Source organism: Panicum virgatum, chromosome 8K (assembly GCF_016808335.1).
Source record: "Panicum virgatum strain AP13 chromosome 8K, P.virgatum_v5, whole genome shotgun sequence".
NCBI classification, from domain to species: Eukaryota; Viridiplantae; Streptophyta; class Magnoliopsida; order Poales; family Poaceae; genus Panicum; species Panicum virgatum.
This window is the reverse complement of record NC_053143.1, coordinates 39,519,502-39,580,449: the sequence shown is the minus strand read 5'-3', so window position 1 is coordinate 39,580,449 and position 60,948 is coordinate 39,519,502. Positions and strand designations below refer to the sequence as shown.

At 45.4% G+C, this 60,948-nt stretch overlaps 5 protein-coding genes and 1 long non-coding RNA gene across 8 annotated transcripts; 3 read left to right on the top strand and 3 right to left on the bottom strand.

The window, feature by feature from the left end:
• The first annotated feature begins 1,343 nt into the window (after positions 1 to 1,343).
• LOC120644619 (heparan-alpha-glucosaminide N-acetyltransferase-like) lies at positions 1,344 to 7,210 on the top strand. The gene is made up of 13 exons (XM_039921270.1): positions 1,344 to 1,613; positions 3,710 to 3,847; positions 3,985 to 4,066; positions 4,188 to 4,264; positions 4,419 to 4,534; positions 4,655 to 4,766; positions 4,876 to 4,992; positions 5,212 to 5,303; positions 5,384 to 5,450; positions 5,625 to 5,703; positions 6,000 to 6,091; positions 6,453 to 6,596; positions 6,695 to 7,210. The coding sequence occupies exons 1-13, from the start codon at positions 1,431 to 1,433 to the stop codon at positions 6,719 to 6,721; spliced, it is 1,326 nt and encodes a 441-aa protein (XP_039777204.1). The 5' UTR covers positions 1,344 to 1,430; the 3' UTR covers positions 6,722 to 7,210.
• Positions 7,211 to 7,326: 116 nt separating this feature from the next.
• LOC120644618 (UPF0481 protein At3g47200-like) lies at positions 7,327 to 9,731 on the bottom strand. The gene is made up of 2 exons (XM_039921269.1): positions 8,896 to 9,731; positions 7,327 to 8,349 (listed from the first exon to the last, which is right to left on the bottom strand). Exons 1-2 carry the CDS (start codon positions 9,505 to 9,507, stop codon positions 7,588 to 7,590), a joined length of 1,374 nt encoding a protein of 457 aa, XP_039777203.1. The 5' UTR covers positions 9,508 to 9,731; the 3' UTR covers positions 7,327 to 7,587.
• A 3,585-nt stretch (positions 9,732 to 13,316) lies between these two features.
• Positions 13,317 to 18,392, bottom strand: LOC120644617 (UPF0481 protein At3g47200-like). The gene is made up of 2 exons (XM_039921268.1): positions 17,203 to 18,392; positions 13,317 to 14,345 (listed from the first exon to the last, which is right to left on the bottom strand). Exons 1-2 carry the CDS (start codon positions 17,809 to 17,811, stop codon positions 13,590 to 13,592), a joined length of 1,365 nt encoding a protein of 454 aa, XP_039777202.1. The 5' UTR covers positions 17,812 to 18,392; the 3' UTR covers positions 13,317 to 13,589.
• Positions 18,393 to 21,949: 3,557 nt separating this feature from the next.
• LOC120644616 (putative FBD-associated F-box protein At5g38570) lies at positions 21,950 to 27,020 on the top strand. Of its 2 annotated transcripts, XR_005663850.1 has the most exons (5): positions 21,958 to 23,257; positions 23,534 to 23,695; positions 23,787 to 23,943; positions 24,520 to 24,611; positions 26,918 to 27,020. XR_005663850.1 is itself a non-coding variant. In XM_039921267.1 (3 exons), exon 1 carries the CDS (start codon positions 22,264 to 22,266, stop codon positions 23,125 to 23,127), a length of 864 nt encoding a protein of 287 aa, XP_039777201.1. In that variant the 5' UTR covers positions 21,950 to 22,263; the 3' UTR covers positions 23,128 to 23,257; positions 23,534 to 23,943; positions 24,520 to 24,819. The 2 variants fall into 2 exon arrangements, 1 of the variants encoding a protein (XP_039777201.1); XM_039921267.1 differs by lacking the exon at positions 26,918 to 27,020 and having other exon boundaries at positions 21,950 to 23,257; positions 23,534 to 23,943; positions 24,520 to 24,819.
• Positions 27,021 to 34,426: 7,406 nt separating this feature from the next.
• LOC120644615 (probable BOI-related E3 ubiquitin-protein ligase 3) lies at positions 34,427 to 35,790 on the bottom strand. Its single transcript, XM_039921266.1, has one exon. The coding sequence runs from the start codon at positions 35,703 to 35,705 to the stop codon at positions 34,704 to 34,706; it is 1,002 nt and encodes a 333-aa protein (XP_039777200.1). The 5' UTR covers positions 35,706 to 35,790; the 3' UTR covers positions 34,427 to 34,703.
• A 9,381-nt stretch (positions 35,791 to 45,171) lies between these two features.
• On the top strand, positions 45,172 to 46,444 carry LOC120646303. Of its 2 annotated transcripts, none has more exons than XR_005664369.1 (2): positions 45,172 to 45,800; positions 46,052 to 46,444. It is a non-coding gene; the product is annotated as an uncharacterized LOC120646303 (long non-coding RNA). The 2 variants fall into 2 exon arrangements; XR_005664370.1 differs by having other exon boundaries at positions 45,172 to 45,931.
• Positions 46,445 to 60,948: the final 14,504 nt, after the last annotated feature.

Sequence of the window (60,948 nt, the reverse complement as noted above, 5' to 3'; positions counted from 1 at the left end):
TGTACACTATCACTGCCAGTTCTAAAGCGAACGGGCGGTCTTAGACTATCACCGCTGGTTCGATTCAAACTGGTGGTGATGGGGCATTCGCAGTGATGGATTCTGTAGTAGTGCCTTTCAACAGCTCTTTTGGTCCAACACGAGAACATCCATGACCATACATACCATTGTCCATGAACCTTCATAGACAAACTAAGTATTATGGATCCATAAACATCACTATCGGAATTCGCTAATTCGCCGTGTGCCCCAAGAACACGGCGAACCCTACTAGGCACACGGAGAAGTCTTCGCCGTCAGTGGCTGACGGCGAACCCCCGACGGCAGCGCTAGCCACGGCGAAGGACTAGTTTACCGTGTGCCATTTATCGGGCATACGGCAAACACATTCGCCGTGTGTATCCAAGAGTACACGGCAAAAAAAAGACAAAGACGTTGTGATGACGACCTAACGGTGTGACGGAGGACTTCGCCGTGGCGCTATGTTTGCCGTGTAACTCGATATGGCACACGGCAACGAGTTGATTCGCCGTGTGCCTAACGGGGGCACACGGCAAAATATAACGGCGTTGACCGGCCGTGAACGTCGGGCCACTTGGCGCTATCTTTGCCGTGTGCCGGTCTGGGGCACACGGCAAAGAAATCGGTTTGCCGTGTGCTGAGCTTAGGGCACACGGCGAAGCCTCTTTCGCCGTGTGCTTTCTTTTGGCCATGTGTTCTGTATTTGGCCCACGGCAAAGACTCTCTTCGCCGTGTGCCCGATGATTTGCGCACGGCGAACTCTTAGGCACACGGCGAATTACCAGTTTTCCGTAGTGCATTTAGTGCTTTATTCTTGCATTTTGTTTCCTGTGATCCAAATTAGTTGTCTAATTATGTTTCCTCTGTTTTTTTTTATATTTGAGATGGACTCTATAGCTACTTCGCATATGTTTTATATATAGTGCTTTATTCTTTCATTGATTTGTTATATGCTTCTATTTGAAGTGAGGCACTATAATTGTAGTGTGATTTTCTGCTTCTTTTTTGTGTGTGCTACACTACTAATCTCAAATAGTACGCGCCATACTTCTTTTTCACGATCGGGCTCGAGCACGTTTTTCATTATGAGAAGATAGTACCGTACTTGCAAAGCCATTTATAAATCCTTCAGCACATTTAGCAAGTGTGGCCCCGCCAAGGCCGGTCGACTCAGCTGCCCTTGCTCAGTGTGGTGATGGCCGTGAGCGTCACGGATTCGTCGACGGCGACAGCAAAGCCGCGTTCCATTTCCCTGCAGGCTGCAGGTGAGCCAGGGCCGCGGCGCTGCATGCCGGCCGGCACCGTATAAATACGCGGCACAGGGCCACAGGGTTGCATTGAGTACCTGCTGCTCGCCACGGAAATAACCTGCCGCAATCGAGAGAGAGCGCCAGATCTATCAGGCGTCCATGGCGAAGAGTGCCGACTTCCCCGCTGGCACCGACGACGGCGGATCGGCGTCGGGCCCAAATGAGGGCGGCGAGGGCCACGGCGACATCGAGGCTGGCGGCACGGCGACCGCACCGGCGATGGCGAGGCCAAGGGGTCAGCGCCTGGCCTCGCTCGACGTCTTCAGGGGCATCACCGTCGTGGTCAGTAAGAGCTCAGCCTCCCCTCCAGCCACGTTCCCTATTCGTCCATGTTCATAGAAATGCATGCGAGCACGCGCATGCCGCCATGGATGGATTGTCGCCATGGATAGGGTGTTAATAACTTGGGTCGTCGAAGAGGAGAGTACCAGAAATGAAGAGGAATAATATGCTGGTGGTAGCAGTGCCGAGAGGGAGCGAATTGAAGCCGCTAGCGATAAGGAACCTGCCGCGGTGGGTGACCGCCGGGTGCCACGGCTTCTCCATCACACACAGAAGAAAAGCTTGCACATATTTAGTTGGCTTATTGGCACCTTGCTTACTGCAAGTCTGCAAGAGGCAACGGTGGCTCCGTGTGCATCATCAGAAAACGGACGGCCGGATCGGCCCATAGCGAGCTTCCGGATTTTTTTTTGTCCTTGTTGATCGAGCATGTGTGAATGAACTTAGCTAGAGAGAAACAATGGACTTAGAAACGGAGGCGGTGAGGATCGGAGAGAATTGTGTCTTTTTGGGCCGTGTCGTTGTCTTCAGTGTCGTCGTCGTCCGGTGTTTTGGTCTTTTGTTGCGTTGGGCGACTCCTCAAAGACCTCAGGACACTGCTCCGTCCCTGTTGTGAGTAAACAAAGTAGCCCGCTTAGTTCCCAAAATTTTTCACATGCGCTACAGTAACTTACAACATTTGACCACTAATTTAGAGTATTAAATGTGAATAACTGATAAAACCCATTCCATAACCCTGGGTGAAATCGCGAGACGAATCTAATGAACTTAATTATACAATGATTAGACAATATTGTGCTACAGTAACAAATCTCTAATGACAGATTAATTGTCTTAATAGATTCGCCTTGCGATTTCCCATCCATCCATATAATTAGTTTTATAATAATCTATATTAAATACTTCTAATGAGTGGTCAAACGGTCCCAAAAATTTTTACCCCAAAAATTTTTGGAAACTAAACGGCCCCTAAGCGAAGGCATCCACACACGTAAACAAAAGAACAAGATGGATCGACGGCCCTGGTCCCCACTGATAGAGACAACGGAACTTTGCGTCTCCACGTCATCCCTCTTTTTATTTAAAAAAACATTATTCAAATCATTTTGTTCAAATAAAGTTCTTTCAAACTTTATCAAGCATAGGACATACTAGCCTATCAACCCGTGCTCGCACAAAGGCTAATTAGAATTAATATAAAAATAAAATTTATAGCTAATAATTATAATTATCTATCTCACGTCCTCTTTCATTTATTAAATTCTAACACATACTATTAAATACATATTTATCATTATCTAGTTGCATAAATTTTATTTTGCATCACAGCTCCATGTGTATTTGATATATATTTAATTATCATTTGTTAGTGAATTGATATTCTGATCTATTCCACCATACATGAATACATGGTGATACATACCATGGGTAGTAATTTTTATATAAATAATATGTTAACAATGATAGATTTTTTTTTGTAAATTGATATGCTTATCTATTCTATCATACATGAATTCATGGTGATACATACCGTGGGTAATAATTTTTATATAAATAATATGTTAACAATGATAGATTTTTTTTGTAAATTGATATTCTTATCTGTTCTATCATACATGAATACATGGTGACACATATCGACGGTATTATTTTTATATAAATAATAATATAATGATAGAAATAGTAATTTAGAATTTTATATTGGTGCATTTAATATTTGGTTATAATTACATAATTCAAATTGAGATTTAGGGGTTACTTTAACTTTTAATAATGATATAATTGGATAATCTATATGCAAATTTAGAGGGTTATTTAATAAATTGGCATAATGAAAGGGTTTGGTTCAACATATTGGTGTGCATATAACAATAGGCTTATAGCGACTTATAAGAATTATGTAGGAATTAGTTTATCCGTATATATGTATTGCAATATTTGGTGTTTCAAATTAAAAGTTTATTTTCCTAGTAGCTTGAGAGAAGATTCAGACATAATATATATATAGTTACTTGTTCTTTGAACCGGCCTTAATTTATATATTTCATTGCTGAATAAAACCCGCTTAATGTATGGTCGCCGTGCAAAAATGACAGCTTATGATCGTTGTGGATGATGTTGGTGGCCTTCTCCCTGCCATCAGCCACTCACCGTGGGACGGCGTGACGCTTGCAGATTTTGTGTTCCCCTTCTTCCTCTTCATTGTTGGAGTCTCCTTGGCCTTTGCATACAAGGTAGTTCAACAAAAATCCAATGCAAACATTATAGTAGTACTTAACAGAAAATAATTAATTACCATATATATAAGATCTGTATGTTTTTCTAGTATGTTGAAAAGATTATAAAAGATATAGCCAAATCAATTTTGCAGAGAGTGCCGGACAGAGCGCTGGCAACCAAGAAGGCTGCGATCCGGACTTCAAAGCTCTTCCTTCTAGGCCTAGTACTGCAAGGTATGATACTGGGTTGTTGGTATCACTACTTAGATTATTGATTCGGATGATGCTCAATATGTACATCTTCAACGCAGAGGAAACACTGAAAGTAACAATGGCTTGATGTTTTCTCTTGAAGGTGGCTTCTTTCACAGCATCCACGATCTTACTTATGGAGTTGATATTCACAAGATACGGTTAATGGGCATACTTCAGGTATCATGACAGCTCTATCTATTCGCTCTCCACATTCTACGAAAATGCCTTGCATACAATCTTTTTTATTATCCTAATGGTCATATTATGAAGGAAAGCTGCATCGTCCAGCAAATGACCAAATTTACTGATTAAAATTATCCACTTGCTGTAGAGAATTGCAATAGCATACTTAACGGTAGCACTTTGCGAAATATGGCTACGAGGTGGTGCAAGTGATGACATTGGAGCCGGTGGCTCTAAGTTGATAAGAAGATATCGGCATCAGCTGTAAGCATGCTACAACTTTAACAGACAATTCAAATAGTAAAGTATCAGTTAGTCGGCTAGATGATGAGGTTACTACTTTTGCATTGGGTCACCGTGTATTCTTTTCCTTATTTTGCACAGGTTTGTGGGTTTGGTTCTCATGGTCACCTACACAGCGCTTTTGTATGGCATGTATGTGCCAGACTGGGAATTTGCAGTCACATCTCAAGACACCACTTTGAAGCACTTTATGGTAATGAATTAATAAATATAAGAAATATTTTGCATCCTTTTATTTATGGAAAATTTGGGTTTGTTTGAAGATGTTACTTAATCTGTTTGTGAGCTTTTGCTGCATCTAGGTGAAATGTGGAGTCAGGGGCGATACCGGACCAGGATGCAATGCCGTGGGCATGATTGATCGACATGTCCTTGGAATCCAACATCTCTACACACGCCCCGTTTACCTCAGGACAGCGGTATGCAAAAAAAAAAAATGCAGTTGATGAAATGCGGCCTAGAAGATGACTTTTATGCATATTTCAGTACATAGCTTAATTTGATCCTGCAATTTCAACCTGGTATTTCAAAACTGCAGATTCAAATATTAGCGTTATAGTTATTCTTGGAGGCTATTACCGCTACTATTGATGAGCTAATATTCTTATGTGACTATTTTTTTGGGCATAACACAATAGCAATGCAGCATCAACTCCCCACGAAATGGGCCGCTTCCCTCAAACTCTCCCACATGGTGTGAAGCTCCCTTTGATCCCGAAGGCCTCCTCAGGTAATTAGTGGCTTACACTAGCTTAATTTCTAATAACTTGCTTTAGTTCTAAACTCTATGTCTTTCTTTATGATGTGTAGTTCGCTGATGGCAACTGTGACCTGCTTGATCGGCCTCCAAATTGGGCATGTCATTGTGCACTTCAAGGTGCCAACCCAGAGGCTACTTTTTTTTTCTTCTTGAGTTGATTTTCTGCATATTTTGTTGTTTCAATTGGACTTGGTGATGTTCCTCGATAAGTTTGTAATTGTGTTGTCAGTTTTATGTATATGTAACTTATCTTACAGTTCCTGATTTCCTCTCGAAATTTTGTTATTACAGGAGCATGGCGAGAGATTAGTGCAGTGTTCGATTACATCTCTAAGCTTGCTGATTCTTGGCTTCTTGCTTGACTTGTTTGGTAATGAATTGATATGTTAACTAAACATTTTGTAGTGATAACAACAATTGTGCTGTATGTTAGTGCCATCCGCATACACCCTACCTCGGGTACAACAGTGATATATTCTACACCTAGCATGTACTACTGAAAAGGTTCTGCAAATTAAACTACTGAACCCGAATAATTTTACTCAGAGCAATCACTAAAATTTCGTTCAGTATTTCAATGTGGTGTAGTTATTATGTCCTAGATGTAGATTAATAGCACTTCTATTTTGTAGTATGACTATCAACTACATTTGCATTAACATGCAGGCTTGCGCTTGAACAAGTCGTTGTATAGTCTGAGCTACACCTGCGTCACCACGGGCACCGCAGGTCTCTTCTTCGCAGGAATCTATTTGCTGGTTGGTGAAAATTTTCTTTTGATTAAATAAGCACATGACCTCTGACGTCCATTTGATGAAGTATTGTAGTAGATACCTGAATGCGAGCAAATGATTGCAAGTATTGTAGTAGATACCTGAATGAGAGCAAATGATTGCAAATAATTAAACCAAACCAGCATGAAGACATGGTATATCAACAACTTTTCAACATACCGTTTCCCCCTTATGTTCATGTATGTATGACGAACCTGAAAGATTTCGAATAGATTGTCCTCATTCCATTAACATAATAGAAAAAAAACTTTAGTTCGTGTCAGTTTATGATGAAAATGTGTGCTACATGGATTTGTGATGCCATCGACATAATATATATTTTCAGGTGGATGTTTATAGTTACAAGAAGCTGCTTTTTCTTATGGAGTGGGTGGGAAAGCATGCCCTCATGATTTTTGTTCTAGTGGCATGCAACATTGCCCCAATCCTGGTACATGGCTTCTATTGGAGGGAACCACAGAACAACCTCGTAAGACATGTCCTGTTTGTTTCCCTTCCATATTCCAAATTATGAAGTACTAATAATGTTTTAACTTATGAAATATTGGTGCCATTTGTTTTTGACAGTTGAAATTTATCGGAATAGGAGGCTGATGAATGCATTCCTTCTCGACGACTTTTATGATTTTGGGATAACAATAACACGTCATACAGTAACAATTTTAATTTCGAACAGCAGTCAGCGCTAGCCAGATGCAGATGCTGCACAACATGCCTGTAGCAGGAGCATGTCTTAGATTTGAGAGCCCCATGCTAAGATTAGAATAGGCCCATACCGTCAGACCTGGGATCACAGGATACATGACGTGGTACGGATCTATACGGAATAAGGGATGGAGCATGTCCTATGCCCTGACGTTATGTAAAGTACTTGTATACGAGTATGACTAGTAGTACTCGGGAAGAACTCTTAGGCTAATACCGCGGTTTTCATGTAACTCTATTCCCCCAGGCTATATAAGGGCGGACATGGACCCCTCCAAACAATCTACAACCCTCAAGCAATACAAACCACCAAGCAGGACGTAGAGTGTTAAGCAACTTGCGGCCTGAACCTATATAAACCTTATGTTGTTTGCATCATCGCGTTCCTGATCTCGGCGACTCCCTGCCTACAATCTACTACCTTAGGGTATATCCCTAGGTAGTCTTGCCGGTAAAACACAAACACATAATGGTGGAAATGTTAATTGGCAATATGAAATGCAATCATGTTCACTGTATTAGCTGCTTTATTCTGCAGCCTGCATTCCCCAATATTGTTTCCATAATCCCAATCCTTCATTCAAACAACTCAGCAGGGCACACAAAAGAGCCAACAAATTAAAAACTCAACAAATAAATTCTGCAACATTCAACACACCATATACCTCATGAAAATCAAAGCAAAAGCAAAACCAAACCCAAACAGATCATCGATGTATATGGTGCCAGCAAACAATCAGATGAATCCAAAAGAATCACATCGGAGCCGGCGCCACAGACGAGACGTCACTGCCGTTGTTCTGCTGGTAGAACTGCAGCACAGTGTAGACGGTCTGCATGACGGTCATGACGAGGAGGAAGATGGCGGCAGCGAGGGAGAGGAACGCCCAGGGGCTCCGGAAGTAGGTGTGGATGAGGTTGGCGCGCCACATGTTCCAGGGCTTCCGGCAGTAGGCGTTCACCTCCCGGTGCACGGCGTCGAGCGCGCTGTCCGGCTCGAGCACGACGTCCTTGGAGATGCTGTTGAACAGCTTGGCCACCGCCTTGTCGCTGCCGACGGCGTTCTGGATGATGCCCCTGGAGCTCAGCAGCGCCACGTCCTTGGCCGAGTCGATGATGTTGTCCATGAAGAAGACGTACGCCGTGACGTCGTTGCCGGCGCCGACGTGCAGCCGCTCGAAGGCCATCATGTTGAGGAACATGTACTCGGTGGAGTCGTCGACGGTCACCGCCGGCATGCTCAGCACGCCGTGCCGGAAGCGGATGTCGTGGAGGCTCTCCGAGTGGCTCTTCTTGAACCGGATCCCGGCCTCGTAGAGCTCCACCGCCGACCGGATGATGTCCGCCTCCGGCACGTCGCGCGAGCTCCAGTGGGGCGGCTGGTAGTGACCGTAGAGCATGTTCCGGCGGTGCACGTCCAGCGCGTGCAGACCCAGGCTGCTGCCACCGGAAGGCGGCAGCCGCGGCGGCGACGGGGACAGGAACCTCAGCACCATTCTGTTGATGGCGTCGCCATTCTTCGGGCACATGCAAAAGATTTCTGTGGTTAATTCTAGCTAGTTCAGTTGCAACTGAACGACCATAAAGCAGCACATGAAAGCTTTTTCACGTGAGGAAGCTGAAGTGCTGAACAAGTATTGGCAACGAAAAGAACCAATGCAGAAGTGCCTCAATAAGTTACTCTTCTGAAACATGTTAAGTTTTCCCAATTCCTGAAGAAATTGAAGTCTTCTGTGTGAAACTGTTGTAAGGTTCATAGAATATTTCTCTCTCCGGCCGGTTCAGAAAAGAATCAAGTGATCGATCTCTCTAAAAGCAAGCTAAGTGTGATACGATGTGAAAAGAAGAGAAGTCAAGATCGAAGATGCTGCACATCTACCTTTGCTTTTGCTTTATTTGGCTTCGATGCATTGATAAAGCGAAGCATAAAGAGAGCACTACTAAAAAATCGAACACAAACCGATTTACGTATTTCAACTGCATGCTTCGTTCTCTACTCAAAAAAATGTTTGCTATCATTCAGTGTCGAGAATGTTGAGTAGATAGAAAAGTCAGTAATTTACTGGAGGCTTGGCGGTCTCGACGGCGACAAGCCTCTCCAGCAGGAGCAGCGGCAGCTGGTTCTCGAGCATGAGCATGTCGCGGCGGATGTAGGGCACCATGTAGAGCACGCCATGGTGGCTGAAGATGGGGTCGTTGGGCGCGTAGTCGCCGGCGTTTTTCCCGATCCCGTCGAGGTTGGTGGCCCTCATCACCTCCAGCAGGAAGCACCCGTCCACGATCATCATCTCCAGGAACCGTTCTCTCCCGTCGCCGTCGCGCCGCCACTCGGCGCCGAGGTCCAGGTACGCGCTCGCCAGCTGCTCGGCGACCTCCTCGACGGCGGCCACGAACTCCTCCAGCGGCCGCCTGGCCCGGCGCAGCAGGTGCCGCAGCGCCCGGCGCTTGTGCTCCTCCATGGCCAGCAGCTCGGGGTCGCCGTGGTGGAAGGGGCCCAGCGACACCACCTGCGGCCGGTACGCCTTGGGCTTGAGGTCCTTGATGCACGCCGGCACGCGGTAGATGCAGTGCCGCTGCCACCGCGACACCTCCACCGACGCGTCGGCCTCGCCGAGCTTCTTCTCCACGTCCACCACCCATACCCGCCTGCCGCCGTCGCCGCCGGCCGCAGCCATGGATCCGGCAAGGAATTTGTCTATGTTAATAACTTGGGATTCAGCTGCTGTCGTAGCTAGGTACTTTGCTACTCATCTAGACTTCCATGAAGGGAAGTTAGCTTAGACACTAATCTAGACTATAGAAGAAACCTCTAAATTTATATAGAGATGTGTCGAAATAGCCACATAGGCATATAGGGTAGCTTGCGTTGCATGCCACCGCTTGCGTGCTATGTGCACGACCTGTCATGTGAATCCATGGCAACTCACTGAGCTCTGAACTTAATCTAAGGCTCCATTTGGAATTCGATCGGGTGTCTGGGTTAACCGAGGTTTTTTAAGTTGCAGTGTAAAGCGATCTATGTTAAACAGAGCCTAAGTAAATATAGGTTAACACTGGTTATTATAAGGTCAATCTTAGTGAAAGTGTCATAAGAGTGTCATGGACATTAAATTTGTTAACATATACTAATAGTATGAGAAGAGAAAAGAGAGGAGTGTCATAAAATGTGAGAGAAGACTACTGGAAAAAGGCCCTTAGGCACCGGTTGAATAGGGCCTTAGGTACCGGTTTTTCCAACCGGTACCCCGCAACCGAGACCAAAGGGTCTTGGCTTTAGAACCGGGTAACACAACCGGTACCAATGGCATTCATTTTTGTCAAAAATATGCATGTGGTGGTGGCTGAGATTCGAACTTGTGACTTCTTGCGTCACGTGTACCTTTCTTACCATCTCACCTACACATCACTTGTGATGGGAAGAGAGATATTTTTCTTTTGAAGTAACTCTTGGATGAGCCTTAGGTACCGGTTGGTAACACCAACCGGTACCTAAGGCTCTTAAAGTACCGGTTGGTGTTACCAACCGGTACCTATGGCTCATCCATAGATACCGGTTGATGGTACCATCCGATACTAATGTAAAAGTTACCATCCGGTACCTATGGTGAACCTTAGGTACCGGTTGGTAACACCAACCGGTACCTAAGGCTCATCCATAGATTCCATCAACCCCAAAAGTACCGGTATGAAGATGAACCGGTACCTATGCTAGCATAGGTACCGGTTCATTTTCATACCGGTACTTTTAGAGTGGACCTTTGGCTTGTTTTCTACTAGTGAGTGTCATCACCATGACACTCCACTAGCATAGTTCTTAAGATTTTAGTCTAGATAATTGTGTCGATGACACTCCCACTGAGACTGACCTAATGATCGAGTAAAAGACTGAATGTAGTCAATGTCAGGGAAGTATAACATGCATAGTCACTGCGAGCAGAGCAGCTCGCTTTTACAGCTGAGAGATGATCAAAGAGGTTTTATGTTATTAAGAGATCAGGAATAATTAATCAAGTTGCCAGTGTTACGTACTGTAATGTATAATTAATTTGAGTGGTTAGCTGGCTGGAACAACACTGAGGAAGCGAGGAATATGTAAAAGGCTGCCCCCCTGCCCTGCTGGCTGTTTGTTGCATTGGGAGTGCGCTGCATGCACGTAGGAGAAAGTTCGGTGGTAAGGGGGTTAGACTACGGGCCAGGGGAGGTATCTTGCTCATCGCTCTCTACAGTTTTCCAACATGCATGAGAGGGAGGAATCAAGAAAGGAAGCTCCAGTTGCAAGTAAAATCACATGAGATAGGTCTTCTGTCCACAGAAAAAGTTCCTAAGCAAAACCTGGTTTTGGTCCCCGTACAAAATTCAAACGAGTCAAGCAGGATCTGGTCTGCCTTTTTGGCCAAAGTTGAGAAATTTTGGTCAAAATTTCCGACAGTTACAAATTTTGTGTTTTCAGGAAGGTTTCGATTCACATAATTTCAATTGCTTTTGCAATGAAGCAAATCCAAATTAGTTCATGATTCATCATACCGGCTAACTATGATTGGAGGTACATGTAGGGGTGGTAATGGGTCATGGCCCTAGTGGTCTCTTCACAGCCCAACAAGGCCCTTAAATTTTTTAGTTGAAAATTGTATAAGATTAGAGCCCAGCCCTTTTAGGGTCCGGCCCCTTTACCACCCCTAGGTACATGACATATAATTTTAGTTTATCTAGATTTCCATCATTTATGACAACTAACATATACCAAACAATATAATTGGTAGCATACAACAGTGATACCATTAGATTTGTTATAACAAATAGCTTTGAAATACCATTTTGATCTATTTATTATCCTGCTTCATCCACGAAAGCGTTGTCATCTTGGTTGAGTGCACTCAACACGTTTATATGTTTATATAATTATATGTAGCGTGACTACCAATATCTTTTGAATAATAAACTGAACTTTTCAAATGATATAGCTTAATTTTCCTTGAAAGCAACTTTATTGATCTGATCTGTGGAGACGGAAATGAGAAGCGATGATGGAAGTGCCATGGAAGGCAGAAGAAGTGATCCTGACGAAGCTTACACTACTACAAAAACGATTTGTAACAATTAATGCCTCGAATTTTTTTAGAGACGGATCAAAAAGTCAACCGTTCCTACAAATAGAGCATGGTACTGTAGCAACTGAGCCGTCCCTAAAAATTGCATTTTCAGGGTCGGCTCACCCCCCCTCCACACGCCCCTAAAAATGTATATAAAAATCTGGCCTTCTTCCTCCTCCTGACCCTCCATTGTTTGCTTGGGAGAGGAGCTCCCTAAGACTCATTCTTGTTTCAACAATTCTATTCATTATATACACTAAAATATGATTTTGATATTTTTTATGTTATACATATCATAATATACCTATGGTAAAAGTTTCACAATTTTTGATATGCTTTACTATTTCTTTTGAATTAAAGGAATTATCTTGGAGTATCCGGTAAATGACCGGACGTCTGAACATTTAGCCCGGAGTATCCGGACACGGACCCGGAGTATCCAAGTAAATGACCGGACATCCGAACATTTAGCCCGGAGTATCCGGACATGGAACCGGAGTATCCGGGTAAATGACCGGACTTCTGAACATTTAGCCCGAAGTATCCGGACTTTCCAAATTAATTTGAAAATTCATTTATTTCAAATAGAGCTGCAAAACACTTAAAAAACTGAAGTTTTTACCATAAGCATATAATAACCTGTAGAACTAGTGAAAAATATGAAAAATACAATTCAACATGTTTTGGTGTTAAAGAGTGTGGAAAACACAAAGTTAGCCTTGACTTCTATGAGATAGTAGTGTGACTTAGCTACGCGTTATGGTTTCAACACTTCTGGATATTAGACAAGCAAAAATGTGATTATGATATTTTTCTTATGTTGTACATATCACATGCTTATGTTCAAAATTTCATAATTTTTTATGTATTTTACTATTTGTTATGAATTAAAGGACTTTTCAGATTAATTTGGAAAATGATTTGTAGGGGCAAGCCGGGGCCTCACCCGCCCCTAAAAATCGATTTGTGAACCAATATGTCTTCCGCTTTCGTCTCCAAACATTGGAGACAAAATAGGTTATTCTACAAAAAAGACTAGTCTTTTCTTTTAGTTTTGCATTAATTTTCCACAAAAAATTGATCTATTTTCATCCCCGAATTATATAATATGTATTGGTTCTTTTTTCTGTTCGGTTTGGTGGGGTGGGGGCATGGCCCTTGCCAGGCCCCCTCAGTTCCGCCACTGCTCCTGATCACCATCCAATTGGTACGGACTAAGATAGAATACTCCCTTCAACTCCGGTAGGTGTTATCCTTTGAGGAGTAATGAATTTTTGAAACAATCTATATTTCAATTTACAATGTGGAAATAATTAGGCATGGATACAACTGAAAGAAAAAGAATCAATGAAAGTTTTGACGAACCGGCCCGTAGGCATACTAATAAGTTTTGGCCAGTGCTATGTAGGAGTGTATTTTTGTTCAATCAAAAACAGGCTCTGTTATGTACAATAGCAACACCATTATTTTCCCAAACTTGAAATCTTCATTGACCAACTCAAACCAAACCCCAAAAAAAGAATCGAACAAATCCAAAACATTATTCAACACAGAGCAACTTAACAATCAAAGCAAAACTGAAAAAACAATGTCAAACAGGTCTCCGATATGATGTACATGGTGCCGGCACGCTTGTATATCAACGCAGAAGCTGATGAGCTGCAAGATCACATTGGAGCCGGTGCTACGGTAGAGCTGTTGTTGGCTTGGTCCTTCTGGTAGTACGGAAGCACGGTGTAGACGGTCTGCATGACGGTCATGACGAGGAGGAACACGGCGGCGGCGAGGGACATGAACGCCCAGGGGCTCCGGAAGTAGGTGTGGATCAGGTTGGCGCGCCACAGGTTCCAGGGCTTCCGGCAGTAGGCGTTCACCTCCCGGTGCACGGCGTCGAGCGCGCTGTCCGGCTCGAGCACGACGTCCTTGGAGATGCTGTTGAACAGCTGCGCCACCGCCTTGTCGCTGCCGACGGCGTTCTGGATGATGCCGCTGGTGCTCAGCAGCGCCACGTCCTTGGCCGAGTCGATGATGTTGTCCATGAAGAAGACGTACGCCGTGACGTCGTTGCCGGCGCCGACGTGCAGCCGCTCGAACGCCATCATGTTCAGGAACATGTACTCGGTGGAGTCGTCCACCGACACCGCCGGCATGGTGAGCACGCCGTGCCGGAACCGGATGTTGTGGAAGCTGTCCGTGTTGCTCTTCTTGAACCGGATCCCGGCCTCGTACAGCTCCAGCGCCGACCGGATGATGTCTGTCTCCGGCACGATGTCCCGCGACCGCGGCGAGTCCTGGTAGGGACCGTAGAGCATGCTCCGGCGGCGAACATCCAGCGGGTGGAGACCAAGATTGCTGCCAACCGGCGGCAGACGCGACGCCGGGGACATGAACCTTAGCACCATCTTGTTGATCACGTCGTCGTTCTGCATGGAAGTATTATTGTTTTTTTTGGGTTAGTGTTACTTCAGTTCCTGCGAACACTAAGGTAGAGTAATATATATACTAATATCTACACTAACCTCAGCGTGTGTGTAGGGGTGGTAAAGGGCCCAACATTTTGAACTAGAAAATCTAAGGATCGGGCCCTAAAAGGGCCGGGCTCTAAACATATGTATTTTTGAACTAAAAATTTTAAGGGCTCTATTGGGCTGTGAAGAGGCCACTAGGGCCATGGCCCATTACCACCCCTACGTGTGTGTGTGTGTGTGTATATATATATATATATATATGTTTAGAATAATTTTGACACCCTAGAAATGAATCAAAAGCAACTTGCTTTTTCCAAAAACCATTAGAAATGCACATACTCTCTTCATCCCAGGATATAAGGTGTGGTCAAACTTGACACGGTTTTTTAATAATATTTGACTCTTAATATTTGCTATAATATAATATTTTTAGCAACAAAATTATTGTTATATGAAACTACTTTTGAATATGAATATAATGATATGATTGTTATAAGACAGTTTTTGTTATACAAGATTAATTGTAGGTCAAAGTTTTTAAAGTTTGAATCTTAAATTACGTGCGCACCTTATATCCTGAGATGGAGGGAGTATGTGTGTACGTGCATACATGTTCACCCCTATGAATAGAGCACACTCCTTCCATGATTCCCGTCCTATTATTATTAGGGCATATATAGCACGAACATATGAGTTGACGATTGCTTGAAAACCATATGATCTTTGCGAAAGAGCATGTAGCCTAGTGGTTACAAGAGCCTCGGTAGCACCTTAAGTTCTGGGCTCAACTCCGCGTGGGAGCGAATATTCTATAATTTAACGACATTGTGCTTTTAGTGGGGCGACATTCCCGTCGACGGCGACGCGCCTGTGGCGACTTCGTCAATCTCCAGAATATATGCCGGCTCAGTCTTCAAAGATTCTCATATGGATAGGATTTGTGTTTGTGGGTTCATAGGGGTGAGTGTGCGGGTGTTTGTAAGTGTTTGAGTTGTACGGTGTAATCTCAAAAAAAAATGATCTTTTTTTTGAAAAAACAGTTGTTTGTGTTTTGAGCATCTAAATTAATTGGTTCATCCAAAAAAGCATCTAAATTAAGTTCGAATTGCAGTATTGTGTTGAGTACATTTGTATGACATTCTCTCAAAATTTTTAGTAAACCTACTAGAACATTTTTGTTGAGTAGAACAATGTTTGAGGTTCGTGATAAAATGTTCTAGGTCGTGGACAACAAAATTCCATGTGAAAATATTCAAGTTGCATGAAATATGTTCTAGCTTCATGAAAAAATATTTTGGACTTGATGATAAAAATATTACAAAAAATATTGAATATTAGTTCTTATTTTGTTACTCTAATTCTTAAGAACAAAAGGAGGATTCCAAAAAGCGTATGCTTTAAGAGAAATATAAACTCGAAGTGGGTGAAGCAATGCAAGCTGGCTTAATTAGGAGGCCACGTGCATCACTTGGGCCAAAGGAAACTCTATAGGCCATGAGAATCAGGAAAATAAGAAAAAAAGGCTAGCGATCGATATGGTTGGCTACGCATGTGGTATAGCATTGCACACCCTATCCTCTAGGGTCTGGACCGGCAATTTTGATATCGATAATGCCACCACACACACCTCGCTATCGACCGGCGCATCGATCACCTACTATCAAAAGAATATATAATATAATTTATTACGAAACAATTCTAAAGAAATATGAGTACAGGAGCTAATTCTAGCTAGGACTCACCCTGTAAATATAGGTTCCATCAATAGGATAAATTTAACCAACTGAGCTATGCTTCTCCATTTATTAGTACTTTAAATATAGCTGAACCATAATATATCCAGAAAGGTACCATGGCTATGTGCCTTTATAAGTTCCTTGTATATTCCAAACATGCATGTAATATTTGACCATTATATTCTAGAAGAACTTGTAACTGTTTTGGATGAAACTTACACAATTTATTTTACAGATTTACAATCTAAACAAAAGAATAAAGTTCATCTCGAGAAGGTGTGATGTGATGTAAAGGGAAGATATGTCTAGCTTTGCCTTTGCTTTTATCTTGTCTGGATAAAGGGAAACATAAACTAAACACTGCTAATAACAATGTGATGTAAACTATCACTTTTCTATATTCTTCTAACAAGAGTGTCGTTTTAAACAATGCAATGGTCAACAAGACAACGTTTGACCACAAGTTATTAATGGCATAAAATTTATGAGAAACAAAGCAAAGTTATAAGATTTCATGACTATTTTCCAAGAAAAAATAGACATACCATTTTTCATTTTTTCAGAAAGAATATATATCGGTGAAGATACCAGCAACAATCAAAAAAATTAATTCATAACCTAATTAAAATGACACCAACCTTTGATAGGAGTGTACTATATATATTCCCTCCGTCCTATGAAGAGTGCAATTCTAGTTTTATCAGACAGATTAGCGGTGGCGTAAAAAGACTTTCATGCCATCGTTTATTTGCCACATGCGTTTAGTTTTTGCGTGCAAATCAAATCTGACCACTTAATTATGCAGTTAATTGAGATGCAACATCTAGAATTGCATTCTTTGTGGGATTAGTGGTGGCATGAAAAAACTCTCGTGCCCTCATTTGTTTGCTACATATATGCAAATCAAATATTTCCACTTAATTAGGAAGGTTAGTTGAGATCCAACATCTAGAATTGCATTATTTGTGGGATTTTTTTTAAATACAGAATCACACTTTTAGCGAATAACTGATAACTCTATGTGCTCATTCACCTGGCATAGAAGATGCCGAGTAGAAACGGCAGCAATAACTTACCGGAGGCCTGGCAGTCTCGACGGCGACGAGCTTCTGCAGCAGGAGCAGCGGCAGCTGGTTCTCGAGCATGAGCATGTCGCGGCGGATGTAGGGCACCACGTAGAGCACCCCGTGGTGGCTGAAGATGGGGTCGTTGGGCGCGTAGTCGCCGCCGGTGTTCCTCCCGGCGAGGCCGGCGGCCCTCATCACCTCGAGCAAGAAGCAGCCGTCGACGATCATCATCTCCAGGAACCGCTCCCTCCCCTCCTCGCCGCGCCACCGGTCGCCGAGGTCCATGTACGCGCTCTCCAGCGGCTCGGCGACTTCCTCCGCGGCGGCCACGAACTCCTCCAGAGACCTCTTCGCCCGGCGCAGCAGGTGCCGCAGCGCCCGGCGCTTGTGCTCCTCCATAGGGAGCAGCTCGGGGTCGCCGTGGTGGAAGGGGCCCAGCGACACCACCTGCGGCCGGTACGCCTTGGGCTTGAGGTCCTTGATGCACGCCGGCACGCGGTAGATGCAGTGGCGCTGCCACCGCGACACCTCCACCGACGCGTCGGCCTCGTCCAGCGTCCTCTCTACGTCCACCACCCACGCCCTTCTGCCGCTCCCGCCACCGGCTGCCGCCGCCATGGATCCGGCCGACAGGTAGTAGTAGTAAGCAGAGAGGTTTGATTGCAACTAATAATCCAGTCTAGAACTCTAGTCTTCTTGTTATTTATAGCTATGCCACTATGTATGTGAAAGATAGGCATATATGGGTTACTTGCGTCGCGTGCCACGGGGCACGTGCCTAGCATAGGTGCCCGGAAAAGTGATCACGGTCATGGGGCTCTGAAAGAACTTGGTCCAACTGTCCGAGACTACTACATTTGGAATTACAGCGTAGCCATGGCAAAGGGACAATGATGATTGAAATGCTTCACTTTGTGACACGTCGCGATGACTTTTTTTTTTAATGAAACCGTCGCGATGACTATGAAACAGAGTGAGTAAATTTACTCTGACCGTCGTCGTCCTGCAAAGTGCAAAAGACCAAGTTAAAGGGTGAATGAACAGCTGAAAGATGCTCAGAGAATTCAGAAGAGGGCGTAATGATATTATTACCACATTTGCAGGCTTTAATTGTGAAAAATGATCTTGATGTTTAGTACGGATATAGCGAGCGCGATGTAAGGTATATGCTACACGTGAAAGTGGATGGAGGTGCATTGCTGGTTGGGGTTTCGGTTTTTTTTTTTTGGTTGGGGTTTCGTTTTCGCTGGCCTGGACGCTGAGGAAGCGAGGAATATGTAAAAGGTTACCTGCAGCCTGCTGCTGGCCATTGTTGAGAATTATGTGGGCATGTAGGATAGGAGAAAGTTTGGTGCGAAGGGGATAGAGTAGAGGGCAGGGAAGGTATCTCGATCATTGCTTTGAACTGTTTTCCATCATGCATTGAGAGGGAGGAATCAAGAAAGGAAGCTCCGGTTGCACGTGAATCATGCATCAAATAATTATGGTCAAACTTCACAGTTAATTATTTTCCTCACAAAAAAAACTTCACAGTTAATTTGGGCAAAATCCATGAATTAATCTTGGAATTTGTGGTCAAAGGTACCAGATTTGCATTTTTTTTCCTATGTTACGTAAATCCCCCAAAAGACGAAGTTTTCTCCTATTTGTTCAGAAATCTTTAGAAGGTGATCGATCGCTGTTGGAGAGGGGTACCATGCAAAAGATGATACACAACATCAACATGTGACAGCCTCTTAACGTATTTCTTTGTATTGATCCTTCCCGGCCATACTATATTTGGATGGACTATTGCATATCACTAGGTTTTGTTGGCTGGGTGTGGAACGTGATAAGACCAGAAATTACTGCCCTCTGTTACATGTAAATGTTTTGGACATTTTGAAAGGGTATTAAAAATGTAGATCGCTATTTTCTACGAAGATATATTTGTTAATCTGACAAAGTTATGGTATTTAAGCTTGCATTTCAAGAGAAAAAATGTAAAGTTTTTTAATCCAATCTAGTAATTATATTATACATGGACTTCTTGTGCAAACTCAAGATGTTGAATACTATTATCAAACCCAACTGGATTACTATATATTGACGGACACATTCATTATTGTACTGAAGAACCCAGTGTTCGGTAATGCTCTTTAACAACGATGGCAATTCTAGTAGGTGTTTAGCATATCCTTGTCAGTTTCAACAATTTGGATTTATATAGCTAGCTACATCCTAGGTGCAAAATATTATTTCTAGGTGTAGACAGGCACGTACGTGATCTGGTGGTAAGCTCCAATGGGTGGGAGGCAGTCGGTGAGGGCTTGAACTCGGCGTGACTATGCATCGCCCGCACTACAAAAGTGCTACCCATCGCCTAAGGAGAATACAAGCCTCGATTCGGCCCAACACAGTCCAACACGGTCTAGCAGCTTCCGCCCTTTCTTCTCCTTTGCTTAGGTCCTCATCACGGACTCCTCTTTCAGCTTCCTCGCACTCACGATTCACCGAGTTGGGTTCGGGACTTCGGGTTTGAGCTTCGGCCGAGTCCGCGGCAAGTCCGCAGCGCTCGTGAACTCCGGTGACTCGGTTCACGGTGGCGCTAGGATGCAGCGAGGAAATGGTGGCGACCGCATTCGGCTCCTGCACAAGGGATGGGACGGAGGTCCTATTGCTCTTCTGGAGAGGGCTCATCGGCAAACACCGGCAGTAGGGAAGAAGTAGGGCGGCAAAGCGATGGCCTACCGGTACGACTTGAGGGACAACAACAACAGCGCAGTGGAGCGGCGAGGCCTGGCGAACCAAAGCAGAGCAGTGCCGCACAAGGACGTTGATGCCGTCGATCAGGGTTGCTGACTTGACGTTGGCATTCCTTAGTGGCGGCGGTCTGTTCTCCTCCTCTCCTTCTTCTCTTCCTCTGCTTCTTCTCCTCTCCTCTTCCTTCCTCTATGTGGCGGCGGTTGCTTGGGGAAACCCTAATGGCGCGTTGTGGTTGTCGATTGGGGGTCATATAGGCAGCTGGACTAGGGTTGAGGGGGGCATGTGGACGCCGAGGAGCTACGTGGGGGCATCCAAGGGATCGGCGCTGGGCGCGAGACCACGCGAGCAGTCAAGGCTGACAGCGGGAGCGCGCTATGTAAGGAGGGGCAATGCAAAAGCGTGGTGGCGGTTGCGTCCCCTTCTCGCGAGGTGGGGTGGGGCCAGGGTTTACCGTTTCGGTCGGAAAGACCGAAATTTCGGTACTTTTTTCCGTTTCCGCTACTCACCGGGAAGCGAATTTCGGTCCGAAAAGTGGGTGATTTCGGTTTCAAATTCAAAAATATGAAAGTCAAATTTTAGTCAAAAAACGAAATTTCGGAACAGTAGAAACGAAATGGTGAACCTTGGGTGGGGCAGGCGCGCGGGAGCGGATGGGTGTGTGGCAGGTGGGAAAAGGCGGCGTCGGCGTGGGGCACGATGGGGAAAAGGGACATATGGCACTCGAAAGGTGGGGTCGCCCTGTCAACGGCGGTGCTAGAGGAAAGGAAACAGCAGGGTGGTGCTGGGCCGTGTGTGCTCGCGCGAGCTGGGCCGAGGGCGCGCTGGCGGGCCTAGCGAGCTGGGCTGCGGGGTGCGAGCGGGCCGGAGCAAGCTAGTTCGCAGGTTTAGTTATGGTTGGTGGGTTGGGCTGGATAATGGATTAGTGCTTAGGGCAGCGGGCTGGATCGGTTTACGGTGCGGGTAGCCTAATAAGTCCAAATACAGCCGATGCGCGGATCCTATGCCATGGTGCGCAACACGGTAACCATGGTGCCTTGTTGAAAAAGAGTACACCAATGACCTGGAGGCAGCGGGCGCACACCCCTTTTCTTTCGGTGTGAAAGTTTCCATTTACGGAATTCCTAAACGACAGTCGTGTAAATAAACGCAATGCTGATTCTACAGTCGACCAGGAGCAGAGCAACTCACGGTCGACGACCCGCGCCACGTGGTGGGCCCGACGACCCACGTGATTACCTCCTCCCACGGCCAGAATCTTCTCGCATTTCCTTCCGTCTCCTCTCTCTATTTCTCTTTCTGTCTAGATCCAGCAGACCTCTGTCTTTTTCTTCACGCGAGCTTCGCCCGGTGAGCACGCGGGCGGGATGGTGGCCGCGGCTCGCAGCCCTAGTGCTCGCCAGAGGCGGCGGCGGCAGGGTCTTCCCCCACTCCCCCCTCCTCCGGCGCTCGCGGAGGATGGAGGCGGCGGCGGTATGGTGCGTCCCTGGGTGCTCGCCGGCGACAGGGATGGGGGCGGCGGCGAGGAAGCTCGTGGAGGACGAGGGCGGCGGCGGCGAGGGCGCTGGTCTCCGGCGGCGAGCTCCGCCGGGTAGTTTTTTTATGTACATTTTTTTGTTTCTTCTATTTGATAAATTTCTCTCTGTCAAAATTTTTCTCGTAAAATTTTTTTATCTCACCAATTTGTTTCTTGAATTTTTTTCTACCCACCAATTTTTCAATTTGAAAAATTATTTGACTCATAAAAAAATGTCTGAATTTTTTTCCTCAGAAAACGACAAAAAAATTTCTAAAAACAGAAAAAAATGCTATCGAGAAATTGACCGTACGGAAGCCTCCCGTACAGTTGACCGTAAATTAGCGGTACCCATAAATAAATGAAGTAGTTTGCTTGGAATGCAGCGTCCGTTGGTCCAAAATTATCTGCGGGAAAAAAATGGCGTACAGCTCAGTGTCAGTGGGCTGGAATTCTATTTTTCTACAGATGGAGGTTTTTTCCCGTACAAACTATTACCCAAGGCCCAGAATTGACGAGCTGCTGCTTTTACCCTCCGGCAGCCGCCGCCGCGCTCGCTGATACTCCATCACGCCGCCGCCCGCCGCGCGCGCGCAATGGTGCATCCCCCATTTCCCCGCAGCAGCCGCGCTCTCTCCTTGAAGCGATGATTGCATGATTGGGGGAAAAGCCATTGAAGCATCTCGCAGCCGCCCGGGCGCGAGCTAGTGACCTTGGTGAATTGGGGATCTTGCATTGCTTGCACTCTGTTCGTGGCTGCCATCCTTCTTCCCTCCACTGGCCGGTCTGATTCTGTCCGTGGGTACCAGGGGATGGCGCCTCTGACGAGGCACCGGAAGAAATCCCTTGCCGCGGCACCTCCAGATCTGGTGATCGATCCAGCCGACCGCATCAGCAAGCTTCCGGAGATCCAGGCGCAGATCCTGTCGTTCCTGCCGGCGCAGGAGGCCGTGCGGACGTGCGTCCTCGCGCGGACCTGGCGCAACGTCTGGAGGTTCACCAGACGCCTGCTCATCGCGGGCAAGTCCGTGGAGGAGGTCCGCGAATTCGTGGATCGCCTGCTTCGCGTCCGCCGCGGCGGGCTCGAGCTCGCGCCCCTCGACGCGAGCGAGATCAGGTTCGATCCGTTCGCGGAGGCGGAGGATTACGGGGAGGCCAGGCTTGACGGCATGTCCAGCATCAACAGATGGATCTGTTGGGTTCTGAATTGTCAAATCCGGATGCTCCGGATCGACATATCTGCTCGAACCAGCTTTGACGTCTACTTGCAGATGAGCGCAACGCCCCTCCTCGTCTCGCGGCACTTGACCAGGTTAGAACTCACAGGCGTATTGTTCGTCCATCGTTGCCTCAACCTGGATGGCTGTCCTGCGTTGGAGCATCTGGAGATTAAAGAATGCTGCTTGCAATATGTGAGGAAGATCACTTCCCTGTCACTGAAGTGCCTAGTCATCACATCCTGCGAGTCCAATTCCGCTCGTCACAGCATTCAGATTTGTGTTCCACGTCTAGTTTCTCTGTGCCTGGATAACGATGATGTCAGGACTCCCTTGCTGGAGAGTATGCCAGAGTTGGTGTGGGCAAAGGTCCGGATTGACACATATGTGGACAACTTATATCGTGAAGATCTCATGGTTTGTTATCAGTTATCACGTTACCCAGGCTTTAGATATTGATTCTGATTCTGATAGCGATGGCAGCGAAGAAGGTTGGGGTGATTATGCTAGACAAAATTTCACAAAGTGCGTGGTCCTTGAAGGTTTAGCACAAGCTAAAGATCTAGTGCTGATAGCTAATCGCTCAACGGTACGCTCCAACATATATGCCTTTCGTGCCTATCGATTATTCAATGTTAAACTATAATGTGTTCCAGTCAGAAAATTGTCCCTGTCGATTACTCACAGTTAAACTATATATGTGTTCCAATCAGAAAATTGTCCCTGCTGATAGCAATTATAGATTCCCACACTTATGCATTCCCACCATCTAATCTTCCTAAGAAAATTGCACAGTTCCATGTCTGCATAGTCCTTACAAATACAAGTTTTATTTAGTCTTTTATTATGTTTCCAATCTGTCCAGAATATTTTCAGAAGGGATTTGAAGTGGTGCCCCACATTTTCCAAGTTGAAGACCCTGGTACTCAATGATTACTCGTATGAATCTACAGATTGCAGTGCACTAGCCTGTATGCTTCAACATGCACCAGTTTTAGAGAAGCTCACTGTCCTTTTCTGTAATACGGTTCGTAGAAGGCAACTACCATTGCAGTTTGAGTTGTATAGCACATTATTATTTATCTATCTTGGTGACATCATTTGATTGCATCCTGAAGGTTCAACTCAAATATGACGTGGTAGTGGAAGGACGCCCTGATGCAAAAGGGAAATCATCTATGATATCGCAACACCTTAAGATAGTCGAGGTCAAATGTTTTGAGGTCGATCAAAGGCTTCTCAATCTTCTCAAATTTCTGGGCTCACTTAACATATGTAAGATAATGACCAAAACTGTTTCTGTTCTACATTTCTAGCTAGGCTTTATATACTTGCATGTGGTAGCTATATAGTACTATTTGCAGCGTTGCTTAATAAATTTTTATAATCTTTACCTATGCATGTGGCAGAATATTCTTTATGATTTACCTATAATATTATTATTAATACTTTCATTGTTTTCTTGGTATTTGACCCTCGTATAATTGTTCTTGGATTGATTCACTGACCACGAACAAATAATATCACTGGATTGGCTAAAAATTGTTTTTTTAAGGCAAGCGAAAAATCGTTTCAGACATAATACCTTTTACAATTTTGTTTAACATTCTACAAAAAGATGATGGAAATTTTACATGTTGAAGTCATGTCAGTCTCATCACTAATTTATCTTAGTTATTAATTCTTGCTCCATGCGTATTAATTAAAACATCTGAGTAATTAGCTTATAATGCAGTTTAATGAAGTAAATCCTGATGCATTGATTTCTCTACTATATATTACATCCTTACATTGTTTCCCATATCGCCGTCGAAGACCTATGAACTTACCATGGTTCTGGTGTTCGTGCAGGGTTTCGGTTCAGAGTGACAAAAGGTTCCAAAAGAATATGAACAAACTATCACTATAAATCAATGCCGAGCTCAGTCATGAAAAGTACCATAGTATGCTATCTGTCTGTTTATTCCTAAGTCCTAGGAACATGATCTCCAGAATTGCTTATTAATTATCTGGCAGGCTATACAGGGCTATGTGGTTTTTACAACCATGCTACCTAACAGACACCTATAGGAGTCATCATATATCATATATATTGTTTCTTATATTATAACAGTTCTGGAAATGTTCAGATATTACTGCATTTCAACTTTCCTTTTTTGTAAAGTTTAAATTTCCAATAAGTGTTCAAACGGAGTCGTTCGAGTCGGGATAGGAGTTGAAGATAGGTGCCTCCCGACAAGTGGTGGCTTCCTGCTCTGCAATCCTTGCTGTGATTTTGCGTCGCATGATCGCAAGATACAATGTGGCCGCGTTCCTTAGCCCCAGCGGAAGCTGCGTACGAGCGGTTTCAGAGTAGATTGAAACTAATTCGAAAAAAGTAGAGCGAATTGAAGTCGCGTCTGAAACAGACAACTTTTCGATCTCGTCGGCGAGTTCTGGGAGCAGGATCTCGTTGGAGTCATCGACAGTCTTGTCGAAGTAGTTATGCGAAGGTGCCTCTGGGCTCATGGTGTCGGTCAGATAACTGTCGAAGCCACTTGATTCGTCGGCGATGCAGATCCATGAGCCGAAGATGAAGGTGGTGCCCGCGTTGAGTGCAACATGGTTGAAGTTGAAAGTCACCATTGAGTTCTTTTGATGATCGTCGCTGAGATCCCCTACCTAGCGCCAGCTGTCGGTGTTTAGCCGCCAAGCTCTTCGAGTGATATCCCGAGGAGATTGAGTGTAGGCAGGGACTCGCCGAGATCAGAATGCGACGGTAGAAGGAACACAAGGATTTAGACAGGTTCGAGCCTCTGGAGCGTAATAGCCTACGTCTTGTGTGATGGTTCGATGGTTTGTATTGTCTTAGGTGATTGATGTCTTTCGAAGGGGTCTCTGCCCGCCCTTATATAGTCTGGGGGCAGGGTTACATGAAAAATCTTAGTACAATCCTAGCCGAGTACTACTAGAGTCCTGTTCTGACGAGGTCGAGTAGTTTCTTTGTACAACCGCTAGTTTTACTTCTGTACGATTAGTTACAGTATGATAAGGTACATCTATGCGCTATCCCTTACTCTAGATATTCCACATCTGTGATCGGTCTCGCTGCCCCGGGTCTGACAAACCCTCTGCGAGCTTTTTTATCAGCATAGGAAAAATATCAAATTAGTGGATAACGACATTGCTGAATTACCTATACAAGGCGGGAGAATTCATGGAGGATATGCTAGATTCATCGTTGCCTGAGTTAAGAAAGGATGGGAAGACCTCAACCTTGAGATCCCTGGAGGTGATGGAGAAGAGGAACTACAACATGCCCTCCACACTGATCTGTTGGAACAAACGCTACACATAGGATTTCTGCAAGGAACCACATATTCCACAGCATCAGCTCAGAGGTCATCGGCTGCACAAAGGGGCCCTAGCATGGAACCGCCGTCACTGGACGCACTAAGGCGAAGAAGAATGGAAAGTCTTGGGTTCTGCCACCGCCACCGCCACCACCACCTCCTAAGGCGAAGAAGAACCCACCAAAGAAGAAAGACAAGCCTCCAACTAAGAAGTTAGCATATGAAATGACCAACGAGGAATGGAATGTGCAAGTGGGAAAGGAGGTTGGTGATCACTTCACACCAAGAAAGCTTGAGCCGAACCAACCTGTGGATCCAGCCGAAAAGTTCATTCTAGGAATCATGTGCCAACTAAGGGAGAAAGAAACCCTATTAGACTGCAATCGCTTAATCACAAAGTCTTACGAAAAGAAGGGTGACCGTGGGTCGAACATTTCCCAGCTCGAAAAACAACCCCAACAATTGATACCTCCGTTCAAAGTGCTTTAAAAAGAGAATGAAGCTATTGCCGACTTTGTGCTAGAGACAAAACTCACAATAGCTCAACTCCGAGGGGAGGATCATATCCCGATTCACCCAAGAGAAGGCAGAGAAGAACTTGTATCGGGGGAACCTCTTATATGGGCAGAGTTGCTTCAGATGCAACCAACTAGAATGTGTGAGTCGAATCAATGGTACATGAAGCAATTAGCAGAGGGAACTATAATGTTCGCAGCTCGAGTTCAAGATAGCTATTTATATCGGGGGATAGCGGACGTATGGATCAAATTTATTAGTCTTAGTTTCTATACTATCAAGACGCCCTAGACAAGTCCCTCATCAATGCATTTATTATGTAAGTATTTTCTCTCATTTCTATACTCGAGCTCTATTACATCTGTGCTTTCTCATCTCCTCTTTTGTTTTGTATCATTTAGGAAGAAGGCGAAAGAATGCGGAAAAGGGGGATTTATAACATCGGCTTCATGGCCCCGGATTTATAAACAAGAATAGTGTAATCAAATGGGCAAATCGGATCGATAAAATATATTCAGGGCCTCGCAAAAGGAGCATACTTATACATTCATTCTGCCGCTATACAACTTTATGTGACTCCTTCGACTCTTTTTTCATCTCTTCAATTTGATAATAAGTATATATATCTAACATTTCATTTAGCAAGAAGTCTACATAACCCCCTCAACTATTGGATCTGGATTACTTAACCCCCCAAACTACAAAACATGTTATTTTGTCCCTTGAACTTTTCAAAACTGGCCAAATAACCCCCCAAGGCGGTTTTGGAGGGTGGTTTTGTCTTTTCCTTTTTTTATTTATTTCAGCTGAATCTTTGAAAAACCATTACAAATTACAAAAAAATCCAAAAATTGAAAATCAAATTTTATTGGATTCTACATGAGTAGATCCATACAGTAACTAAATAATATGTTTTGATTTCATACAAAGTTTTTGTTGTAGATTTAGATATATGTTTTTTCTGCAATTAAATAGAATAATTCATAGCTGCATTTTCTATGGTCCAATTGTGGTGAAATTTTTATGATGGGCTAACTATTGTATGCTTGAGCTCTAGTAATAACTTCATACTCATTGGATCGTGTATAGCTTTTCTATAAATTTATTTATGTTCATGCTGCTTAAATTTAAATAAATCTATAACTAAAGTATATATGATCCAATGAGTATGGAATTTTTAATAAACTTCAAGCATGCAATAATTAGCCCACCATAAAAATTTCACTACAATTGGACAATGGAAATTGCAGATATTAATTATTTCCATTAATTGTAAAAAAGTATAGATCTAAATCTACAACAAAAAAAACTGTACTAAAGCATATCATATTATATGTTCACTATGTAGAACTACTCATGTAAAGTCCAATAAAATTAGATTTTCAATTTTTGTATTTTTCTCTGATTTGTTATGATTTTTCAAAGATTCAGCTGAAATAAATAAAAAAAAGACAAAACCACTCTCCAAAACCACCTTGGGGGGGTTATTTGGCCTGTTTTGAAAAGTTCAGGGGGGCAAAATAACCGGCTTCATAGTTTGGGGGGTTAAGTAGTCTATCCCCCATAGTTGAGGACTGTTGCACAAGTTTAATACATTTGGCATAGAAAAATGTTAATCCCAATGAAATTTGTCTTCAGAAATAAATGTCTTTATCAGATAAATGATTCTGATTATTCCATCAAGCAGGTTATATAATATGAGGAAACCGAGATATACTTAGCCAGCTTTTGCATGAAGAAGGCAAAAAAAAGGTCCATGACAATGATGTTTTGTCTTTATTTCTCTATGTATCTTTTACCTTTTACTTTTGGGCCTAAAAATTCCATGGTTGTGTTGTGACAAACCTCTAATTGGAAACATGTAGTTATTTATTATTCAAGAATAATAGTGATTCTGACAAAAGGAACTATACACATACAGATTGTTGAATAAATTTGAGTGCCTTTTTAATTAACATGTTTTCTTAATAACAACCCTTCTGGGGAGCCTGATGATAGTCTTCTAAACAAAATCTAGTTGCATTATATGTCTAACTCGTAAAAAGGTAAAACTTTGACAATTCAAATTTGTGTTCACCAGTCCAATATTATAAAACATATTGCATACTAGATTACCAAATCTTTTATGCTATTGAGTATTTAGCTATACGAGAAAGTAAAATAATAATTAATCACTGTGTATACATTTGTAATTTGAATGGTCCACCATAAGCAAATAATTGCACGAGGTAGCCTTCCACTCTAAATAAATATATCAGTCGACCTTTTCAAGGAAACATCAAGGTAGCATCATCTGATTGCTGGATTTGTTTAATAAGACTAGAGATTTAGGGTTGGCTAGGCCCGATCACACCCACATGTCCTACAAAAGTTGAGTCCAACTAGTGCCTTCCAAGCAAGGCAGATGGAACATCTAGGGTGGAGACTTCAATTTCTCTTACTAATATAATATAACTGAATACTATAAATAAACCCATATGTTCAGAAGAGTCTTGCAAGGGCATCCTATCCTGTTGCTATTTACCAAACACTAAACTACTGTTTTTTTAGTAAAGTTAATGATTTCCATCAAATTACCCCATTATTTTGTACTGTATAAGTAAGAAGTACTATAATAATAACTTTAAACCATCAAGGCCATCTTTATGTTGTTGTACTAATTGAATCAAATGATCCATGTAACCAGGTATCAGCAATAAAAGTCTGCATTTAGGAAATCTACTAATCCATATATTGTCACATCATTGCTGCCATTACCATATAATGACCTGAGTGCACATTATATAGAAGAAAATATTAATTATTCAGTATTATATTATTTAGGAGCTGACTATCCAACTACTTGAACAGCATGCTTAACCATAAAAGTAACCAGAGATAGCTATGGCTACCTGTATTTGATAATGCTAATAACTTAGTGCTTGGACCAATCAATGGGATCATAGCCATTAGCCGAATGCAGGCGGAGCTCGAGCGTTTTATAGTGGCCGGCAAAGTTGTGCGCTGCAAACATAGTGTTGGTAGAGATTGGGTTAGCGGATGGACGACCCCTCATTGCTAGTACAAGATAGGTCGTCGAGCTGGGGTCAGTGATAGAGAGATGTGGCCGGGCACATTATCATCACGATTTCACCATCATACTTGGCCAATTGGGCACACCACAGCCACCATATCAACATCGTACATGCACAATCCTATGTGTGTCAGTTGGAAAAGGCAGGCCGCCTAACATATTTTGACGGACAACACGCAGCTGGACATGAGAAAGACACGTTGGCCGGTGGCCACACGGCACACCAATGTGTAGATCTCACATAATTAAGGTGACATGTGGTTGGCTGTATCCATACACATCCCATGGGTCACCAATCACGAAACATCAAACGTTACGAGAAGATGAGAAGGAGACACCATGAAAGGATAAAAAGGTAGCAATCAAAAAGACCAAGAAAGGATCAAAGCAAAAGGGCACAAGTCACATGGACATGTATACATTTTTTTGCGCTTACGCTAAATTTTTTAGCGTTCTATTCACTTAGTTTTGGGTTTAGCGCCACCAAAGAATGTAGATAATTTTTATTTAATCATTGGTTAAAACAAAGGGGTCATAAACCAAAACTACAATTTTTGACAGGCATATCCACTATGTGTTGGGTGATTTGGCTCTCTATGAATTGTTTTTGACTAATGTCAACCAAAAATGTTTTTGCAGGTTTTATTCAAGGGAACGCATTGGCTATGCCTTTGGGAGCAGTTGCAGCACAATGAGGATGAAAAGGAGAGGATGATTCAGTCATGTCGTTGCTGGAGATGTCGGCTTTTTGTTTCTTGAGTAAAATGCATAGCCGGTCCTCGAACTTGTCTCAAAGTGTCATCTAGGTCCCTAAACTCTCAAAATGCATTTTTAGATCCCTAAACTTATCCGGAGGTGTCATTCGAGTCCCTAAACTCTCAAGATGTATCTTCAAGTCCACAAACTTTGTCTTCATATATCATTTCGGTCCCTAAACTCTCAAGGTGAAATTTTCAAATCCCTAAAAAATTACTATTAATTAATTGTATTCAAAATGAATTGTTTATTAAGCTATTTTTTCACCAATTCATTTATAAATCTTACCACTAAGACCATTTTAATTCTGAATTAGCTACTTATTAATCATACATCGTGAGTTAATCTAGATCAATTGATATCAACAATGTATATTATAGTTTTTCTATTTAACATGGAGATATCAATGCTAATTTTGAATATTTCTACTAATTATTTTATATTTTGCATGTGCTTTGTATAAGTTTATTAAGATAATTTTGTTCTCATTCTCAATAAAAATTAAAATAGCAATTTTTATTAAATTTAAAGTAGCAAAAGAACTTTTCATTAACTCAAAGTAGAAAAGCAACATTTATATTAAATTAAAAATAGCATCTTGAGAGTTTAGGGAGCTGCATGACACCGCGAGACAAGTTTGTGGACGTAAAAATGTGTTTTCAGATATTAGGGACCTATGTGACACCTTGGAACAAGTTTAGGGATTTGAAAATGCATTTTGAGAGTTTCGAGACCTAGATGACACCTTAAGATAAGTTCGAGGACCGCCTATGTATTTTACTCTTGTTTCTTCACGTCCCATGAATGTCATCCGTATTCCTGTATACGGCATACTTGTATGCGGTTGTGTATTTGTATGTTTCCTTAACTCTTAATACATGGTATGCTTCATTAAAAAAAACACACATCGAACCCACTTAATTGAAGGGCATTTTAGTCCGGTTACCACAATTCTCTCTCCGCTCACAGAAACAACATCTTATTATTTATTAGCGACACGAAATTAAGGACTGAGATGGGTTTTCCCTTTTCTTTATAACTCCATATTATTTCTCCTTTGTTTACTCCAGCCACCATGCATGTTGGAAGGGTCGTCTCTGCTTTATTTACTGAACACATCAGGGAACAGAGCATGGATAACTAACCGTGCAGCATCAGACGCGACGGAAGAGTCGATCGAGATACATGCTTGCGCGCCCAAAAAGGATCAGGCCTTCAACGAATTAATCTAGATGCTATTGGGTTGAATTACCTCGTGCTCCGCTGGAACGAGAGCTGTGTGTAGCTCAAGCAAGCCAGCAGTGGGGGAAAACCCCATATGCATGCTAGGTGCGCCCATCTTAGATACTGCGTGCACAGAAGTTAACCACATCGTGATAAAATTTGTTGAAACCTCTGATTATTTTTTGCGCCGGCTCGTACGCGGATGTTTGTTGGAAGTTGAACCGGTCGAACGAGGAGCCATCGAGAAGCGTACGCACCGTCGTCGTCAGAGCACCAGAAAAATATAATGAATCTCCGTCGTCTTCCGGGGCAAGAAATCAAAGCCATGCGGCCATGCACGCACGCACGACGCCGCGACTTGATCAATCGTCCGCGCGCGCACAAACTCTCGAGTCAGCCGTCGCGTGCTGCGTGAGGCCGCGCGCGGCTTGATCGTCGTCGTCGTCCATGCCGTAGTTTGTACGCATGCACGACGTGGGCGCGCGCGTACGTTCGTGTACCTCCGATCCGCCGTATTTAGCATGCATGCATCCATGACGCTAGCTAGCTCGTCGTCTTCTTCTTCCCGCTTCTGGGCGGACGACGACGTACAAGAAGACATGCGTGATGAGATGGAGCTGCAGGCAGGCAACGCACGCACGGACGTATAACGCCATTTGGAGTTGAGCGCACGCAAGGTAAAGCACGGCACCGTTTGGAGTTTTGGTCCCAGATAATATAGGCCATCAACCGCGCAAACAGACACGTACATACGTACACTGTTCCGGCGCCGTCCGTAGGAGTGCAGAGTGAGTAGCGTAGCTCGGCAGTACTCCCTCCGTTTCAAATTATAGGTCGTTTAATTATTTTAACTTTAAATTTGACCCCTCGTCCTATTTTAAAAAATTGTACAAATATAATAAAATTAATTTAACTCATTCTTGAAGAACTTGTATTGATTAAACAAGTCACAACAAAAGATGTGATATTTTACAAAATAAATAAATAAATAAAACGAGTAATTAAATTTGAGGCAAAAAATCAAACGACCTGTAGTTTGGAATGGAAAGAAAGAAAGAAAAAAGAAAGACGAGAAAGAAAAAGGTGTCCACGTTGGTCAGCTACAGCTAGCACGCGACAGTGGAGGTGCAGTGCTGCAGTGCAGCAGGAACAAGCAAGATCACCAAGCTAAGCACCCTTTTCCCGCGTTTGCCTTGGTCGTCGTCACCGCCAGGGCCAAGCATCTATCCTATCCGTGTGGGCCAACGCGCAGACAGAGCCGCCGATCGAGAGAGAAAAGTGCGTGCGGACGAACGCGCAGCGCCGGATTATACTTGATTAGGTAGGCGCATGGAGTAGGGGTGGAAGATAATAAGGCGCGGTAAAGACCGGCCAGGCGGCTCAAATAATACTGTAAACCAGCAGCTGATATGATGATGAGCTTCCATTTGGACAGCACTACTGCCTGTCGTAAAGCCAGCAAATAAGGCTACAACTGAACTGCTAGAAGGAGCCGATAAAGATAGGTGATCCTTTTTTTTTTAGTGGAGCATGCAACTAACAGTAACAGACAGACACCAACGATAGGATCATAGGATAGGATCCCCAATGATGGCAAAGCTAAGCTGAACCTAGCTAGCTTTAATTTGTGAGCCAGCTAGCTACACGTTGATTGGAGCACGACGCCAAATAAAGCAGCTACAGCACTCCGATCCACTAGTGGAAAGAACAGGATGAGGTCGATCTCGAGCGGGTCGTCCATGGCAGCCGCGCGTCTTGATGACATGATGAGCCCACTGCTGCACGTACGTGTTCTCGCGACGAAGCAGGCAGGCGAGGGGGTGGTGGTCACCGTCAATATATAATTGGTGACGTTGGTCGCCCTCGTCAAGCCGCCACCGCTAGTGCTAGGTTCGTCGTCTCTTGGCACCATCATCCAAAGGGCAGAAGACCACGCTAGCTGCCTCAGTTTCTCGGAAAGCATTCACAGCGCGGGGCACGCAAACCTCTTGAGCTATACTACCAGTACTGCAGCTGTGCCCCAATGAAGCGGCTCATAGATTAATTAGCAGGAGAGGCAAGGCAGCCCGAATTCGCCAACCTCTTGAGCTATACTACCAGTACTGCAGCTGTGCCCCAATGAAGCGGCTCATAGATTAATTAGCAGGAGAGGCAAGGCAGCCCGAATTCGCCAACCATCACCTTCTTTTGTGTGACAAAGTCAGGGCTTGTTTGGTTCCAGAGATTTTTTTTAGTCTCTGGAACTTTTTAGTATTTAGAAGTATTAAATAAAAGTTAATTATAAAACGGGGGCTAAATTGTGAGACAAATCTAATGAGGTATATTAATCTATGATTAACGGATGGTACTGTAGCATCAATGTAGCAAATTATGAATTAATTAGACTCATTAGATTCATCTCGCAAATTAGCACTCAGCTGTCAAAAAACATTTATAAACATATTTTATTTAATATTATAAAATAGTAAGATTCACGTGCTGCTGTGGGTGAGTCGCTCGCCCTCGCGGCCACTGCTGTAAACTCTTTGTTCTCCTCTTAATGAAAAATATGTTTATTAGGGAAGGGGAACATGGCACGCAAGATATGGCAAATGCGTCGGTCTGCAGCTGCAGCTGCAATTGCGTTGCGTCGCTAGCCATGGCCGGTAACTGCTAGCTATGCGTGCTGACCGGGTGAGAGCTGCTGGAGATCGAGGCTTTTTCAGAAAGGTGGCATGCAGCCACCAGGGAGGGTAAACCGGCAACGGCAGTATCATTCGTGCGTGCATCTGCATCTGTGCGTGCCGCCCGTGATGCCATCCACTGGACGTGGTCACCTCACGAAACACAACGACTCGGCCAAGAAACAGAGGATGGATGATGCAGCAGCCGGAGGTTGTTCATCTCTTTTACCACCACAACTAATCTGTTTCTCCACTTATAGTACAAAAAGTTAACCAGAACAGCACTTTGACACCGGCGGTAACTTCTACAAAACAACAGGACGAACGGGATAAAATTGTCCTATAACCAGTAACCACTAGTATTTTACTGTATCCGGCTATCTTTAAATTACTCAGACTGACTGGTGATGAAGTTAATTAGCTAGCGAGATCGCCGGAGCCGAGGGCCGCCACGCGCCGTGGCCGGCGCGGTCAGACGGCGGCGACGTGGATGGACGCGCTCTTGGGCGCCAGGCAGACGGGGCAGGCTTCCGCCCGGGGCTCGCACGCCTTGCACAGGCACAGATGCCGGCACGGCAGCAGCAGCACCGACGCCTCGCCGCCGCCGCACCCCCGGCACGCCCACCTGCTCGCCGCAGGGGCCGACGTGGCCGCGCCCGCGCCCTCGGCCTCCACGACGCATCGGGACAGCGCGTCGTCCGCCGCCGCGGCGGCAGGGGCGGGGTCGGAGGACTCGCCGAAGCCCTCCTCGGCGGCCGGCGCCGGGGCGGCACCGGCGCCGCGGAGGAGGAGCGCGTCGAGCGCGGCGCGGAGCCCCGCGGCGACGGCCTCGTTGCTGCGGGCCACGCCGCGCCACGCCTGGCCCTCGGCGGCCGCCTGCCGCAGCAGCTCCTCGAGCTCCGCCGCGCGCCGCCGCGCGGCGCCCAGCTCGGCCTCCCGCGCCCGCAGCGCGCGCGCCGCGCCGGCCGCGGCGGCGCGCGCCAGCGCCCGGCGCTGCCGCTTCCCGGCCTCCTCCAGCCCCGCGCGCAGCCACTCGCACTCGGCGCGCACCAGCGCGTCCACCTCCGCGCCCTGCCGGCACAGGAGCTCCGCCACCAGCGCGTCCGCCGCCGCCGCGGCCGGCCGCCCGCTCGTCGACGCCGTCGCGGAGTCCACCATGCGGCTCGCGATCGTCCCTGGGATCGGCAGCAGCGCCGCCGACGAGGACGCCACGTACTGGTCGAGCGCATCATCTTCCCTCCCGCGCTTCCGCGATGGCAACGCCACCCCACCACCGCCGTTCCATGTCAGCTCACTCTGCGCGCCGCTGACCACGCCGGCGGCGCAGTTGTAGTGGTACCCCTTGTCGGCCTCTGGCAGGAGCGCGCCACCAAAGTCCCTGAGCGCCAGCAGCTGGTCCTCCGCCAGCCCGGCGCCGCCGCAGAGCGGCAGGCACCCGGCGAGGCCGCCCCCGAACTGCGCCCGCACGGCCATGCCACAAGTGTCTTCTCCAGGAGATCGAGCGAGAGCAATGGAGAAGGGGGAGATGAGCAAGAAGAGACGATGGTGAAGGCTGCAACTACAAGAGGGGGTATATAAAGCTCGAGGAGGCGATGCCACGTGGAAATTACCACGCCGACTAATTCGGTGGCCACCGCAAAAGAATGGCACGCGCGGCGCGCCTGCCGCAACGGCGGCGACAAGCCCGGCCGTGGTGGGGCCCACCCACGCCTCGGCATCCCGGGATGGGTCGTACTCGCTCGTACTGTCAGTCTACCACCGTATGGATGGATGCCAAATTATTTGTGATCCGTTTTCTTAAAAAAAAAAATTATGTGTGATCTAATCAAACTTGGTTCGTATTTATTTCGGGTACTAATTAAATTGAGTTAGCTAAGGGTTGAATTTGACCGTATCGCCGTGTCTGCGAAAGAGCATCTTTTGTATTTGAAAATGCGTTGCTGAATTTGGTGGTGTCCGGTGGGGGCAAGCTAATTAGCGCGCGCGGAGGGTTGGCGGCGCGTGATTTCAGACAGCAGTTTTATTTTCTTTTTTGAAAAAGTTTTTTGTCCACATTATTTTTTTCTGAAAAGTTATAATGTCTAAATACAACTTTTACGTATAACTTTTTGCACACGTCTTCTAAGAGATAAATTTGTATCATAATTTTACGATACATACAACTTTTACATATAACTTTTATGATGTGAACCTGAGTTTGATGCCGTGCGTTCATAACTTATGTTTGCATAACTTGTTTCTAAATTGTTGCATAACTTGTGCTACGCAACTTATGATGCGCAACTTATGATGCACAATTTATGATGCGGGTTTATGATGCACAACTTGTGATGCGGGACTTATAATTCATGACTTGTGGAACTTATGATGCATAACTTATGATACGCAACTTTTGATGCGCGAGTTGTCTGAAACCTTGTGTATATAATTTATACCATCGTACATAACTTATTAAAAAGTTGTATGACAAGATTTGAACTTGACTTATAAAGCACAAATTGTATGGTGAGAAAAAAATAATGCTAGAAAAAAATAATTGCTGGCTTATATACGTTTGCAATCATGAATGTAAATATTACCTTGTGATGTTGCTAACAAGTTGAACACCATGAAAATATTACCTTGTGATGTTTGCAATCATGAATGTTAATATTACCTTGTAATATTACCTTGTGATGTTGCTAACAAAGGGAAATGGAAGGCCCACGGGGGAAGGCCCACACGGGGGAGGTCCCGTTGATAGCTTGTCGGATCGATTGCTAGCAGCACAAGTAGCGCGCGATGGCACGATTGGATTCCGGTGTCCGGTGACGGCCAGCAGTTCTGACCATGAGGACATTATCTAACTCCAATAAATAGCTTCTCCACTGTATAAAAAAACTTTAAATAAATAGAAAAGACTAACTGATACTCGATCAGGTAGATCTACGCGCCTGTAAAATACTCAATAATTCAGCTAGGTCACATCCATCATGGAATCAAAGCCTGCAGCAGCGTCGTCGGATGCCCTCGAGAGACTCTTCTGGAGTCTGGACACATGGGTTTGTTTTTATCGTGGAATTCAGCTCAGCTGTGCTATTTTTTTATGTAGCTAGGTGCGCTGTGATCTCCACTCCACATGCATGATCTGCGGTGGTGGCGAGCGAGCCAACCAAAACCAAAATGCTTGCATGATTCGTCAGAGCGAGCGGCAGATCTCTTATCCCTGCTAAACAAATCCATCTCGCAATGATAATGCTGGGGTTGATTCCTTAAAATGCGTAGACAAACATGTGTGGGGTGGGGTACTGGTGGTGCTAGCTAGTAGCTACCTCGTGCAATTATTTAGCCCGTGTTGGGCCAGTCAAGCTGCAGGGGATAGTTTTTTTAAAATTTTTTGCCTTAAATGATACTAAGACAGGCTCGATCTTCTGACCCAATAATTGTTATTAGTGACATCCTTTGATCACTGGAGTTCGTGATTGCTATTAGTTAATTGTAGTCTGTTCGTAAAAAATATTGCAAAAACAACAAATTCAAAAGGTTGCATCCCAAACTATATATATTTAACATGTCCAAGTGTCACGCGAAACTACAGATTTAAAGAATAACATGGTAAAACTGTAGATCCGAATATGCGCACATTAATTTTATTTACCCCAAAACAACAGTTTATTACGACGATGTATGCATCATAAATTGTTGAGTTTAATTCAGATAAACCTATACTCTTGCTATATGGTAGCAATAGGTTGTTTCATTCATATATGTAGTTTCATGCATGTAATACTACGGCTCCTTAGATATGTAGTTTCATGCATGATACAATGCAATGCCCGCATGTTAATTAAATTTGTAATTTCATGGTACAATTTCTAAAATATATATAATTTTTTATGATTTTGACAATGCGTACGTATAGTTTGCTAAATTTGCGAAATCAATTGATCACTTCTTATATATGTTGGCAGATAATATGCGGCCTCTTTTTTTTTCAGCGTAATAATGGTCGGTTTATGATTTAAAATGCAGACCTTTACATGGCCTCTTCTCTGATCTCTGCTAACAGAAGTTTTATTAAGCACCAAATGGTAATCATTATATCCAATCTTAAAGTTCCATCAGATTAGACGCAATCGCATCATTATTAGGACCAACACAAATGGGAAAAGATGTTTGGAATCCATAAGCTCCTTATCAAGAAGAACTAACATCAGTGGCAGACCATTTTGCCTTTTTCACACAAAAGCAGGCCAGCCAAATCTTTTCATCCTCACAACGGACCATTCATTTTGGAATCAAACTTAACTAGTCAGAATAAAAAAATCCCTGTCATTCTCTATTGACAAGATGACAATGGGATTAATTTTCTGTACTATCATAGATGCGTTGAACTACCTAATAAGCCTAGCCACTAATCTACTTTTTTTTTCCAAAGTCTTGCTGTTGAGGTAGCTACCTTTTACTAAATAAGCTACACAATATTTTAATAAATCATCATCTAATTTGACCTGAAAGCTCCCCCGCTCATCGCGATCCACGGGAAATTAAAAATATATGTATGTTTATCGCCTTTGGCAGTCATCATAGTTGGCGAATCAAGTCGATTCTTGTAAGAACCACCAAAGGCTGCATTTTTAGGAAATTTCCCAACACCCCCCACTGTCATCATCGCTGTCCTGTATTCAGACCTGAACGCACGTTATCAGAAATATTCTTGATCGAGAGCATCAGCAAAAACGACCTATAAGCGTGCGGGCGTGCATGTGCATACCAGCACAAAGTCCCAAACTTTCTCTTCCTTAATTCCCCAAGATGTGGTATTATACTCTGCAAGGTTGGATTAGTTGCTGGCGCACTTTCAGTGACGACACACACATCAATTTATGTAGGGTGCCAAATGATAATAATGCTTATCGACAGCACCATGAGAGGTGACCAGGCCCTGCTGCTCGTGATTTCTCTATTGTGCACGCACATACTTACTCGCGTATGCGCCTGATTAATAAGCAGATCGAGACGGCATCACGCATCCGGATTGAATAATTGGGGAAACAGCAATAATAATGCCGGTGTGGAAGGCAGTTTGCGTTTGTTTGGAGCTTCAACGACACTTTTTAGAACAAGATTTGGAAGCATTAACTATTATTGGAAAACGAAGTGGCTAGGAATGATAAAGAGATGCCACCACTACACGCACGCACAAATGTCGGCATTTTGGAGGAACGGACGGAAGGAAAGCGAGGTATGAACAGGCTACTAGCTAGCTCCATATGCCTCTTATTGCTTCTAATAAGCACATGTAGTGGTTGGAATATGAGGCGAGAACACAATAAGATAGATATGTAGCAACCGTCTAAAAGGGTCGGGACACAAACAGTTTGTGAAAGCAGTGTCCAATTCAAAGGTGCTGAGGTAAGAACAGAGAGAATAATAATTAACAACATGGTGACTCTCCAACTTGACAAACATTACGTATGTACGAGCCTGAAAGTTGTCCATCGGTGGGCGTTTGTTTCTTGTACAACTCTCAAGATCTTCCTTTACTTGATTGCATAGTTCTCGTTATGTGAAGACACTACTGGATAGTTGCGAGAATCTCAATTCTCACATTAGGTTTTTGCGACCTTACGATCAAGGTCACGATTCTAGTAGCTACGTACCGGTAGTACCTGCCACCAGCGGATCCAAATAAAGTGTGGACTGGGTGGGCCAAGAATCAGTGCAGAGCAGAACTCTCTAATTTTGAACACATGATAGCAAATTAACGTGCAAGCTTCTTGATTTTAAGTTAAACTTCTTAATTAATTGTAGATTTGAATATTTTTGAGACACTTAATAAGCTGTTGCGAGATTAAAAAAAAATCTATTGGACCACCACCCTAGCTTCCAATCCTAGAATCGCCACTAGTACCTGCTAGAGACTTCCGATTCGATTTAGAATATACGATTTTGACACCCCTCTTCATACGTGTAAATATATCCACAAAATATAATTGACAAAGTTGAAAATTGAAATTTTGAAGCTTCGGGTAAAATCACATCAAACAGACAAGGCCAACCATACCATGTGGCAAACATTGATGAAATGGTTGAGTCTCTATACTATTTGAAATCATACATGGTAGATGCCAGCTGATTGGCTATACAGGTAGCTAGGCGCCTTGTCCGCGGGTCTACGCACTTGCATGCACGGCCCATGCAGCTAGCACACACGTAGTACATACATGACCCATGCATGGCCATATGATGAAGAGCATGAAGAATAATCTCGGAGAAGGGATGATTTGACCTGTTCTTGTTCTCGATCGTGCACACATCAATGCAAAACACGTGACTACTCCATTTGACTCGAGTTCGGCAGTAAACGCTGTTAACGGCAGGCCTTATTTCCCTATAGGTCCTTTACTTGATTGCATAGCTCTAGTAACTATTAATTTGGTTTGGGTGAAGAATTTGTGGTTGGACTTTACTATGGATTTCTGACCACATTAATTCCCTATAAGTCCTTCGTTCTCCAGTTTTATAGGTTGTGGAAGAGAGTGGTTCATAACGGGGAAGGGGATATCAAGTAGTCCATACACAGCAAGGTTAATAATATAGCCAACCGCTGGGTATAAGGATTCTTTGTAGCTTTCTCTCGGTCCATTCATATAGTAGTTGAGCTCTTCACTATTAATATATGATCCACTTATTCCTCTCACAAAATTTTCTTGGTTCTTGTGCATAAGCGGGCTGTAAGTTCAGAGGCAACAAAGTGATAATTAGCCTAGCATTTAGTTTGTTTTTTTTCTCCGAAACTGCCTAGCATTTAGTTGATAGAGATTGGTCAGAGAATGACTCCGAGCAGGGCTAGCGCCTAATTTAATCATGGTGGCTGCCCACCGGCCACCAGCATTTTCCATTCCATTCCATGTGCTCTTTCGTTCCATCACACATCAGGCTCAGCCAAATGGGGCACGGTACAGCACCACAGGCACACAGTCCCCATCATCCGGCCGGGATCAACCATCAATTAAAGGCGGAAGACCATGGTGCCATGCGTGCAGCTGGTGTTCTTGGTCGCAAAAGGCAGGCTATCTAGCTCATCGGTTTGTCCGACGGGGACTACACGCTCGAAGCAGCAGGCCACGAGCGGCAGCATCTATCAATGCACGGTCCATCATGCGGCAGAAAAGGATCGGCCGAGGAGAGGGAATCCGGCCGGTGGTCAGCCGGTCACGCGCCGGTCGACCGGCCGGTAAAATAAAAGCGGATGTGGACCTGCTTGCTGGCTCTTCTTGCTTGCAACGCATCCATCAGCAGGACACGGATTGTCAGCTTGCGGTTCGGTTGGATTCACAAATACTACGCATCATCACGCGCAGAGAGATCGATCGATCTATCCATCAGCCCAACTGTATCGATCTCGATCGAAACGTCAAAAGGATGGACGAAAAAAAGATTGGAAAACAGAGGCTGGAAAAGGACATCCAAAAGCTAGCAAGCATGGAGAAAAAAAGATGACGGGCTAGGTCGATCGAGACAAGGCTAATGATGACGCGATTCCATGCCTCTTCATCATTTAATCTGTATGGTTTTTCCCCTAACAAGCTAAGCTAGCTAGCTAAACTAAAGCGCTAATCGATCAAGTGACGCGGTGGATGTGAAACAAAGATCACTAATAGACAAAAGGAGAAGGACCGGCTAGCTAGCTAGGACCAGACAGCTTTACGTGCAAGCAGCCATCGTCTAGCTATCCCTGTCATGGAGTGCTAGAGGACAACGAACAGCAAACCAGGAAGGAATGGCACGGCAAGGAAAAGAACAAACGCTGATGGCAACTGTTTACACTGTGTGCGACCGGGCTTTGATGATGACTTTGCATTGCGGCCTCCTCTTAGTCTGTGTTTAGTTTCAAAATTTCTCTCTCCAAATTTTACTATTCATCTATTATATCAATTTTTTTGCCTCATGCATGGAGCATTAAATGTAAGTAAATAAAAAAACTAATTGCATAGTTTTGATGTACACGACGAGACGAATCTTTTGAGCCTAGTTAAGTCATGGTAAGACAACAATTACCACAAACAAACGAAAATGCTATAGTGTACTACAGTATCCGATGTGTCTTTTTTTACCACCATTTTACGGATCCAAACACAGCCTTAGCTTTCTCTGAACGAAAGTAGTTGGTGCCGCTCTGCTCCTCGCTGGCCATAGACGATGGGGCCAGATAGGGTTTGGACCAGATCCAAGTAGTTGCAGAGCACAACCGGGCATGGACGACCAAGGTTTTCATTATCGGAAATACAGAGCAGAATCAGAGGAGTTAGACGGCGGGAAATTTCGGGCAGGGAACGGCTGATACGCATCGACTGCTGGGAGCAGTCACCGAGGGCGAGGTCAGGTGATCTGATTCCCCCCAGCTGAGGAAACAAACACAGAGCAGAATTAGAGGAGTTGCAGCAGCATGATAAGATTCTCATTCAATGATTCACATTCACATCAGAACTGGAGCCTCTTTTTCATCTTTTCACCAGAAGAGAACACAAGATAGGGAACAAATCTTCCACCGGGCCGTAACTCCCGGAAAGAACGAACGGACGGGATCGAACTCATCTTTTTTTTTTTGAGCAAAGGATCGAACTCATCTAACCTCTGGCTACTAATTACGCATCTGGAGTAATTTCAGTTGACGACAAGGCCCACGGAGCCAATCCACGTGGCTTGGAAAGATAAGATGTAATGCCCATACGAGATAGCAAGGAGGGAACGTGCGAAGCGAGAGATCTCGATTTCGAACCACGTACGCTGCATGTGATCGAAAAAGTATCAAAATGGGTTATACTAGATTACTAGACTTGTGTCAAATGATGGGTGGTTGGAGGTGCATACCTAGTAAAATACGAATTTTTTTTTAATTTTAGATTTGCATTTGGAATTGATTTGTGCTGGCTGAAGATTGTGGTCGTACAATACACCCATCAGCACCAATGTTGATTTGTGCTGGCACAAGATTGTTGGCGGCTGTTAAAACCGCCCGCACAAATAGATTTTAACCATGCAGCAAATCCATGCATTGCCGTCCTTAGGGGTGCAAATTGATGTCCTTTAGGTGCACCTCCAATTCTCTTTAGTTCAAAATTTTGTACTACTTCTCCAAAGTGAAATTATATTTTGGAAAAGTAGTACAAAATTTTGAACTAAACAGTGTTGGAGGTGTATCTAAGGATCACCTCTCTGCACTTCCTTAGTTTAACTGGTGACCATATCAATGGAGAGATATCTCCATCCGCGCGTATCCGTCACGGGGGAAGGATATGTTTTTGAGCCGCCAAAGGACAACGAAGGCTGTGGCCGAGCTATGCAACGAACCCCTAATTCTGTATGTGAATTGTTCACATCCGCCACTTAAAAATAATCTGAAGTAATGTTAGTTTAAATTACCCACGTGCGCTATTATAGAATATAATCTAATGTAACCCTCTAAATATGCGTCTAACTTACCTAGCCACTAACTTTGCATCAAAAGTACTCATACAAGTATGTTCTTATGATTACTCACTTCTAACAAACAAGGGGTAGGGGGTATCAGCTAGTGTATTACGCATGATGTGTGTATGTCGTGGTACCAACCACATGTACACATATCTTGAAAGCAACGGCATAACTATTTTCACGTGTTGTTTCAAATCAAAACCTACATTAGATGGCACAAAAGACACATATCTTAGCTTGGTAGTGGCTTCAGTGCGGGGCTACTCCTTGCAGGCCTGCCGCGTCCGCCGAAGCCTCCATCCTCGCCGCGGCCGCTTTCGCCCTCATAGCCGCCAATGCCCTCTCCACCCTGTCAGCCGCCGCCTCGGCCCTTTTAACAGCCGCTGACGGCTCCGTCTCTGCCCTTGCAGCCGCGGGACGCCTGCTTGTCGTCGACGTCATCAGGAAGTAGAGAGGCAGCGGCATGGTCGGTTCAGATCACGGTGGTGAGCAAGATTGCGGCGAGGCGGTCGTGGGTAAAAAGACAAGTTTTTTTTTCTGGTCAAGCTGTACGGCATCAAACGGGCTGCCCTCGCGTATATAGAGTATGTATTACCTCTGCTGAAGAAGAAACAAGACGTTCCCGGTCGGTAAAGAGTCGGACTGTGCGATACGATCGAGTTGTATTGTATCGGAACTGCGCAGGACGACTGCGTTGCCTGGAGAAGCAGGTTCGTGTAGTCTCGAGTGTCTTGGGTTTGGACTAGGAGAGAAAACAGGGCAGGAATTGAAGCCCAGCTCAGGAGAAACAGAGCAGAAACAGAGGAGTTGCAGCAGCATGCCCACATGGTATTAGCGGCGGCCGGGAGCATGGGAAGGCGGGCGACGACAAGAGGGGAGGGAGGGCGGGCGCCCGGGGTTCGCGGTGGGAAGCGGACGATGAGCTGACGGGGCACGCGTGCGTGCGTGCACGTACGGCCTGCCGGAAATCAGTGTGGGGGAGGGCGGTCGCCGGGCCGCTCGGCAGCGGCAGGCAGTACGAGGGCTGGCCGGTAGTGGCTGGATCAAGTGGCTAGGGCAATAATGGCGGGTGCCCCAACGGCCGTGGACAGGCCGATCCCGTCCGGAAAGGCTGCCGCCGCGCGCGGTGGCACCGCCAGTCCGCCACCGCCAGCCTTGCTGCTGCTGCTGATGGTGGTAGCGGTGTGCCGTGCGAGCGTCACTACAGCACAGCCTGCCTTACAAGGCGTTTTGCTGCCGGCGTAATTAGCAAATGCCTTAGTAACTTTTGTTTAAAGGCATTTTTGCTGAAACGTCTTAGTTTACCAACCAGTCCATGGCGTTTTAGAGAAAACGCCTCTGAATCTAGCTGTTTAGGAGGCGAAACTGCATAATGCCGTAATAATTAAATCTTTTAAGGGCGTTTCTATAAAATGACATGTTAAAACAGCCGCGTCCTCCCTCCCATCGTCCCTCCCGTGAAGGCAAACAAACCAGAGAGAAAAAAAAACAGAACAGGCGCTAGGGTTGGTGAGCTCGATCCCCAACCGAGCCGCCGCCGGATCCTCCGCCCAGCCGCCGCAGAATCCTCCACCCAGCCACCTAGCGTTTCTATTTATTGATGAATAGCATGTGGAAAAGGTGATTGTGTCAACTCAACAAATACCAAAGAAAGGCCAGCCAACCCAGCAAGAGGAAAAAGCTGCTCTTAGTCTTCAGCAGAACAGGGAGGACACTGTTGCAGATAAAAATCTGCATAAGAAGCAAAGGAAATTTCAAACCCCTCTTCCAAAGGTGCTATATGTTCTTTTTCTAAATGATCAGAATTCTCATGCAAGTAGAGAGTCTTAAGCTTAAGAGTTATTTGTTTTTTTGGGTGGATTGACTGTTTTCAAGCATGGTTTGGAGGTTGGTTTGATTTCCCCACAGAGCACTAGTATGGTGGCATTTGCAACTATTCAAGCAACTGATAGCAAATCTAAGGCAACAGATGGTCAATCCCTTAGTGATTGCGCTGAGGTCCTTATCAACACTGTGTTTTCTAAAACCACCTTGCTACCCCGCTCACAAGGAAATATTAGCAAGCTTTCAAACCCAGTTGGAAGATGCATTCAATGGCCACAAAAGAATGTAAGATTTGTAGAAATTACTATTTCTTTGCAAAATTTACGCATAATAGCAGCTTATGTTAAGCTTTTTTTCTAACCATATTGTCGATTGAGCCACTCCATGATGGTAGTGGTGATAGGCCTCCTCCAAAGGTATGGTATACCATATCTATACTAATACAAGTATGATCAATTTGATTATTACTGAATTTGAGGTGCCTAGACCTTGTTAATGATTCAACCAATAAAACCTGATTTATACTTAAACTTCAGGTATCTGTCAATGGAGCAATCAAGGAAAATTTTAGCAAGAGAAGGAAGGTGAAAAATAGCAGCTCAATCACCTCGCCTGCAATTTGCACATAACAACTCTGGTGTTGACAGCAAGATAAGTAAGTAAGAATCTGAACTGAACTTGCTTGAGCCTCTATGTAATCCTGCATAAACAACTTTGCACTCACAAATTGTTTAGACTAATTCTGTTTTGTAATCTGGTGCAAGAACATCTTTGGTTGTACTACTCATCAATGTTAAGGTTCCGTTGATTCATCACCTCTACCATTGCTGTTAATCTATTATGCAAAAACTTGTGAATCTGCCACTTAGCTTAGAACATGAGCATGACAAATGTGAAGATTCTTTTATGTCTAAGTAAATTTGGTTGTACTCTGAGTTGTTGGACATCCAAGAGTTTTGTTCAGCCGCGGAGTTCATTATGCAATTAAAGATTGAAATGATATTTCTGTTATGAGTAATAGTATGTGTGTGATACTGTGATGTATATGGGTTGTGAAGTTGAATGGTGTGGCATTTTTTGAAAACGCCTCCTAAAGGCCTTTTAGGCATTTTAAAAAGAGGCCAGATAATATATTCCAAGGTGCTTTCAAAGTTGTCTAATAATGTACAACAAGGCATTTAATAAATGCCTCCAAAAGCCTTGAGGCGTTCATGAAAATGCCTCCATATATGACTTTGGAAGGCGTTTTTTGAAAATGCCTCCTATGACATTCCCTTCACTGAATACTGTAGCATTTTTTAAAGTGCCGGCTCATGTCTTTTGAGGCGTTTTTTGACGCTACAGAGACGTTTTAAAATGCCTTGTATTAGCATCTCTCCTGTAGTGCCTGGCCGTGTGAACGCATCATCGATGATGATGCAGTCCGGTGGCAAACCTTCTGTTCTGGTTCACCTTACATAAAAAAGAAGAAACTTTTGGATCAGCTGGATTAGTTAATCGGTTGATCAGCTGGATTAGTTAGTTAATCGGAGCCTGGAGATCCGGCGATCTCTCTCCCGGGCGGCGTCGCTTTTCCACCCCGTAAATGCAAAAACGTAAATTTTTGCGAAGGAATCTTGCTAATTTGAAGTACTAAATGAAGTTTATTTACAAAACTTTTTGCATAGATGGGTTGTAAATCGCGAGACGAATCTAATGAGCCTACTTAATCCATGTGTTGCAACAGTGATACTACAGTAACCATCCGCTAATTATTGATTAATTATAGATTAATTAGCATCATTAGATTTGTCTCGCGATTTACAACACATCTGTGCAAAAAGTTTTGTAAATAAACTTCATTTAGTACTTCAAATTAGCAAGATTCCGTCGAAATTTTTTTTTTTGCGTTTACACGCCAGGGAACTAAACACGCCTAAAAGGTTCACGCTTGGTGAGCGGCAAGATCGGAGCGGGTGGACGCGGCGGATAACGATGACAAGGGCGGGCATGTGACGCCAGGCGAGGCGCGCGGTGGCGATGGGGTTCGTCCCCTCTGGCCACATTTTCCCCCCCTCGGTCGTCTTCCCCGTCGTCCTCCGGTGTAGTGCCTGCCCGCCGCCGTACGACTGCGAGCGGCGCACACATGGCACGCGCCTCGCATCTTTTATTCCGTCGCCCACCTCCGCTTCCGTGGAGACAGGACAAATCGAATCCACAACCCCGCCGGATTTTCCTATTGTGATGATAAAGGAGGCGGTCGGTCTTGGCTCGGTCGCTGCGTCCAAGGATGGAAGGGCGTGCTACAGCCACGCGCGCACAGGGGCACGTGGGGCCCGCGCCTGGGAGGCGCCGCCGCGCGCGGCCACGGCGGCCACCGGCGCCAGCGTCGGCGCGCCGCCCGGACTACTGGGAGGAGGAGGAGGAGGTGGAGCACGCACCGGCCGCGCGGGGCGGGTGACATGGTGGCATGGGCGCGCGCGACGTTAGCGGCGGGTCCGGCCGGGACGGGCGGGTCAAAAGCGCCGGGGATGACGCGCCCCGGGTTCCGCCTAGCTACCCCCCTGCGCTAGCGGCAGGGCCAGGTGCAGACGCCCCATCCAGATGCTTGCAGTCGCGGGGTTGGCGGGTGCGGCGAGAGACGAGACGACAGGCCATGTGCACGCACTCGCACGGCACGTACGTCGTCGTCGGGTACGTGCGCGCGTGCCCGGCCGGGCCGCGCGTGGGGGCGCGGCTAGTAGCTGCGTATAGGGTGTGGTAGGGTACGGTGCGCTGGTACGTACGCCGCGCGCGACCGCCTGCATCTGCGGCGCGCGCGTCGGGTACATATAGTGTACACGTACGTCGTGATGAAACAGCAGCTAGCCAGCGGCCGGTCGTGTCATGCGTGCACGCACGTGGCCTCCTCGTCCCGTCGTGCCCAGAGGTGTCTGATGGGATCGCGCGCGCGCGCGCACGCAGGCAGCGGCCCGAGCCGTGGGTTGCCGGGGCGTTCGGCGCCGCGTGGCCCGGCCGGGCGCAGGCACCGCGTGCTTCGTCGGCACGCGACGCGACACGGCGGCGCGGCGTGTGCCGCGGTCTGTGGGGGCGCTGCCAGCGCGTTCGTATAGTAGTAGTACTCTCCACCATCACGCACGCACCAAGTAACAACACGTCATGGATGGGACGCGCTCGCATGTACTAGGTGTATAGGTTAGCGGCGGCTCACGCAACGTTGCCTCCTGATCCGACGCGCCGCGCCCATGCCCTTGTGTTGCCTCGGGGAGCAGCTGGATTTGCATCCACTGCACGTGCAGGGGTTGCGGCGGCGTGATCGACAGCCTGACCTAAGGTAGCTGCGTGTGAGCATGCATGCATGTGGCAGCTAGCTAGCATGTTCGACAATGCTAGCCACCAAGGGACGGGCGGCCGTCGTCGTGTTCGACAATGCGAGGAAGAAGCGAGCCAAGCAGACACTGCTGCTGCTGCTAGAATCCGTCAGCCCCCGGAATTGACGACGCTAAATCCACGCGACCGTGAAGCAGTGTGTATGCATTGATCTTGCCTTCTTGGCCCATCCTCGTCGTTTGGCGGAAATGGACCCGGCCGGACGGCCGGTCTAGCTAGCTAGACGAGGCGATCCTCGGCCCATACCGGCCAGACGTGTCACGTATCGCGTCGTGCACGTCTCCTCCTTTGTTGCTTTCCCGTGCGCAAACGCCCGACCGAGTTTTCCGCGCGCTCTGCCGTCCGTCCGTCCGTCCCGTACTCCCGTGCGTCGGACTCCATCCATCCCACATTCCAAACGGCCTAGCTCATCACGTGGACTCGGCTCGGCTGCCCCATCGACCGGACAAACGAGCTGCTCCCTCCTTTCCATATTATAAGTCATTTCAAAAATCTTAGAGAGCCAAATTTTTTAAAGTTTGATCAAATTCATATGACAAGATAATAACATTTATGATACTAATTAAGTACCATTAAATTCTTTATTAGCTATATTTTTACTGTGCACCTATTTGATGTCATAAATTTTTATATTTCTCTCTATAATTTTGGTTAAACTTTGAGATGGTTTGACTCTCCAAAATTCTTGGAATGACTTATAATTTGGAACGGATGGAGTAGCCGATACTATATAATTCGTGTCTTCTCGGCGGCGATCCCGTCGATCCCCTCGCCTCCGTCGGTTCCGGCAGCTTGCTAGAGTCGGGAGGCGAGGGGATTCAACCTTCGTCGTGCGAGTATGTATAGGGTAGCTAGGTTTCTAGTTTCGCCTAGGGTTAGCTCGTCGTCCGCTACGGCGGCAGAGCATAGTTTGCCGGCGGTGGTTGTTCAGTTGCTGCGCCGGCTAATAATCCTCCTCTTGGGCTTCTTTGACGGCGTCGTTCCGGCGGTGTCCTCCATGAGGCGTCATGGAGGTCAGTTCCTCTCCAATTTGCTATGTGGTGGAGGTTCTTTTCCCCGTTGGTGGGATCTTTTGTTTGCCCCCTGGGGGCTTGTCTTCCTCGTCGGTTTTTGTTTCGCCGGCGGTGGATGTCTGTTCCGGTCAGTTTGCTTGGGTGATTCCATGGCGGGCCGACGCGGATTTGGTGCTGCGCAGCTGTTGTCTCTGGATGGTGGTGGTGCTAGCTTCTCCTTCCTATGGTGTTCGACGGGGTGGTGGCCGATGTTCTTTCACCGGTTTAGATGCGTCTTGGGTGAGCCGGGGCGCTGGATCTTGCGGCATCTTCCAACGTCTGGAGCCCCCTGTTGGAGCTGTAGTGGAGGTCTTTCCGGTGCTCGACGTCTACTCAGGCGGAGGCGACCGGAGTTTACAGCGGCGTCGGTGTGGACCTTTGCTTCAAATTTGATCTTTTCTAGGGTCCTTTGTGTTAGTTATGGCCCCTGCAGAATGTGCTTTGCGGTGTGCATTGTATTTTCTTCTTTCTTCAGGGGTCTCTTTGTAAAAGGCACCGGTTAACAAAGTTCCCCGGGCTTCCAGCCCCTTCGAAAAAAAAAATGTAAACGTACGGAATATATACGGCTACACAAGCGGAGCGGGATGGCCGACGATCGAACGGCCGCGTGCGTGCCCTGGAACGACCATCACCGTACCGCCGCCGGTTAAACTACAATACATAAGGTGTGGTGACGAGAACGGCTTGCTCTCCTCTTGTGGACGATCGAGTACTAGATGACTAGGCCACAAGTTGACGTGGCGTCGACGGTAGCCGGTAGGAGCTAGTCCGGGTTGCACTGTACCAATAAGACAATGGCCGTGTTTAGATGAATCCACGAAAACTTTTGCACAAAAAGACGAATGCATGCATGAAGTACTAAACGAAGTTTATTTGCAAAATCTTTTTAGGAATGGGTGTAACTTTTCGAGACGAATCTAATGAGCCAAGTTTCATCATTATTGACTACAGTGATGCTACAGTAACCGCGCTCAATCATCCTCTAATCATGCGGTCAAAGACCTCATTAGCTAGAGCAACTGCTACAGTACCACAGTTGTGGAGGTAATTTTGTAATTAGACTTTATTTAATACCCCTAATTAGTAGTCAAAGCATCGTTTCTCTCTCATCAAAATTTTTCCACCCTCCAACCAAACATGGCCAATGATCGATGTTGAGCACCGCGCAGCAGGCCCCCTTCATTCACCAGGAAAAGCTAGCCGCACAGGGGCCCAAGCAAGTAGTGAACAGTAGGTTGCTGAAGGCCTAGCTAGTGGGTCACACTCACACCGGAACCCCTCGGAGCTTCTTCGTTAATTTCCTTGCTCTGCGCTGCGTGGCATACGTACAATGCATGCAACGTCAATTCACGTCCCTGTTATGCCGGCCAAGTGGGAATAATCGTACGCATGCACACCAAACATGTGTGGTGTGTCAAACACATGGACGGCACGGACGGACGGCTCTTGTGCAGCGCGAATTTGTCTGGTCCCTCTAGTAGTATACCTATATATATCTAGGACCGGGGCGGATGGATGGATATATGGATGGACATGGACAGGCACAGGCTAGCTAGCTTTTGTCCCTTCGTGTTTCTTTCCCTCTTTCTTCTTCCCCTGGATTCTAGCTCTTTCACGACGTCATCTGATCGAGACTTTAGTTTTATCCGTGCTAAGTGCAAATAAAACAAACGCACAAAGTCATCCCCGCACGCGTACGTCATGGAATCATCTCTCTCATCGTTGTTAGCCCGGCCCTATCTCGATCAGTCTACGTGCGTGGTGCGTATGCCTCCGGCTCCTCCATCCTCTCTCGACCATGTCTCTCTTTTGGCTCTTTTCTTCTTAGCCTGCTACGTACGGCCTCCTGCTTGATCCTTTCCCAGCCTTCATTTATTAATTTCCCCACCTGTCTCTCTCCATCCTTTTGACATTGCCTGCGAGACATGCGTCGAGACGTCTGAATCCAGCCGAGGCATGAGCTTACAATCTGTGCCCTAGCAGATGACGACCGACGACCCATGGATGGATACGGCTGCGAGCAGGGCGCGCAGGTCACGTCGGGTGCACATCGACGATCGATCTGTCTGTCAGGGCGTGAGACCGACGACTGACGAATTGATGCGGCCGGCCGGCGTCCCTTTCTATCCTTCTGCCTGCCGCATATGGACGATGATGCATTGATGCCGGTTCTCATGGCCTGCTCTGCGAGCGACGCGTCTCTGGTCTCCATCAGTCAAAATGACGATGAGCCTGCCATTAGCGACCCACTCACCACGCGCCCATGTGTGCTGTGGTCTTTCACCTTTGATTGTTGATGCCGGACGATAGATGGAAGTATCCAATCTTGAAAGCTAGGTTTGTAAATTGGATGTCAAAAAACATTTCTGCCTTAATTATGCGTGCCCTCCACTGCGAGAAAACGGCTCATTCGTCCATGCATATTAGTACCAGTCGCACTTTGATCCGATACTAACGGCTCAATTTAATACCGGACGAGACGTACAGTGTCCCTGGGAGCCGGTTAGTACCGGCTGCAACCCCGAGCCGGCACTAAAAAGCGCCACCGGCACGAGCGGCGCAACGACTAGCGACTATTTAGTATCGGCTGGAGCCACGAGCCGGTACTAAATGGTGCCAAGTTCATTTAGTATCGGCCGGAGGTTCCAGCGGGTACAAAACGTAGAGCTTTAGTACCGGCTGGAGCCACCAGCCGGTACTAATGCTCTTACTATAAATCAGCGCCCCTTCTTCCTCCCCGAGCCCGAGCCAGAGAAGACCGAGCTCGGGCTTCTCTTCTTCATGGTGACATAGAGAGGAGGTGCTGCCATTTTTTCAAGTTTTGTGGGGTATTCACTCTTCTAAGTGCGCGAAAGGTTTGCAACTTCACCATCTCTTCTTTGGTGGTCTTCATGCTTTGTTTCATGCTCCATAGTTAGAGAAATTTGTGATTTTTAGAAATAGTGAGAATGAGCACGATTTTTTTGATTTATGCATGGATTTGAGATGTATACAACCCATTACTTTAATTTGGAGAAGGTCTATTGGATAGGTTCAATGTGGGTAATTTATAGTGATTTTTTTCAATTTTTTTTAAGTGACATGGTTAGTTTGGTAGTTGTTATGCATTTAGTTACATTATTTTAACACTCTAATGATGTATTTATTCGGGCTCATAAGAAAACCATCGAGAAGTTTAAAAAATCTTTGTTTCAGATCATGATATGTCATTAACCTTGATCATGCGGTAATAATATTGCTATTCGGGGTTAGCATCGATATCCACGATGCGGTGCGGTATATATGAGGACGTGATGCAGGAGTACGGACTTGGTCCCAATAATGAAATCCTCACCTTTGAGCGAGTTGAGAATGACATTATTTGGACCAAAGTCATACTCCTTCATCAGATCCTTCATTAGTGTTTATGATTTATGATTTCATTTTAATTGTAATAATTTGTTCAGGTTTTTACATTTATTTGATAAGAGTGTACTAAAATTAGTTTTGTTTCTTAGTGAGACATATAATTGACCTGTTATTAATATTGCTTCTTAGAAATGCCTTTGCAACATGATGCCTTCGAGCGTCGAGCTGCGGCTCGGGCAGCGGTACGCAATCAATTGAAGTGCACCGGTCATTCGCTTGAGTTCTACCCTGCAGAGCGTGTTGGTCTTGTTAGCGGTCATATTCGTCGTTGGATTAAGAAAGCTTTTCATATATTCTCACTTGGCAAAGAAAGTCATAAATTTCATTGTGAATTTAGTGTCGAGTTGCGTGGTACTGATGATGATCATGAGTTGATGGCTCGATATAATGCAAGACGAGAAGCGTCGGGGATGGTGGAATATGACCGTTCCGTGTCAAGACTTTGCGAGACAGTTCACGAGGCATTGGTCAAAAGATCTCATGATGAGTAGTTTGTATTAGCTAGCTAGCATGTAGTTTCATCTGTATTTTAATTTGGACCTTCTAATTTATCATGTTGTGTAATTTAAGAATGTTATGTGATGAATTTTCGGACCTATTATATTTTAATGTTTAATTCGCAGAAATGGCTTTGCAATATGATGCTTGCTTCATTATGTAAATTTTATAATGTGAAATTTGCCAAATTATTGCAGATCGATGGACCGACAATGGATGTACGACGACAGATGCACCATGGCGTGGATTAATGGTCTAAAGTCTTTTCTTGATGCGGCGGTGGCCCACAAGTCATCGAAAGGTTTCATGTGCTGTCCATGCCGCCTTTACCAAAATAAGAAGGAATACTCTAACAAACACACTCTACACTCCCACATTTATTGAAAGGGTTTCATGGATAACTATATGCTTTGGACCAAGCAAGGTGAACCTGGAGTTCTGATTCAAGAAGGTGAAGGAGATGATGATGACGACAACAACATTGCAGGCTGGGCTCACTTATATGAAGCATGTGCTTTTGAAGATGAACCAATGGGCGAGGCTGAAGAAAATTCTGCAGAAGATCAACCACTTGACGAACTAGGTCAGGTTTTAGTCGATGCACAGAGAGATAGTAAAACTTTGAAGGAGTCAAAGAAGTTTGAGATGATGTTGGAGGATCACAAAAAAGTATTGTACCCAAATTGCTAAAAAGTATTGTACCCAAATTGCAAGAAAGGGCTTAAAAAGTTGTGTACCACACTGGAAATGCTGCAATGGAAGGCAGCCAATGGTGTTACCGATAAGGGATTTGAGGAGCTACTAGGTATTGTAAAAACATGCTTCCAGAGGGGAACAAACTGCCCTCTACAACATACGAAGCAAAAAAGGTTGTTTGCCCTCTTGGATTGGATATATAGAAAATTTACGCATGTTTTCACAATTGTATTCTCTATCGCGGCGATGAATATGAGAAATTATATGCTTGTCCTGTCTGCGATGCAAAACAGTACAAGATCAGGCAAAATGATTCTGGTGATGTCGACGGGGAGCCCACCAAGAAAAAAGTTCCTGCTAAGGTGATGTGGTATTTCCCAGTTGTGACATAACCACCCAAATTAAACCGGCTTCAGTGCGCTAACTATCATCTTAATGGTTAATCAAGGTACTGTGCACTTAAAACGGTGTAATCCGGACGTCTGTCGGTTTAAGGATTGAAAAACACTGGAAGTCTCGCACGAAGACGAGCACAGGTGATTACAAGCAGACAAAAGTTCTCAAGGTTAATTTACAAAGCGGAGTTTTACAAACAAGTTTACGTAAAATATCAGAGTTCAAAATGCAGCGGAAACTAAATAGAAGTTGAGTTTAGAAAAACAACGATTACTACGATGACGTGAGGACGTCACATTGAGCCCACCGATGTGAATCCTGGTTAGCTCCAACCAGCAGCAGTTACCTGAAAACAGGGTGACAACAAACCCTGAGTATATTAATACTCAGCAAGGCTTACCCGACTATGGGTATACTTAGCCCACTATCTAGACATGCAAAGCTTTTTGGCTCTGGAGTTTGTTTTGCTGAAAGGCTACTACTAATGAATCCTTACTTTCAATATTTTAGCTCAATTTAAGTTTAGCAAGTGCCAACTAGATTTGCCTGACATCTAGAGCAAGCATGGTTGATCACATCAATCTTTACAGAGTAACATCATCATATCATCATCATTCCATTCTCATTCCAATTCTTTACTACGATGTGACAAAGAGATCAAGGCTCTCATAACCGTGAGTCACGGCGAATCGATCCGATTTAACCTTGCAAGGTGGACCTAACCAACACGGCACGTATATGCCCCGCTGGGCTATACACACCAACCCTTCACATATGCACACCGAATAGTCGAACTGCCCTGCGACCCGGGACTGCTAGCCCCACCGATACCAACGAAGGGTCAGCCATGAGTTTCTATACTAGCTCCACTGGTGAATACAGTATCAAGTCCGGCTACCGGTGCGCATATGGTACTGAGCTTACCGGTTTCAACTACCTCCTACTTCCGGCATGTGGTTAATACTGTTCAATCCTCGATCAACACTGCCAACAACGGTACGGTCCTCAATCGACACAGGCGGAGGCTTACTTTCCATCCATTCCATATCCATAACCAATTCATCTCCGCCCGGTCTCCAGTTTTCCTTTCTTTTCTCAATGATTCCTTCTTCAGTAACTTTTCCATAAGTAACAAGACCTAAATCTCGCGAGTGACAGGAATCACTCGACTTCTACCGGGTCTCTAATTAGCAAAGCATTTCTAACAGTGCCTGTATACTAGTAGAGACTCATAGGTACTTAGGGAGAAACATGCATACTAGGGTTTCATTCAACTCCTAAAAACTTAATGCACAATACTTAAATAATAACCTTGAATACTTGAAAATAAAGGTTATGCTCCGGGGCTTGCCTGGGATCAACACTGAATTAGTTAGTGTTGGTTAGATGATATTCGCTTGGCGGACATTTTCCTTTGGGTAATGCACATCAGGTCCATCCATCCATCTTCTGGGTGCGTCCACCGTTACACCACCTTCTGGCTCGGCTGCTGCTTCGGCTTGCGGTTCCCCTGCTTGCGGCTCCGAGATCGTATCAGCAACCAACTCGTAGACAGCTTCGCTCGCAGTGTCTACATGTATGAAAGATGCCATGCTAGAGTCAGAACCACAGCAATGCATGGATGCTCATGATGCGACGCATTTCAATACAAAGCAATTGAAAGAAACGACAGAGCTGACATGCATCAACTGAGTAACCACCACAAAGAAAGTAACAACTAACGATTTGAGTGCTTAGGTGCGGTTCCAAAGTTCAACTCGTTTTAGCCTAAAGTGTTTCCTTCAAAACAATAGCTACTAAACTACTTAGGACGACTAATTGCCCAACTAGAGCACAAGGAAAACATAAAACTACGGACTTAGAATTTACTAACCACAAGAATCGGGGATAAAAACCGAAACTAAGAATTAAATAAAGATCAACACTTAACACACCACAAGGATCTAGTAGCATAACTTTTCTATCATGAAAATCTACTGATGAGGAGTGCATAAATAAATTACCAACCTTTATTGATATAGAAAAGTATTTACTTTAACTCTAGGAAAGAAAATCAAACAACAATATATCCACAAACATGCACATAGGCCATGCACCTAGAAATTTTTTAGTGGACTACACATACAAAGAGTAGGTTACCATAAAATTTTCAGGATTTACAGACAAACAGAACAACCGATACAAAATGAATTAGCTTAAACGCAATCCACAATTTTAGCAAGGGCAAAAATGATATTTCACCAGCACAAGTATTTTTCCTCTGAAGATCTTGACTTTAGAAACCTAAAAAAATTTAGTTTGCATTTTTAGGATTTTTCCTTGATTTATTATGCAATTACAAAGTTTCAACCGAAATCAACAAAAAGAAAAAATAAAACCACCCTAAATCTCCTGACCCGCGGGCCCCACTTGACAGGGAGAGAGAGAGGGGGGCGCTCCCCTGCTCCGCTGCCCGCCTCGGCCATGTACGCCGGCGGCGCGTTTGGCGCGCGCGCGGCGGCCGTGGGCCGGCCGGCCGGCCAGCGGGCAGCGCGGTGAGCAGCGGCGGCCCGCACAAGAGCGGTGCGAGGGCGGAGCCCGGCGGCGGTGTTGGCGCGGCGGCGGCAGGCGGCGGCTTGTGGCGGCGCGCGGCGTTCCGGTGGCGGAGAAGCAAGGGGGCCACGGGATGGGGCGGCTCGACGTCGAGGGAAGCTCGGTGGCCCTAAGGCCCGCGGTGGCGCTGCGGGAGCTAGTGCAGGAGCGGCCCGCGGCTTGCGGCGGCGGCGAGTAGGGCGCTCATGGCGGCAAGGCGGCGCTACGGCGACAGTGGCGCCGAAATCGGAAGGGAAAGGGGTCGGGGAGGTAGAGTAGAGCGCGAGGAAGCTCACCGTGGGCGCGAATCGAACGGAGGAGGGCCGGGAGGGGTCGTCGACGGCGAGGGCGAAGCTTCAACGGAGACGGCGATGGTGGCCGGTGGCGCAGGCGCTGGTTCGGCCTAGGGTTGGCTCGAACGAGCTCGTGGAGGCACGGAGGAGCTTCGGGGCGAGGTCGCGAGGCTTGGGGCGCGGAGAATCGAGCGGGGGTGGCGAGGATGGCCGTAGCGGCGGACGTCGGCGAGGCTCGGGTGGCTCTGCTCCTTGCTGCGCGAGGGAGAAGAAAGGGAGGGGAAAACGGACACGGCTCCGGGAGAGGCATAAGGACGGCGCGCGAGCGCGGCTGGCGAGGTTCGCCGACGTCCGACGCGTGGCGTCGCCGTCGCTGTTGCCGTCAGCGCGCGTACGGCGTCGAGAGCACAGTAGACTAGATGACTTCATTTCATTGATTTTGACCAAAGTTTGACCGCCCAAAACTCCCAACTTCATATGGGAACATGAAATTTGGCCAAAATAGAAGTTGTAGAGGAATAGAAGGTCTACAATTTTTGTTTTGGGCGCAAGTTGATTCGAAGCTCGGATCATGGAGAAAAACGCGCTCGAACTCGGCTAAACCGATGTTTACCGCGCGAACTCGATTAACGCTAATGACCGTGATTAACCCTGATTAGCGATTAAGCACGATATTAACGTCAAAACTAACACCGGGGTGTTACACCAGTAATACCACGTCCGAAGCGATTTTTCAGAAATAAATCCCATGCTAAGTTGATACGGTGGCACAAAGAAGAGCGTAAGCAAAATCAAATGCTGAGGCACCCCGCGGATGGGTCCCAGTGGAGAAATGTGGATAGAGAATTCCCAGATTTTGATAAGGACCCAAGGAACATAAGGTTTGGTTTAAGTACGGACGGAATGAATCCATTTGGTGAGTGGGGCAGTAGTCATAGTACATGGCCTGTGACCCTTTGTATGTTCAACCTTCCTTCTTGGCTATGCATGAAGCGGAAGTACATGATGGTGCCGGTGCTTATCCAAGGCCCGAAATAATCTGGCAATGATATTGACGTGTACCTAAGACCATTGGTTGATGAACTTTTGCTGCTGTGGAAGGAGGAAGGTGTACGTGTTTGGGACGAGTACAAACAGGAGAATTTTGACTTGCGAGCACTACTTTTCGTAACCATCAACGATTGACTTGCACTTAGCAATCTATCTGGACAGTCGAATAAGGGATACCAGGCATGCACTCATTGTCAAGAAGAAACTGACAGCTTGTATCTAAAAAATTGTAGGAAGGTCGTGTATATGGGCCATCGTCAATTTCTTCCCCTAAACCACCCCTTGAGAAGAAAATGAAAACATTTCAAAGGGAAACTAGAAACTCGTGCTAAGCCTATGTTCCGAAATGGAAAGCGTGTTTTCTCGATGGTAAAGGATGACCATGTCGTGTTTGAAAAGGGCCGTGGAAGCCAACAAGTTCCGAACGATGAAAACGGCCATGCCCCAATGTGGAAGAAGAAGTCCATACTGTGGGAACTACCATATTGGGAAGTCCTGGAGGTCCGTAACGCAATTGATGTGATGCACTTGATGGAGAATCTTTGCGTGAACCTGCTACAATTTCTGTTGGATGAGGTCATAAATCCAAAAGGTGAATTTTATTCAGATCAAAGGATAAGCATGGCTCGAGCTGATCCAAAGAAGCGCCGCAACGGCGATGACGAAGACGATGACTAGAATTATTTAAGAATTTGTCGAAACAAACTTATGAGCATTCATACTTGTAAATATTTTTGTAATCCCAGGTGCTCTACTATTAGAAGTAATTGTAATATTTCAAGTGTATATAAATATAATATGTATATAATTCCTTTTATTTGCTCGATACAAATACTAATGCTAGGTACGAGTATGAATACACAAACCACTACGAGTACGAGTACTAATACTAGTTATTTGAAATTAAAAAGAAAAGAGAAGAAACATAAAGGGCAATACAAAAATAAAACTTCTTTTAGTACCGGTTGGTATCACCAACCGGTACTAAGATGCCTGCCCTGGCTGCCTGCGTGGCTAGCAGTTTAGTACCGGTTGGTGTTACCAACTGGTACTAAGCTAGCCATTTAGTACTGGGCAGGGTGACCGGTACTAAGTGCACGCGCACTTAGTACCGGTGGAGAGGTACCAGGTGGAAAACCGGTACTAACCGTGGGTTCCCGCCCGATACTAATGCAAGTTTTTCTAGCAGTGCTCGCAAGCCGGGAACCAGATTTTCACTCCACTCTTCTACTCTCTAGCCAAACCCCTCTTTGATAAAGAAAAATGTTAGTACATTCGAACAAATAAGAGCAACTATAGTAGACCCTCTAAATAGCCTATATCATAAGTTTAGAGGGTTAAACAAAAAATACTCTAGCAGATCCTCTACTAGGCCCTCGATTCTAGGGAGGTCTCCAAATACCCTCCTCCACCCTCCATTCTTAGGGGGGGTCGTTAGAGAGCCCTCCATTATAAATTAGAATTGAGAGCTATTACTAGAGTTGAAGCAATTTAGAAACCCCTATAAAATAGAGGCAGCCCTCATTTAGCATTTAGAGGGTCTATAAATTGAGGTTTCCATGAACATACTCCGCAACTTAGGATGCTCACCAAATCCGATCCCTCTACAAGATGTTCTACAAAAAAAAAGAAAATCCTAAAATTTCTTATTAAAAATAGAAACATCATATCATCAATCAAATAAAATCTAATCATGATTGATAATAATATATTTTTAAAAAAAATTACACGTCACTGTCATGAAAAAATAGTCCCTTAATCTGTATCTAAATGACCTAGCTCTATATATCATTATGAACAATAATCTAAAGTACCTGTCTATGACATTATAAATTACAATTTAAACTAATTAACTAAATTTACAAAGAAACCAACCACTTCTGCCGTTAATTATATAAAATAATCTAAAGTAAGCCTAAATTATCTGTTTCTATTATTGCTAATGTAGAAAAATACTAACGCTTGTTACACATGGATGCATGCAGATGTGTGTGCATATGGGTATTTGGAATATTTAATGAATGGGGTAGCTAGAGACGCGGAGCACACATGCATTTAAAAGCAACTTCTGTTATTAGCTATCCTCCCTGTTTTTTTTCC

Bases quoted from the DNA above. Each gene is read 5' to 3' on its own strand.
- LOC120644618 (XM_039921269.1), bottom strand. From the start codon at position 9,507: ATGGCTGCGGCCGGCGGCGACGGCGGCAGGCGGGTATGGGTGGTGGAC. The intron at 8,350-8,895 runs GTAAATTACTGA...ATGTGCCCGAAG, and splicing joins TCGAGACCGCCAAGCCTCCA to AATGGCGACGCCATCAACAG.
- LOC120644617 (XM_039921268.1), bottom strand. From the start codon at position 17,811: ATGGCGGCGGCAGCCGGTGGCGGGAGCGGCAGAAGGGCGTGGGTGGTG. The intron at 14,346-17,202 runs GTAAGTTATTGC...ACTTCCATGCAG, and splicing joins TCGAGACTGCCAGGCCTCCG to AACGACGACGTGATCAACAA.
- LOC120644615 (XM_039921266.1), bottom strand. From the start codon at position 35,705: ATGGCCGTGCGGGCGCAGTTCGGGGGCGGCCTCGCCGGGTGCCTGCCG.
- LOC120644616 (XM_039921267.1), top strand. From the start codon at position 22,264: ATGGCGCCTCTGACGAGGCACCGGAAGAAATCCCTTGCCGCGGCACCT.
- LOC120644619 (XM_039921270.1), top strand. From the start codon at position 1,431: ATGGCGAAGAGTGCCGACTTCCCCGCTGGCACCGACGACGGCGGATCG. The intron at 4,067-4,187 runs GTATGATACTGG...TTTCTCTTGAAG, and splicing joins TCTAGGCCTAGTACTGCAAG to GTGGCTTCTTTCACAGCATC. The intron at 5,451-5,624 runs GTGCCAACCCAG...TTGTTATTACAG, and splicing joins ATGTCATTGTGCACTTCAAG to GAGCATGGCGAGAGATTAGT.